Raw genomic sequence first — 72,089 nt, 5'->3', positions numbered from 1 at the left:
ATTTTATTTTGAGCTTGATTTGAAATGCTTCTTCATACAGTTATTGGTTCTGGTTCAGCTGGCAGAACACCTCTGGGCCTATTATTGTGCTATATTTTCCATATTTATTGATTTTTAGGTATTCTCAGAAAATGATACCCTTTTCATAATAGTCCTATAAATCCCTTCAGTGATGTTATACTATGTCTGCTTCATTGTTTAGCAGAACTGTTTTCTGGTCTTTTAAGTCAGATTGTATAAAAACATATTGCAGGAGAGGAACAGGGCATACCAACAAGTGTTTGTCATAGAGATCATTTTCTAAGAACAGCTCACAGTAAGAGAATATAAGGCTAGAAGTTATACAGCACCAATTTTTTAAATGACGGTAAATACAATTCTTAAGGAGTTAAAGGTGGCATCTGAGAAGACTAGCTTTTGCCTTCAATTTGTAGTTTTATAATATGGGTTTTGTGTATCTTAAATTTGCTTACTTTCATAGATACATGATTATAACTAGATTTATATCCTTATAGATTAGTGAAGTGTCCCCTATAACCTGATCAAGGCTCTTTTACTTCATCACTTAAGAAAATGGAGAAGTTCCAGCACTCTCCTTACAGTGCTTTTCCAAATTGATGTAAAATCTCCATTTCTTCAGTTGGAAACATTTTGGAGCTTACTCATATTGTCTTAAAAATGTGGAAGTTAAAACAAGGCAGGGTATTTGAATACCATCTGGCTAATAATATGCAGTAATGTAAAAATGGATGTCCAGCCCTTGAGATCAAAGGTCCAAAGCATCTTCAGGTACCATACATGTTACTTCTACTCCCAGGATAGCCAAGTGGAGCGTGGGCTTCCCAGGAAGTGCGCTAGATGATTCATATGGGTGTGGGAAAAATTTTTAAATTGTTTTTAAAGAGCACATTAAAATTGAGATGTAATTTGCATCCATAGAAATGCACTCATATAAAGTGTACAGTTTGATTAGTTTTGACAAATGCATATACTTGTGAAACCCACACACCTACCAAGGTGTTGAATATTTCCATCACCCTGCAGAGCTCTCTTCTGCCCATTTCCAGTCAAATAGCCCCCTTTCTGGGCCACCACTTTCTGACTTCTGTTACCATAGATTAGTTTGATTTGGTTTCAAGCCTTAAACAAATGGAGCTGTAGAGTCTGTGCTTTTTGTGTCTTGCTTTTTTTTTTTTTCACACAACATCATTCTTTTGAGATTCATCCCTGCTGTTACATATATGAAAAGTTGTTCCTTCTATTTCTGAATAGAATCCCATAGCACGCCCCAATGGATAATATGTCTATAATTAAAATATTTGTATTTAAATCTGTCATTTTGTTATGTGATTTTGGTTTGTTCCATCTGCTTTTTGTGCCTCTATTTTGTCTTCTCTGTCTTCCCATGGGTGAGTTAATGTTTCATTTTCTACCTTATATTCTCTTTTGACTTTTTAAAAAATTTGAAACAATTATAGATCCACAGAAAGTAGAATAACAAATAGATAGGTCCCGTGTAACCATAACGTGGTTTTCTCCAGTGAAGACCTCTTGTATAACTGGAGTGCAATATGAAAATCAGAAAATGGTTATCAGTGCAATCCATAGACCTTATTTAGATCTCACTAGTTTTCCATGCACTTGTGTGGATGTGTGTGCCTGTGTGAAGTCCTCTGCAACTTTATCACATGTGTAGATTACTTTAACCACCTCTGCATCCAAGATACAACTGTCCTAGCACCATAAAAATCCCTCATGCTGGTCCTTTATAGTCACCCACCCCCTTCTCCCCATATCCCTAAGCCCTGGCAACCACTACTGTGTTCTTCATCTCTATATATACATATATAAATATATTTTATCTTAAAAACTCACCAATTCCTCTGTTGTCTTCATTTTACTATTGAACCCAACTAATAAGTTTTCTTTTTGTATTTTTCAGTTCCTAACATTCCATTTGGTCCTTCTTTGTATCTTTTATTTCTTTGCTAAGATTTCTATCTTTTCATTTTTTAAAGCAGCCTTGTAATGGCCCATTGAAGCATCTGTATGATGGCTTCTTTGAAGTTCTTCACAAATAACTCCAACCTGTGAGTTTTCTCTGTGTTGCGTCTCTTGATGGACTTCTCTAATTCACATTTGGATCTTCCTGGTTCTTGGGATGATGAGTGATTTTCAATTATTTACTGGATATTTTAGGAATGATGGCATTGAGACTCTGGATCATATTTACTCTTCTTTTTTTTGGAGGCAGTCATCCTGTTTAGGTGAGGTATACATGGCCAGATTGGGGTTAAGGTTTAGGTACTGATTGGGCCCTGCTGATACCAACCCAGAAAATGCAGAGCAGTCACTGGACTACCTCATCCTGCCAGGCAGGGGTAGGAATTCTCTGTGCTGTGCCCCACTGTCACTGGGCTGGGACAGGAATGGAGTGTCCACTTGTATTGCCTCCTCCCTTCCTTCCGTCTCACTGTTGCTTTGTGAGAGTGAAATTTCTACTCCATTCTGGGCCCTGCTGACACCAGAAGGCACAAAGCAGGACACTGACTCCATAACTTCCTTCTGTCTTAACTCTTTTGCCTTCAGATGTGAGAAGAAGCTCAGTTCCCCTCTTTCCCAAAGTGACACCAGCAAAGTGCCAGCTACCCAAGCCTTACTCGACTCGTTCCACATTGTTGCTGCTGGGTTAGGGTGAAGACCCTGGACTTCACTGACTCCCTGGGGTCGGGGGAAGCAGGGTGCTGGTCAGCATCACCTGGCAGTGCCTCATCCACCTCATTGCTGTCATGTGAGGTGAAGTTCAGCTCCCCATTGGGCCATGTCTACGTCTAGAGGGCTGGCTAGTGGAGCAGTGACTGTACCGCCTTACTGCTCCTGGGATGGAGGAGAAGTTCATCTCCTCAGTGGACCCCACAGACATCATTCCAGTGAAGGAGGAAGAGCACTGACTCCCCAGCTTGCTACAACCAGGCGGGGCTGGAAGCCCAGCATCTCAACCAGTCACAGTGATACTGCAGAGCTGGGCAGATTTTACTTTGGTGATTAGTTAGAGCAGGGTGAGTGTCACCAAAATGGTTTTCTATTCTGCTAAACCAAACTTATTCCAGTTCTTTGGCCCCAGGGAACAAGCTTTTCTTGGGGTTTTGTTGTTTGTGGTTCCAACCACCTGTTGTTGGTTACAGGTCGCATGTTTTCTCTAGTGCCGTGTCTGGGATATACTGTGTCATTTCTGAAGCCCTGAGGTCCCCAGCCAGTCTGCTTTCTTCTTTCCACATTTCAGTGTCTTCCTGTCTTTGTTTCCCATTTATGGGCCCCAGTGTTTTAGTTGTAAGAGAGGAGTAGCCTGGAATAGACCCGTGGAAGGGCGCTATATCAACTTAACCAGAACTGGAAATCGCTCTTTTAACTTTATTTTTTTCCTTACTTATTTTTGGCTGCATTGGGTCTTCATTGCTGCGCGCGGGCTTTTTCTAGTTGCAGCGAGTGGGGGGCTAGTCTTCGTTGCAGTGCGCGGGCTTCTCATTGCGGTGGCTTCTCGTTGTAGAACACGGGCTCTAGGTACACGGGCTTCAGTAGTTGTTGCTCACGGGCTAAGAGCATAGGCTCAGTAGTTGTGGCGCACGGGCTTAGTTGCTCTGTGGCGTGTGGGATCTTCCTGGACCAGGGCTCGAACCCATGTCCCCTGCATTGACAGGCAGATTCTTAACCACTGCACCACCAGGGAAGTCCCTATTAACTTTTTAGTTATGCCTTTCTTGTTATTTTTAATGGTTGCTCTGAAAATTATAATATGCATCTTTAACTTATCACAGTCTAGCTTCAAAGAATATTCTGCTGCTTAGTTAAAAATGCAAAAATCTTACAACAGTATGCTTCCAGTTAACCAATCTTCCAATATTTATACTCTTGTTATCATAAACTTTACTTCTAAATATAAGCTGCACAATACATTTTATTATTTTAACTTTAGTCAATAGCTTTTTAAAGGTATTTAAAGATTCTGTGTAAAAATAGGGAAATGTTTAAGTTCCTTATATTTTCCAACATATTAACTCTTTCCCGTATTTCCATTCTTCCCTACAAAACCAAGACTCCCTTTGCTATCATTTCTCTGCAGCTTAAAAAGTTCCTTTAGCCTGTTTTGTAACTGAAGTCTGCAGAAGATAAATTCCTTCAGTTTTTGTCTGTTTCAAAATGTTTACATTTTGCTTTCATTTTTGTAGGATTTTTTTTTCTAGATTTAGAATTCTATATCAGCTTTTTTTTTTTTTCTTTAAGTATGTGGTTTCATTATCTTCTGACCTGTATTGATTCTGGTGAGAAGATAGCCATCATTTTTATTCCTCCTCAGGAAGAATATGCCCCATCCCACTGATCTCTGGTCTTCAACAGACTATGATACATCTGGGTGTAGCTTTCTTTGTATTTTCCCCACTTTGGTTTTGCTGAAATTCCTGGGGTTTTGGTTAATATCTTTTATCAATTAAAAAATATATTGGCTATTGTCTCTTCAAATTTGTCTTCTGCCCCACTTTCCATCTTTTTTCCTGCTAGGCCAGTAACAAATATGATAGACCTTTTGATACTGTCCCATGTATATTGGATGGTCTTGTCTATGTTTAATGCTTTTCTATGTTTAATGCTTTTCTTCTCTTTGTGTCTATGTTTGGACCACCTCTCTATCCTACACAGTTTAAGAACCAGAATGCCTAAAGAATTTCTCTAATTCGTCTGCCCACCCCCAGAATTCAGTGGGCCCATGGCCCTGCACTTCAGGTGAGGTTGGGTCCCTCAGTTTTTCTGACCTTTTCCCAAGCATGATTGGAAGTATTTGGTGAAGGCCCATGGAGAATAGTTGGCAGTTTGCTTCCAATTCTCTTTGTTTATGGGGGTCCAGAAAGTCATAAACTGTTAATCCAGGTCATCCTTGACCTTTAAACTGCAATGAAAGTTTAGCTGTTTTATCCTCACCCACATCTATGGTGGCTATTTCTTGCTTCCAATGTTCCACCAAGGATGATGGCAGCCGTAGTTACCTTCTCTCCTAAAAGGGACCTTTCATCTTCTAAATTTTACATCATTGGTGTCTTTACACCCTTAGATCTCTAATGTGTTAAAAAAATATATAGTTTTGTAGATTATCTGCCTGATTATCATTGCTATATAGGTAGTGATATTCTCTTGAGACTTTCTAAATCCTATATAGGAGGAAAAGTCTATTTTTTTAAACTCTTCATTTGTCTTTTACATTTTGTGAATTTTATAATGCATATACATCAGGTTATTATAAACAAAAAATATTTATTTAGGTGTCTTATTGATTGATAAACTGTATATTACCAAAATTTGGATACTGTATTAGTCAGAATGGACTAGACTATGCTTAGGTAAACAATAAACTCTAAAATCTCAGTGACTTCAGATTATTTCTGGATCACAGAGATTATTTAGAAGTTGGGGTAGTTTTCTCAATGACTCAGAAGTCTGAGCTGCTTTTGTCCTGCATTACCAAAAGGCAAAGTTTTAGTATTAAACTCTATTTTTAACGACCCAGATCTCAAAATCATTTACATCACTTCTACCCACAATGATTTTGTCAGAGCTCAGTTGCATGGTCTTGAATCTAAACAGAAAAAAATTGTCTTTTTGTGTGTCTAGGAAGAGAAAATCATGTGGTAAAAACAGCATTTTCTCTGCCAAACAATAATAATAATGATAAAAATAGGGATACTATTCTTAACAATGAAACTGCATGGTTTATGTTATACTTTTACTATTTAATCATCCAAGTAATAGTTTTGTCAACTACTGTATTCTTAGAATCTTTATTTTGTCTGTGCATGGCAATGTTTCATAAAATAATTGTGGTCCTTATTCTTATATCTGTTTAACCTTATAGGTTAATGAATCAATTCTCTTATTTACAAAGTAATAATTGTTCTTACTGTGATCTGCTGTTAGCAAAAACTTAGATTACGTTCCAGTTAGAATATTCAAGTTAATATCATTTAACAACTTGATGTACCAAATTTTATTTCTATTTTATTTCATTAATTAATACACTGAGAGGCTAGTTGCTGTATTTCGGGGGTAGGCTACATGTGCTGTCTGGCTCATGCTTCATGCATGAAAAATATTTTAATTGGAAAGTATTTTGTTCAGCTTGTACACTTTTGTAAAGGCAAGGCTTTTCCAGCCACATCCTGCTCCTTGCTTAGTACATTTAAAAATCGAGTGCAGTATACCTAAGAGATCACCATGACAGGTACTAGGTATGAAAATGTAGGTAAAGATTGCTTTGTGGATAGATTAAAAACAACCCCCATTTCTTTCTCTTTATTCCAGTAAACTGTAAGCTCCTAGAACACAGGGAATTACCTGGTCCATCCTCTGTGTTTAAGAGATGTCTAATGAATGAGTACTAATTTATTGGGTACATTCATCAGTGAGATAATAACATAAAAAAAAAAAAGAAAGGAGAGAAAAGTGGTATCTTAGGACAAATTCCCCAAAGCAGACCCTGACAGGGGAATTCATCTGTAAGGGATTTATTAAGGAAGTTCTCTGAGGGGTGCCCGCAGGGAGCAGGGGACGCAGGACAGAAGAGAAGAGGAAGTGAGACAAGGGTATGATTTCAGGCAACATCCCCATCTCAGCCTGCTTCTGGCCAGGGAGCCCTGGAACATAACTCATGCTCAGGGTGTTTCCTGCCTGGAGGAAAAGTTGCTGGGCTTTCGTGCTCTAACTCCTATAGCTGTATCCGTCAAGGGTTCTGAGATGCAGACTCCAGTGTTGACCAGCTCTGTGTCTGAAGGCCGGATGCTTCCAATAGTTCAAGAGAAGTACTCCTAAAAGAGTTTCAGGGGTGGGCTGTTAAAAGCCAAGGAACAGAGGCACCAAAAAGAAGCTTACAGAATAAGTAAGTGTTCCGAAAACATTTGGACATGGTACGGATTGTATCTGCTGCAAGTGACGCTAGTTGTTTTTTTCCTCTTCTGTTTTAGCAGCTTTATCGAGGTATAATTTACATACCATACCATTCACCCATTTAACGTGTACTATTCAGTGGCTTTTAGTGTATTCACAGAGTTGTGAAGCCATCACCACAATCTAATTTTAGAACATTTTTCCACCCCAACAGGAAACCCAGTACCCATTAGCAGTCACCCCACCCCATTCTCCACCAGCACCCTGAAGTCTAGGAAGCCACTAACCTACTTTCTGCCTCTATGGATTTGACTATTCTGGATATTTCTGAATTAATGTAATCATATGGTATGTGGTCTTTCGTGACTGGCTAATTTCACTTAGCATTGTGTTTTTGAGATTCATATATGTTGTAGCATATATCACTATTTCATTCCTTTTGATTGTCTAATAATATTTATTCCATTGTGTGGATAAACCACATTTTATTATCCATTCATCAGTTGGTGGACATATAGGTTATTTCCACTTTGGGGAATGACAGTAGTTTTTTTGATGACCTTAAAAGAAACATATTAAATACTGTAGGTGCCCATTGTGGACAACAGAGAGGACAGGAAAGAGCTTTGACAAAGTAAAGGTGGGGAAAGAAAGGTCTTTGCAGTGGAGTAAGTGTCCACTGATATACGGTGATAACTTATGACTTTCACTAGTGACTCATCAGTTGATAGTAAATATGTATCTTGTTTTCTTCCAGAAATAGTTTTATATTCTTATTCTTTAAACACTCAGTGAAAATAACCAAAGCATATAAATGTATCTCATTGACTAAGAAAATAAAATTGCTTTTGACCAAACTAGTAAACATATTTTTCTCTTTAAACATGCAAGGCTTTTAAGAGAGGAAAGAACACCCTAGGGTAGATTCAGTTCCAGTCGATCCCCAGTAAGATGAGTTGGAGATTTCTGGTGTCTTACTGGTGATGAGCTAATGCAATTAGGTGCCTGAAGTTTGTCATTTCCTTCTTAATAGGCTTCTGGGTTTGCCTGCAGCTTCCTTAGCTGGTAAGGCTGTAATTCACTTGACATCAGTGGGTTATTTATAGAACATTGGCTCAGGAACTGCAACCTATATAAAATTGGGCTCTTTTAATTCCTGTATGAAGGCGTATTTGCTAAAAATCTGTGTGTTTGAATTGTAAAGTGCAGGTTGACGTGCTGCTTCCCTTTATATCAGGTTAATATTCCATGTTCATAAAATTGTAAGACAAGTTTGAACTCTCCAAGTGAGCTCTGCCACAAGAGGTTATAATTACTGTTTTTTACTTTGCCCTTATCACCCTTATCCTTGCTCTGTATCCTGTTTCATGTAGGTTTTTTTTTCCTTTCGAAGGCTAATTTTTAATTTCACCTTTTTCTGAAATACAGAATTAGGTTTGGCTCTTAGTTGAAAGGTTTTCTAAGTTTGGTTGATGCATACCTGACAAATTGGCTCTTGAGTTACATTAGCAAAACTGCTATAATTTATTAAGAATTAGTACTACTGGGCATTATCTTATGTCTTTGTATTATCTAAAGTTATATTTAAAATTTTATATCTCAGGACTTGAAAACTTAGCAAACATTGTAAAATAAAGAGATTCTTTGAAATCATAGGTTGAAATTTCTGTGTTGCTTTTCTTGTTTTAAGGTTGATCACGGTCATTAAAGTGAAGCATTTTTGCTGTTACTTTCAAAACATCTGTTATTCTAAAGGCAGATATTTTTCTCTCACCTCCCTCATCTTAACATTAAATGTACCTAACATCCATAGAAAATGCCTTCCGTTTTCATTCACATTCTTATTAGCATGCTCCTAATATTGAGGCCTCAAATCTACTTCGGACTGTTTAAGAGGTTTGGAGTCTTTCTACTCTCAATTATAGATCCTGAAAGCATGCACATTTGAATACCCTCTCTCAGCCTAAATGTCCTCATCACTAACTGAGGGTAATAAAAGCACCTACCCAGGGGTTCGTGGAGATTAATGAGATAATGCCTGGAAAAATGCTCGCTTAGATAGTAATGACTCATACATGATCACTATCATTATTTTAGTCAAATTAATCTTCAAATGAAAGCAAAATTGAAATTCCACTCTTGCCACCATGATCCAGAAAAATAATATTTATTATTAGATATTCATGGTAAATATCTGTTACTGTCTTCCCAACTCCCAGCAACCTTTGACATCCTTTATTCAGGAACAACCCACAGTTTCTAGCCCCCAAGTGAGAACCTCCAGCTGCTCTGTTTACATTTCATGGTCTGCCTCACCGTCTGTGCAGTCAGATTCTCTCCCCTGAGGAGCTGAACTGAATGACAGCGGCACAGTTAGGGTGTTCTTCTGAATGGGGAATATGCATTCTTTTAATCGTTGGGTAGACATGGATGTGAAGCATTGAGAAATCTGAGATGAAGAAGATAGAAGCACAGGGGAAGCAAAATCAAGAAATGGAGAAAGTACAGACTGTGTTGCTAATGGCTTTGCTAATTTCTAGTTCTCCATCTCTCCGTGCCTCCTGGGTACTTAGAAAAAGGAAGCACTATGCTTCCTACAAATGCCCTTCTCACCACCCTTAGCCTTTCTTTGTCTCTTCTTCCTCCTCCTTCTCCTTCTCTTCTTCCTTTCACTAAAGTTAATTTATTATATCTGTTTGTGTTACTAGCAACTGTGCAACCACAAGAATTTAGCATAGGTATTTCCTGATTAACAAAAAGATGGTTTGAAAAATTGCAAGTAAATTTTGGAGTGAGAGAAATTAAATTCATACTCAGCTTTTAGTCACACTAATGGAACTTGTCCATCCCTATTTTACAGTGGGGAAATAGAAAGGTTAAGTTCTTTTTCCAAGGTCACCTTTGTGATAAGTGTGATTCAAATTCTGTTGGCCAGATTTTTTTCCACTTAGGTCTCTAGAGCTCAGTAAGCCCAGAACAAGGATTTTATAAGCATCTCTCTCAATTTCTGTATGGATAACACTTAGAAATTCTTATCATTCAAAGCAAGTGATGGGTATACCATTTATATTCACATAATTATAGGAAACATAACTAGGTATTTAACATTTAATCAGTGTCAGACATTATTATGAAGCCACCAAATCTCCCCTTTGTACTTGTCTTGCTCTCAAATCTCTCATGATGAAGGCTTCCTTCCTTGGGGGAACCTTAGATGGTGATTCTTCTACTTGGCTTGGTGACAGCCAGAGTTTCATGGTGCCTGTGATGCAACGTGATCCACTCTGGTTCATATGCTTGTTTATTTATTGCTGTTTGATAGTAGTATCAGGATAATCAACCTGTCTGTTTTCATTCCCATTGACCATCTATTTGTTTTGTAAGTGTTGACAGTTAATAAGTAAGCTATGTTTAGAGCTTTTTGGTAAATCTTCAGCCTCATTATATTTTCTGGTCAGTCCTACCGAAGAAATCAAAATCTACTCAGCTGGTAGTCAAGCTGCAGTGTTCCTAACATAACAATGTGTCCAACAAGACTGGTAGGAGATAGACCAAGCCAAAGTGTGATCCTCCAAATGACTAACATACCCTATTTTAAAATATCCCCACTTCCTTTCTATTTACAACTCTAGCCCCACTTTAATCTTTGCACCTCAAGGAGAAAAATTATTGCAGTATCACATTACTGAATTGTTCCTGCTTTTCAATGGCATCCTATCCTGAATAGGACCCCATTTCCCCAGTCCTTCAGAATCATCTAGCACGAGTCCAGGCCCCCCACATCCTATAAGGAGCCCTTTTCATCTCTCTCCTCCTGAAACCCTCCTTTGGTTCCCCTAGAGTGTGTTCTCCTTACTGTAGCAACCAAACAAATCTAACTTTGACTTTTACGTGACTACTAAGGTATTCCTGGTGGTCTTTGGTAGGGGCTTTAATACTACCAGTAGATAAGTGACATTCCTTATTCCTTTGAGCTGATGTCTGTGTTTACATCTGGACTTCTCATTTTCTTCTTGCAAATTTCTAAATCTACTTGAGTGAGTGAGATGTTTTTAAAGTGCAAATCCCTGCACACATTAGTGAATACTGATAGCTATGCTCCCCTCACCACCTCACGGATAATAGAAGGCCCTTCTGTTTCTCGTGACCATTCTTGGTGGGAGCCAGTCAGCCTGTGAACAGATGGGAAAGGCAGGAAGCAGGGGCTGATGGAAGGATTCCACCAACCACAAACTGGTGCCTTCAGCAATTTGCTTTCTCTTATTCCAGAAACACACACATTCTATTCAGACACCTCCAATTTGATAGAGATGAGGCTTTAGTTTCATTTACTCTCCCCTTACCGATTCATACCCTTTACTCCCTTTTTACTCTTCTTTTTCTGTGAATGCCCAAGACTTTTTGTCAGTTCCCACTGGAGCCTTTTATTTATTTTTTCTTAAACTTTCCTTCAAAAATCCCTCCACCCAATCAATCTTCCAGGAGTGACACTCTGATGAGATTTTTCTTGTTTTTCTGCTGCATTACACACTTTGGAATTAGCACAGGAAAAACTACATGGAGAGTTGCTTATCAAATTGAAGACTTCCTTTGCAAAGCTTCTTCTCTAATTTTTTTTATAAATTTAGATTTTTCACAAGTTTTGTTGACTTAAAATGCCATACTTTTGAATTGATAGAAGTTCATCCTTCTTGATGTATAAGGATTCTTCTAATTTCAGCATATTTCCTCTTCAGCAAATTCTTCCTAATTGCTGCAGAGTTTCTTGAAATAGTCATTTGTGTCTTTTACAATACTTTATGACTTCAGGACAGATTTTATGACTTTTTGTGCACTCTTAGTGTGAAAAAAATGAACACTAAATGTTGGAATAATTTTAGGCTTTTTTCTCCTGTGAGCTTGCATTTTGTTTTGATGTTTTAATCATCACAAACTGCGAAATCTAAATATCTGAGGATTGGGGTAAAGGGGAGAAAAATAAGAAAAATCTCATAGCAAAACCAAACCAAAGCAACAACATGGCAACAGGATTTTGTTTCCTTGTAGTGGGGAGAACAAACATCCTATATTAAAGAAATTTATATGTTGATACCGAACAAAGTGATTCCATATTATATATTCAGATATGAGGGACGGAAAAACATTAATTATTGGGCAGTGGTTTGGGTTCATTTTTTATTTTCTTAAACTAGACAAAAGTTTTGATTGACTAAAGCTCTATTATTGTGCAATTTAGTTTTAACCTTTGAACCTGCTGGGTTTATTTTATGCTTAAATTTATAACCTAAAAGCCATTTGAAGAATTGTTTCACAAGTCAGTTAGCCCAGGGTCATGGTTAGAATTCATTTGAATATTTACTTTGAAGAAGTACTTTGCTGTCCCTCGGGCTGAATTCACATCGATGCCTGGGGGTAAGAATGCAGGCTAGAATTTGAAAAGAAATTTGAGACTATTTCCAAGTGTCCTTGAAATTTCAGTTTGTGAGATTCCAGGAGTGACAGACTCTTCAGGCTATTTCTCTGAGAGGAAGTGTGGTGTCTTCAGTCTGCACCAGGATGTTATAAGAAATAAACTAAACATGTCCACCATTCAAAAGGACCACTATTTCATCAATTCTGAAATGCTAACAATTATACAATAAAAGTGTTTTGTTTTGTGTTGTAAAACAAAGAAAAACTCCTTTGCTGCTAAACTATGGAACAAATCTTTTTTACCACTTAGAATTTTTATTTTATGCTTAATCAAAGAGCTACTTAATTTAGACATAGGTTGGTGATTATTATTATATCATTCTTTTAATATATATTAAATGGAAAAGATAGGAAAATGCATTAACTAGGGGGTTCCTAAAACTTCTTCACATTCAAAGTTCACTTCTAAATCAACTTGGGACCCAGAGGCACCAATATCAGTGTTTTTTTTTCCTCATCCCCATGCGATATAATTCTCTGCCTTTAAGGTTATTGGTGCAACATTTCTTAAATGATTCTGCACTATTATCTCTAATTTCCAGACTGATGCTTATTCTGCAAGCTGAAATGCTGGGACTTTTTTTTAATCTTGCCAGAATGCATTGATAGTATCACATATGTTCTGACTACCATCTAGCTAACAGAGATTGTAAAATGTGTACTGATTTCAGAAATGTTATATTATTTTTTAAAGGTACATTTTAGAGTCAGCAAAACACTGATATCCTTCCTGTAAAGGAGTGTCCTTCAAAGAAAGACATTTCAGACTGATGCTCCCACAAGTACGTATGTTTATTAGTTTATTAACATTCCTGCAGAGGAAAGACAAGCAACATGAAGCCCTTTCAGGTGCCTTGGAATTCAGCTAAACTTCCAAAGACAAAATCCTCCAATAAATAGCTATACACAGGCCACAGAAGAAAAGAAATTCAACGTGGGCCTCCATTTCAAAGGCTAGAAAATATGAATCACTTACATTCTTATACACTATTCAGACTAGTGTGGTAATGTCTCTATAAAATTTCTATCCAAACCACATATTTTTATATCACTAAATTCCAGCAATAAAAAATCATTTCTAACATCCAGCATGCTAATGGAAATACTGTTGCTGCCTTGGCATGTGTATATGCAATGAGAGTAAATGTTAACTAAATTCTACTAGGTTATAATTTAAAGACAAATTGCATGCTATTGATGTGGAAGAATTGTAAAGAAAATTACAGACAGTACAAAAGATGTATAATTGGATCCATGTCTTTAGCAAAATGGAGACGCATGACTGGTAGATATGCCACACTCAGTAGCCTTGCTTCTCAAATTCACAAAATATTAGCAAATGTTGAACAAAATGTTTAAAAACATTTCTCTTTGACTCTTTCTTAAAGCTGCAGTCAATATTTTAGGAGAATAAATTGGCCTTCTTTCTTTTGTATGAAAGTTATTTTTAGCATAATATATAAATATACAAAATACATATTTTATATAAGTACCTAGAATGTAAAACATATAGAAACAAATGTATTTAGCATAAATAAATAATAAATGGCCTAATATCATGGATGGCTTAGTGAGATCTTAAATCAAGAATTGAGGTCACAAGAGCAGAACACCAGATTTCTAAGATGATTTTTATCCTTCCTGGGCTTCTTCAAAGTCATCTCATTTTATTAACATCAACCACAGGGCTCTTGAACATGGGTCATGTACAGTAAACCATACAAAGTACTGGAAGGCACTTTGGTTTATGACAGGAGCTAAAGCCTTCAGTGGCTTCTCATGCTGCGAGCACAGATGACAGAGGGCCTGGTAGAGCCCCACTCTGGCCCCCCAGCAGGTCTGTACAGCACACTTCTCTTCTCTGCTGTTCAGAAACAGGAACTTCAAACCCTACAAATCATGAGCACAAAATGTTTCCCCAAATAACTTTATGTCATATGTATTAGAATGTTCTTAGGACATAATCATTTTTGACAATTGTAGGTTATATATATAAACATTTATATTATATAAATATAATATTTTTCCTGGAATGATTACAATCAGTGTAGTAACCCAGGTGACCCAGACCTGGAGAATCCTTGACTCAAATTTAAAGATGGCATAACTTTACAGATTTCCAGAAAGAAGCATCTCATAAGCCATTGCCTCTAGACATTTACCTCTGAGAAAGAAGCAAGTGCCCTAATTCATCGGGCAAGTGGGTATATCCTACTTTGCTACAATTTCTTGTTCAATCATTCTAATTATGATTTGCCTCCAACTAGGCTAGTCTCTCATTTCTGGCCCTGTTTTCTAATAGCACTCCAATATTACATCTGTTTTTTCTCAAAATGCGATGTTTGTTAAAATCTATGTTCCTGGGCCCCTTTTCATATCAAATGAATCAGAATTGCCATTAAGTTAGACTTTATAACAGGTTCCCCTACTGATACTTCTTCCTGCTAGGGTTTGAAACTCTTTTACAGTCCACTTTCAATCCATCAAGTGCTATATATTCTCCCACCAGAATATAACCTTATATCATTCCCTCTTCTGCTCATTTCTCATCCGGGTGACTAAAATAGCCATTTAATCTAATTTCATTTCCTACATTCATCTTTGACCTTGCTCATTCCAATCCATTTGTTACGTTGTGGTCCTGAACCAGGAGTGATTTGCCCCTTAGGAGACGTTCGATCATGTCTGGAGATATTTTTGGCTATCACAATTGGGAACATAGGGCTACGACTGGCATTTAGAGGGTAGAGGCTAGGGATGCTGCTAAACATCCTACAGTGTACAGGAGAACACAAAAAGAATTATCCAGCCCAAAATGTCAGTGGTGCTGAGGCACTGAGGTTGAGGAACCTTTGCTCTGAACTGACACACTTCTACTCTTTCCCTGTTCAAATCCACTATGTCAGTTTTTTTAATTTTTTTTTTTTTTTTTTTTTTGCGGTACGTGCGCCTCTCACTGTTGTGGCCTCTCCCGTTGCGGAGCACAGGCTCCGGACGCGCAGGCTCAGCGGCCGTGGCGCACGGGCCCAGCCGCTCCGCGGCACGCGGGATCCTCCCGGACCGGGGCACGAACTCGCGTCCCCTGCATCGGCAGGCGGACTCTCAACCACCGCGCCACCAGGGAAGCCCCACTATGTCAGTTTCTTTAACTGGGTCTGTCATAGTGCCCTGATTACCTTTATTATACGTTTTTGTGTAGTATTGTTTTAAAAAGTATGTTTCATGCTCTGCCTTCCTTTCAAGAATATAAACATTTGATGCCTAGCATCTAGCATAATAATTTATACATTGTACCTGCTTATTAAATTTTAATTAGATTAAGTAGGCCATGCTTATTTGTATATTGTATGTGTTTGCGTACACGGGTAATTCAAAAGAAGTGACATATGCAAAAGTGACTCAAACATTACACCAGCTATGCAAATATTAATTCTATGAGCCCCTAGAGGGCTTCACAAAATGCTGGAAAAACCCTCAAAAATACTTTCTGTATTCCATTGAATTGCACTGAGTGAACCACTATGGGTCATAAGAATGTAATATATCTATTACGTTGTATGTTTGGGCACAGTTCATCTGCATTGCAGATTAAAAACAATATTTCACGCTATTTTAGATCATTTCCAGTTAAGTGAATCAGACCTGCCATTGGTCTGGCATGGGAATCACAATTACAGAAAAGTAGGTAATAGAGTTATAAAGAGCCCATCCATCCCAGACCCTTGAGTGTAGGGAAGTCAGGTATTATTATTTCCATTTTTGAAATGATGTGTCTGAGTTCATGAATATTTACATGCTTGGTCTAGATTCATAATGGTGATACATTTCTAAGACAGAATTTAAATCCCAAACCCTCATTTTATAGATCATCAAGGCTAATAGTTAAAAAACAAAAAAATTGAGTAAGTTTATTCCTTACTTCCCCACCCTTAACTTTTTTTTCACCTTTGGCATGCATCATGATACAGGTGAAAAAAGCACTGACATTGGCATCAGAAAACCCTGGATTTGAAAGGCAGTTCTCACTGAGTGACCTAGAGCAAGGATCAGCAGATTTTTTTTTCTGTAAAGGGCCAGATAGTAAATATCTTTAGCTTTGCACTGCATATCGTCTCTATTGCAAATACTCAATTCTTCCACTGTTGAGAGAAAGCAGCCATAGACAGTATGTAAATGACGGGTGTGGCTGTGTCCCGATGCAACTCTAATTACAAAAACAGGTGATGGGCATATTTGGAGCCCGAGCCATAGTTTGTTGACCTCCGATGAAGAGCAAATTACTGTCTCTTCTCATCTACATGTGGAAGCACCAGAGCTTAGAGGTTTGATGTAACTCAGAGCAACTGAGATAACGTAAGTGACATACCTATGAGAGGATGTAGCCTGTTATAGACATTAAATGTAGCTATCATTATGATGGAGGCAAGCAAATTAATGTTTAAGCTCACTCATGCAATATGCTCTAGGCAAGTCCATGAGAGAGAGTTAATTATTAAAGTAACAAAAGACTGAGATTATAAGGTTACTTCAGCTTTAATGATATTCATGTCAAAAGTTCTCTATTCAAAGCTCTGTATCTTGAAACTTTAGTATAATTTTTTTTTCATACAAGGACAGAAAATTTTAAATTATTCTTTTAAGAAAATACTACAAGAAGCAATTAGAGTCTCTAAATCTAAGTACTACATCATTACAAAATAGAAAAAAAGTATAAGTTCATGTTATAAATTGTTCTCACTGCTAGTAATTACTAGCTTCTTTAATGGCTCATAATGAATTCCGTGCATTTTCTAAGAAGTATTTTGCTCCCAGAGTTATGTGGATTAATTTATGTGTATTTAATTTAAAAATTAGCATCACTTTGGGGATTTATCTGTGTCCCCTCAACATTCCATGAAGAAATCAGCTAGCTGAAGCTTTTTGAAAATGCATAAATATATACTCTTTAGCACATTTGCTTTTGAAAATAAACAATATTCACAAATAATTAAACTTTCATTGACTTTAGTTAGCCAAAATTTTAAAAGAAAAAGAAATGCAATTGTGAGCCGACTGTATGTCTAATACTTTGTTCTATACTTTGTTTATAGTTTTATGTGAATATACATCTAACTCAATTTAAAATTTAAAGTATTTTGTATTACTTCTCTTAAATTAAATCCATGGATACTTTTCAAGTATCCTGACGTTAAAAAAATAAATAATACACCCATTTTAAAGCATCTTACTCTATGGATTAAATTATATGTACCACATCTAAATGCTATATAGTTTACTAATTGTTTACAAATGTCCATTTTCAAAATGCCTTAGCTTAATCAAATTACATTGATTGGGGAGAGCTGCCACCATTTTAATTCTTGTTTGAAGGATGAAGAATTGCTTTTTCAAGAAATATAATCTTTCATTAGAGTGTCTTTTTATCAGCATGGGAAAAATATAGATAATAGACAAAGGTGAATAGATAGATTTAGGTATAAATGTAGAGATAGATATATGTACCTATATGTATATATGTATAAAATTTTATAATAAAAAAGTGTGTTATACCATAGATTTGACTCTATTGAGGATCCTTCCAAAGTTCTATATTTGTACAGTTTGCTGAAATTCTATACTAATGATTTTGCGATTAACGGCTTGTTCCCATGAAGACCAATTTAACTCATTCTATGCTATGGAACTAGGCTGTGCCACCAAAATCACTCATGTCATTACATTACATGGTCAGGAAAGCAAGGATGAAGCAGCATAAATCCATGATGGTCGCTACTGTACAAACCTAAATGAACCTAAATAAAACAAAAATCCCTCAAAGTGTGAGCAGTAGGACATTGATTTTGTGCTTATATAATTGATCTACTTGATATCCTGTCCTCACATTCCTTTATTTCTCACATCTTTTACGTTTGAAACTACCTATAAGTAGAACAATTCCATTCTATCCTTGATGTATTATCCTGAGTTGAATCAAGTAGAACAGAAGGACCTCCAGGTATCCATTAACTATCCAACATCATCCTTCCCATAATTCCTCTCTGAGTTTCTGGTCCACATTGAGGGAGTGGGGTGAGCCACAGAGAGAAATTGTTGTCTTTAGAGTTGCATCAATATGAGCAAAGAAAATTTTAGGGAGGTGTACTTACCAGAGGCAGCTTAGAACCCATAGAATCCAATAGGCTCTCTTAAAGCAAACAAATAAATAAGTATATGCTGTGAAATATTATAAAATGCTTTTTAAAAATGCCCAAGAATATTATACATCTTTCCTAACATTCAGGGATTAGATCCCCTACAGCTTTTACCTTCACCATATATGTGTTAAGTAAGTGGTCAGCAGTCTTAAAAACTCATTTCTATACTCAGTAATCTGCTTTTCAGGAAGTAAATTTTACCCAAGTAGAGCAAGTAAAGAGTCTTCTTTGACTTCCATTCACATTTTTTAAAAAAATCTAAACTCTCTAAATTACTAATGTGTGTAGAATAAGATCTTTGTAAAAATAATAATTTACACATTATGTTCAGTGGTGCCACAGTTTCAACCCTCCAGAAGTTAAGAGGAATTCATTATGTCTCAATAATTACTGACATTTTCCTTGCCAAGAAGTTTTAGAAGGCTTTATCTGCACTGCTGATCCCTACTTCAAAGGAGAACTTAGGATAGCAATTCATCCAAAGAATCTCCATTAAAGCATAAGTAAATAATCTAATTATTTTCTCAGTTACGTTTTTAATTCAAAGCTTGCTTTGAATAACCTCTTCAAATGGTCCCACAGAATGTTTTCTTTGAAGAACTTAAACTTTGATTGTAGAGTTCCTTCAAAGCCCATCAAATGTTTTTTTCTTTCTTTTTTTCTCTCTTCCTTCCTTCCTTCCTCCCTCCCTCCCTCCCTCTCTTCCTTTCTTTCCTTCTTTCTTTCTTCCTTCCTTCCATTTCTTTTCTTTCTTTTTTCTTTCTCTTTCTCTCTTTCTTTCTCTCTTTCTTTCTTTCCTCCCTTCCTTCCTTCTCTCCTTCCTTCCTTTCTTCCTTCCTTTCTTTCTTTCTTTCTTCCTTCCTTCCTTCCTTCCTTCCTTTCTTTCTTTCTTCCTTCCTTCCTTCCTTCCTTCCTTCCTTCCTTTCTCTTTCTTTCTTTCTATCTTTCTTTCTTTCTTTCTTTCTTTCTTTCTTTCTTTCTTTCTTTCTTTCTTTCTTTCTTTCTTTCTTCCTTCCTTCCTTCCTTCCTTCCTTCCTTCCTTCATTTCTTTCTTCTTTCCTGAAACCACTTCTTTATTCATTTCTACCCAGCCATGATTTGTGGACTTCTGTTCCAGTTATATACTGGTACACAACAAACCATCCTAAAACTGAGTAGTTTGAAGTAACAACAATTATTTATTTTGCTCACAGATTTTTGATGTGGGCAGGTTTGGTGGGAAAGACTTAGCTCTGCTTAAGGCAGCTTCAGCAGAGGGCTGGAGGGTCAGCTTCCAATTTGAATTACTCAGCCATAGGTTGCTAATTACTGGCTGTTGTCTGGAAGATCAGATAGAGCTGAGGACTGGGGGCCTCTGTTCTATTTGACGTGAGACTCCAAGGTGGCCTGGGCTTCTCCTGGAGTGGGTTCCAAAGGTGAGCATCCCAAGACGGAGCCAGGTGGAAAACCGTGTTGCCTTTTACACTCCAGCTTCCAAAGCCACAGTCACATAGTGATACTTTCCCTGTATCTATTAGCGGAGGCAGTCACAAGCATCTCTGCAGTTTCAAGAGGGAGGAAGCCTAGACTCCACCTCTTGATGGTGGAGGTGCAAGGTTCTGGAAGAACATGTGGGGTAGGAGATATTATTATGGACTTCCAGGGGAAAAGCAATCTGCCATACGTTCTCTGTTATCATTGAGGTGATTGTTACCCATGAAGGCAATTCACATGTTTGGTAAAAGTTGTCTCTACCTCCTATGCTCTGAACAGTATGGTCTTTCCTCTCCCCCAACTCTAGCCACCTAAAATGCCTTTTAAATATCATTTGTAGTCAGAGATGTAATAATCAGAATATTTGTATGATCTTATCCTGTATTCTAAAGAAACTTGAGGTGAATACCTGATGACACTCCTGATGCTAATGGTGATGGGGAAGTTACGTGTAGGCAAACCCTCTATAAAGAGAAGAAAGAATACACTGTTTCTGACTCTCTCTTATAGTGCCACACTATGCCAACACCTTGAATATTAAACTCAATTCAGGGGATTAAATACATTTTTAACAATTTCCAAGCTGCTACAAGAACTTTAGAATCTTGAGTTTAGGCTTTTGTGTGGCATCTCACCCCTTGGCTTCCAATACCAGTGGAGGGAAGCTGCAGGGAATAACAGTGCTTATCAGGACATAAGTATTCTTCTGTCAGGATACAAATTTACCATGACATTAGACAAAGCAACTTTCAAATTTCTAATCCATTCAAGCAAACTGACTAATACCAAGAAAATAGCAAAGCATATTTACAAAATGAGCACACCATGCCCAGCTGTGCAAGCAATGGAGTATCTATCCAAAGTGATTAGCTCTGTTTTGTCTCTTGATTCAGAGTGCATTTGATTTCTCCTCTGGCTTGGTTTGCTTCTTTAGGGCAAAACAACTTTATAATTCAGTGTAGGGATTTCTAACGTGATGGCTATGTACTTTCAGTGGATCACTAAGTTTGAGGCAGGGGTCTTCATAAAATAAAGATATTGTCAGGAGTATTAAACAGTAAATACATAAGGATTTTAGAAGGGAATTATCATTATAAAGGTTGGCAGATTCTTGACATAGAATGAGGGCAGAAACCTCCTAAAGGCACAAAAATTTAAAGGTCCCCTATCAAAAAATCCACTCACCTCCCTTTAAGATACTATTTCAGGTTGTTCAAAACATCTTTCTTATGGTAGTTTCAACAAACTCTCCAAAATAATTCATTCCAAGCAAAACCAAACAACAACAACAACAAAACATTAATGCTACTTACATTTTGAGAATATATATTTATATTTTCTTCTTAAAGAAAAGGAATACTTCACTTAAAAAATTGATTACCATTGTTTTATTCTGGCCTATAGATATGACATATTTGTGCAGTATAAAGAATACTAATGAAGAAATACATGTGTATGCATTGTATCTAGCTGAATAAATAGAACATTGTCAGTATTGTTGGAAATCCCATGTAGGCATCTTTTGGATTTGATCCCAGTCTTTCCTCTCTGAAAGTAATTACCATCTTGATTTTGTGTTAATAATTCTCTATAAAAATTAATTTGATGACTTTTTTGTTTAGTTTTACTTATTTGTCACCCAGATAAAAATGGAATTACACTCCCCCAAAATGGAATTACACCATATACGCACACAGACATATACACATATATATATATACACATATTTTTTTCTGTGACTGTTTTTTTCCTTTTACGTCATAAAATATATAACTATAGTATACTTTTGCTGTTGTATTATACTCCCTTGTATGATTGCCAATTATGCTACTGCTAGCACTTGAATTGTTTTCAACTTTTGCTCTTATAAATGTTATGCTGTATACAATGTTCATTATGTCTCTTGATGGGAATGAACATAGGTCTCTTTAGAGTAGTCACTGAACAGTTAAATTACTGGTCATAAAGTATATACCTATTCAGCTTTAGTTTTAATACTCAACTGCTTTCTGAAATATACATAATTTACACTTCTATCAGCAGAATATATGTGCTAGATATCCTATTCAACACTTATTATTATCAAATTTTTATTTTTGCCAATCTGGTATATGTGAAACTATAACATATTATTGTTATAATTTAAATTTTTTTGATTATTAATCAGGTGGACACTTTTTCACATTATTCATTCCCATTTCCTCTTCAGCAAAATGCCTAGTCAGGCTCTTTACTGATTTTTCTTCTTCATAGTCCTTCTCATATTGATTCATTTGGGTTCTTTTAATTTTCTTAATAATGATCTTTTCCAAAAGTATAGCTAGTGTTTTTACCTTCTTTTGGTGATGAATGATATTTGATGATACAAAGACATGGTTTTAAATTTTCAAAGAAAATTTAAAGTTTTGTTTTTCATATTTATCCTTAATCTATTAGGGATTGCTATGAGAATATAGTTTGAGGTAGAGATTCAGTTTCACATTTTTCCACATAGACAACCAATGTTTCTGCAGTAATTACTGAAAATTCATTTTTTCCTCTTTGATTTAATATGTGGATTTTGCCACATATCAAATGTGATAAATCTATCTTGTTTAACCCTACTGCATTTTTAGACTGTCTTAATAAATTGAACTTTATTATTAGTCTAAATATCTGAGAGGATAAGATTCTTCAGCTTTTCCTTTTAGAAGATATTACCTATCATTAGAATTTTACATTTCCTTATAAACTTTAGAATCAAGTTATCAACTTAATCAAATTCCATAGGAAATGGTGATTGTATTTAGACTGAAATTGTCCTGAATCTAGATCAATTTCGGGGAAAACTGACAGGGAGTAAACATTTAATCTTCCTATTCATAAAGGTGTCACAGTTCTTTATAGTTTGGAATTTTAATCTATTTCTTGAGGCTTTATATTTTTTTTACAAAATTATTTATACTTAGATTATATATAATACACACACACATATTCTACATATATGTGTATATATGTGTATTTGTATATAATGTATTTGGTGCTGCTGTGAGTTACATTTTATTAAAATCAAATTTGTTGTTTCTATAAATGCAGATTACTTTCACATAAGATATAATATGCAACACCATTGCCAAACTTGCTTCACAATTCTAATCATTTGTCTTATAGAATCTTTGAATTCTATAGAATATTGAATTCATATAGAATTCTATGTAGACACTCACATCATCTTCAAATAAAATCTTTCTAATCATTACACACTTCATTTCCTTTAATCTTAACGTAGGGAGCTGACTAGGAACTCTTGTACAGTGCTGGATAGATGTAGTGGTAGGAATCATTCTTATTCGACTTCTAATTTTATAAAACTGTCCAAAGAATTTTACTACGGAATATAATATTTCATATGGATCTTTTGTAGACACCTTATATTGAGTTAAGGAAATTGCCATTTATTCCATTAGCTGAAAGTTGTTTTATAGCTTGAATGGATAAATTTTATTGATTTTGCTTTTTTGGTTTTGTTTTACTTTTTTTTAATGTCTCTTGAAAGGATCGTATATTTTGTTTAGCTTTAATCTGTTAGTGATGAATTACATTGATAAATGTTCTAATATTGAACCACTTTGCATTAATAGGATAAAGCCAACTTAGTCAAAATGTAATATCTTTTCTGTATGTTTGGATTTTTTTTTTTAATTTTAGTATTGATACATGAGATAGGCCTGTAGTTTTATTTTGGCACCAAACCAATTGTAATCTGTTATCAAATTCAATATCATCATAAATAGAATGGAGGAGGATACTTTAAAAAAAAATTTAACATTAGAATTATCTGGATTTCTATTGTTGTTTCTTTAATTGTTGCTGTTGTTTTAATATTTTAATAGGACTCCTTTATTTGTGGAAAATATTTGAAAATGGATTCAATTTGTTTAATGACTATAAAATGAAATGGTTATTATTTTAGCTAATTGTGAGCATAGGTCTGTTATGTTTTTCTCTAGGAATTTCACCAATCTCTGAGCCATGTCTATTTCTCTTCGAATTTGTCATGCACAGTAAAAGTAAAGTCAGGTACTAGGAGGATGCGGAATTCGTATCTCCTCACAACTAGAGCGCCCCCCACCCAGGGCCCTACCTCTACACGCAGAGACCCCCTCCAACGTGCTGGGCCTAAACCCCATCCACACACCCTCACTCAGGACCCTACCTCCAAACTCCGGAAATCCACACTCCAGAGGCCTTCCTTTCAACGTGCTGCTTCTCCCCTCCTGTGCAGTTTTTTATTTCCCATCTTTGTAAGAAATTTCTCATGCCCTAGACAGCACTCGTAGTTTGTAGATATGTGTTTTTTAATATTTATATTTAGAACTTTAATATATTTTGGACATTGTTTTATGGATATTCAGGTGGGTATCTAGTTATTTTACACAATTTATTAAATTAGTCACCTTATAATTGCATTATACTATGACCTATATCTTATACTAAACTGTACTGATAATTAAATCTATTTCTGATGTTTCTATTTTATAGTGCTTTGTCAAACACTATTCACAAATTATATTTATTTGATTACAGTAGTTTATTTTCTTATTTCTGATAAGGTTAATTTCCCCCAATAAATACTCACTGCTGTTCTCTTAAATATTTTTCTTGGTTCTTCGTGGCTAAATTTACTTGAACTGGATTAGATAAGTAAATAAATTTATTATATCAGAAAATATTAAATATGCTCTCATTCAACAAAAGAAAACAAAGATATTCTAATTAGAATTGCATTAGCCTTATATAATAATTTGGGAGAAGTTGATGTTTTATTGTTTTTCCATCCAACTATTCAAAAATATGAAAAATGAAGTTTTCTGTTTAATCCAGATCCCCAGACTCCTGAAACGGGAATGAAAATGTTTCCCCTAATAATAAAATGATTATAAAGCAGAAAGAAGTAAATGGTAAAGTGAACTGGAATGTGTATTTACCAGTCTGATGGCTGTGGGGCAAGAGGATAAACAGAAAAGAACTTGGAGACAAAGAAGGAGGAAAGAAAAAGGATATTAGGAGAGATAACCTATGCTCCCACTGCATATCCATCAGAATGCAGTTAGTTTGGTATTCCTTGAGTGTCTAGAAAAATAAATATACCTGTATATTTATTTATATTGTTTATTTATATATTGTTTTATTTATTTATAAATGTTAATACGCTATGTGTGTATATAATTATTCTTTCCTCCACAAATATCTACACAGGATATGCAGAGTTGACTATACTTTTTGGGGTTTTTCTAGATTTTTTTATTGCTCCATTTCTTTTTTTTTTTTTAAACATCTTTATTGGAGTATTACTGCTTTACAGTGTTGTGTTAGTTTCCGCTGTATAATAAAGTGAATCAGCTATATGCATATGTATATCACCGTATACCCTCCCTCTTGCGTTTCCTTCCCACCCTCCTTATCCCTCCTCTCTAAGTGGTCGCAGAGCACCAAGGTGATCTCCCTCTTCTATGCAGCTGCTTCCCACTAGCTATCTAGTTTACATTTGGTAGTGTATATATGTCAGTGCTCCTCTCTCACTTTGTCCCAGCTTACCCTTTCCCCTCCCTGCGTCCTCAAGTCCATTCTGTACATCTGTGTCTTTATTACTGTCCTGCCCTTAGGTTTGACAGAACCATATATATGTATATATATATATATATTTTTTTTTTTAGATTCCATATATATGTGTTAGCATACGGTAATTGTTTTTCTCATTCTGACTTACTTCACTCTGTATGACAGACTCTAGGTCCATCCACCTCACTGCAGATAACTCAATTTCATTCCATTTTATGGCTGAGTAATAATATTCCATTGTATATATGTGCCACATCTTCTTTATCCATTCATCTGTCCATGGACACTTAGGTTGCTTCCATGTCCTGGCTATTGTAAATAGTGCTGCAAAGAACATAGTGGTACATGACTCTTTTTGAATTATGGTTTTCTCAGGGTATATGCCCAGTAGTGGGATAGCTGGGTCATATGGCAGTTCTATTTTTAGTTTCTTAAGGAACCTCCATACTGTTCTCCATAGTGGCTGTATCAATTTACATTCCCACCAACAGTGCAAGAGGGTTCTCTTTTCTCCACACCCTCTCCAGCATATATTGTTTGTAGATTTTTTGATAATGTGCATTCTGACTGGTGTGAGGTGATATCTCATTGTAGTTTTGATTTGCAGTTCTCTAATGATTAATGATGTTGAGTATCCTTTCATGTGTTTTTTGGCAATCTGTATATCTTCTTTGGAGAAATGTCCATTTAGGTCTTCTGGCCATTTTTGGATCGGGTTTTTGTTTTATTGATATTGAGCTGCGGGAGCTGCTTGTATATTTTGGAGATTGATCCTCTGTCAGTTGCTTCATTTGCAAATATTTTCTCCCATTCTGAGGGCTGTCTTTTTGTCTTGATTATGGTTTTCTTTGCTGTGCAAAAGCTTTTAAGTTTCATTAGGTCCCATTTGTTTATTTTTGCTTTTCTCTCCTTTTCTCTAGGAGGTGGGTCAAAAGGGATCTTGCTGTGATTTATATCATAGAGAGTTCTGCCTAGGTTTTCATGTAAGAGTTTTAGAGTGTCTGGCCTTACATTTAGGTCTTTATTGCATTTTGAGTTTATTTTTGTGTATGGTGTTAGCGAGTATTCTAATTTCATTTTTTTGTTGTTGTTTTTGCGGTACGCGGGCCTCTCACTGTTGTGGCCTTTCCCGTTGCGGAGCACAGGCTCCACACGTGCAGGCCCAGCGGCCATGGCTCACGGGCTCAGCCGCTCCACGGCATGTGGGATTCTCCCGGACCGGGGCACAAACCCACGTCCCCTGCATCGGCAGGCGGACCCTCAACCACTGCGCCACCAGCGAAGCCCTCATTCTTTTACATGTAGCTGTCCTGTTCCCCAGCACCACATATTGAAGGGGCTGTCTTTTCTCCACTGTATATTCTTGCCTCCTTTATCAGTATAAGGTGACCATATGTTCATTGGTTTATCTCGGGGCTTTCTATCCTGTTCCATTGATCTATATTTCTGTTTTTGTGCCAGAACCATAAGGTCCTGATTACTGTAGCTTTGCAGTATAGTCTGAAGTCAGGGAGCCTGATTCCTCCAGCTCCGTTTTTCTTTCTCAAGATTGCTTTGGCGGGCTTCCCTGGTGGCGCAGTGGTTGAGAGTCCGCCCGCCGATGCAGGGGATGCCGCTTCGTGCCCCTGTCCAGGAAGACCTCACATGCCGCGGAGTGGCTGGGCCTGTGAGCCATGGCCGCTGAGCCTGCGTGTCTGGAGCCTGTGCTCTGCAACGGGAGAGGCCACAACAGTGAGAGGCCCGCATACCGCAAAAAAAAAAAAAAAAAAAAGATTGCTTTGGCTATTCGGGGTCTTTTGTGTTTCCATACAAATTGTGAAATTTTTTATTCTACATCTGTGAAAAATGCCATTGGTAATTTGATAGGGATTTCACAGAATCTGTAGATTGCTTTGGGTAGTATAGTCATTTTCACAATGTTGATTCTTCCACTCCACGACATGGTATATCTCTCCATCTGTTTGTATCATGTTTAATTTCTTTCATCAGCATCTTATAGTTTTCTCCATACAGGTCTTTTGACTCCTTATGTAGGTTTATTCCTAGGTATTTTATTCTTTTTGTTGCATTGGTAAATGGGAGTGTTTCCTTAACTTCTCGTTCAGATTTTTCATCATTAGTGTATAGGAATGCAAGAGATCTCTGTGCATCAGTTTTGTATCCTGCTACTCTACCAAATTCATTGATTAGCTCTAGCAATCCTATGGTAGCATCCTTAGCATTCACTATGTATAGTATCAAGTCATCTGCAAAGAGTGTCAGCTTTACTTCTTCTTTTCCACTTTGGATTCCTTTTCTTGCTTTTGTTCTCTGATTGCTATGGCTAAAACTTCCAAAACTATGTTGAATAATAGTGTTGAGAGTGGGCAACCCCTTCCTGCTCCTGATCTTAGAGAAAATGGTTTCAGTTTTTCACCATTGAGAATGATGTTGGCTGTGGATTTGTCATATATGGCCTTTATTATGTTGAGGTAAATTACCTCTATGCCTACTTTCTAGAGAGTTCTTATCATAAATGGGTGTTGAATCTTGTTGAAAGCTTTTTCTGCATCTACTGAGATTACCATATGTTTTTTTCCTTCAATTTGGTAATATGGTGTATCACATTGATTGTTTTGCATATATTGAAGAATCCTTGCATTCCTGGGATAAACTCCACTGGACCATGGTGTGTGATCCTTTTAATGTGCTGTTGGATTCTGTTTGCTAGTATTTTGTTGAGAATTTTTGCATCTGTGTTCATCAGGGATATTGGCCTGTAGTTTTCTTTCTTTGTGACATCTTTGTCTGGTTTTGGTATCAGGGTGATGGTGGCCTCATAAAATGAGTTTGGGAGTGTTCCTCCCTCTGCTATATTTTGGAAGAGTTTGAGGATAGGTGTTAGCTCTTCTCTAAATGTTTGATAGCATTCACCTGTGTAGCCATCTGGTTCTGGGCTTTTGTTTGTTGGAAGATATTTAATCACAGTTTCAATTTCAGTGCTTGTGATTGGCCTGTTTATATTATCTTCCTAGTTCAGTCTTGGAAGATTGAGCTTTTCTAACAATTTGTCCGTTTCTTCCAAGTTGTCCATTTTATTGGCATATAGTTGCTTGCAGTAATCTCTCACGATCCTTTGTATTTCTCTAGTGTCAGTTGTTACCTTTTTTTCATTTCTAATTCCCTTGATTTGAGTCTTCTCTCTTTTTTTCTTGATGACTCTGGCTAATGGTTTATCAATTTTGTTTATCTTCTCAAAGAACCAGCTTTTAGTTTTATTGATCTTTGCTATTCTCTCCTTCATTTCTTTTTCATTTATTTCTGATCTGATTTTTATGATTTCTTTCCTTCTTGTAACTTTGGTGGGGTTTTTTTGTTCTTCTTTCTCTAATTGCATTAGGTGTAAGGTTGGGTTGTTTATTTAAGATTTTTCTTGTTTCTTGAGGTAGGATTGTATTGCTATAAACTTCCCTCTTAGAACTGCTTTTGCTGCACCCCATAGGTTTTGGGTCGTCGTGTTGTCATTGTTATTTATTTCTAGGTATTTTTTTATTTCCTCTTTGATTTCCTCAGTTATCTCTTGGTTATTTAGTAACATAACATACTCTTTAGCCTTCATATGTTTGTATTTTTTACAGTTTTTTTCCTGTAATTGATATCTAGTCTCATAGCACTGTGGTCAGAAAAGATACTTGATACAATTTCAATTTTCTTAAATTTACCAAGGCTTCATTTGTGACCCAAGATATGATCTATCCTGGAGAATGTTTCATGAGTACTTGAGAAGAAAGTGTATTCTGTTGTTTCTGGATGGAATGTCATATAAATATCAGTTAAGTCCATCTTGTTTAATGAGTCATTTAAAGCTTGTATTTCCTTATTTATTTTCATTTTGGATGATCTGCCCATTGGTGAATTTGGATGTAAAGTCCCCTACTATTACTGTGTTACTCTTGATTTCTGCTTTTATGGCTGTTGGCATTTGCCTTATGTATTGAGGTGCTCTTATATTGGGTGCATAAATATTTACCATTGTTATATCTTCTTGGATTGATCCCTTGATCACTATGTAGTGTCATTTTTAGTCTCTTGTAATAGTCTTTATTTTAAAGTCTATTTTGTTTCATATGAGAATTGCTACTCCAGCTTTCCTTTGATTTCCATTTGCATGGAATATCTTTTTCCATCCCCTCACTTTCAGTCTGTATGTGTTCCTAGAATTGAAGTGGGTCTCTTGTAGACAGCATATGTATGGGTCTTGTTTTTGTATCCGTTCAGCCAGTCTGTGTCTTTTGGTTGGATCATTTAATCTATTTACAGTTAAGGTAATTATTGATATGCATGTTCCTGTTACCATTTTCTTAATTGTTTTGGGTTAGTTATTGTAGATCTTTTCCTTCTCTTGTGTTTCCTTGCTAGAGAAGTTCCTTTAGCGTTTGCTGTAAAGCTGGTTTGGTGGTGCTAAATTCCCTTAGCTTTTGCTTGTCTGTAAAGGTTTTAATTTCTCCATCGAATCTGAATGAGATTCAGACTGTATTCAAATACTTGGTAGGTAGAGTAATCTTTTCCCTTTCTTCACTTTAAATATGTCCTGCCACTCCCTTCTGGCTTGCAGAGTTTTTGCTGAAAGATCAGCTGTTAACCTTATGGGGATCCCCTTGTATGTTATTTGTTGCTTTTCCCTTGCTGCTTTTAATATTTTTTCTTTGTATTTAATTTTTGATAGGTTGATTAGTATGTGCCTTTTTGTGTTTCTCTTTGGGTTTATCCTGTGTGGTACTGTCTGTACTTCCTGGACCTGACTGACTATTTCCTTTCCCATGTTAGGGAAGTTTTCGACTATAATCTCTTTTAATATTTTCTCAGACCCTTTCTTTTTCTCTTCTTTTTCTGGGACCCATATAATTCGAATGTTGGTGTGTTTCATGTTTTCCCAGAGGTCTCTGAGACTGTCCTCAGTTCTTTTTATTCTTTATTCTTTATTCTGCCCCCTGGCAGTTATTTCCACCATTTTATCTTCTGGCTCATTTATCCGTTCTTCTGCCTCAGTTATTCTGTTATTGATTTCTTCTAGAGTATTTTTAATTTCAATAATTGTGTTATTCATCACTGTTTGTTTGCTCTTTAGTTCTTCTAGATTTTTGTTAAATGTTTCTTGTATTTTCTCCATGCTGTTTCCAGATTTTGGATCATGTTTACTACCATTACTAGGTAGGTTGCATATTTTGTCTTCATTACATCTTTATTTATTCGTTTTGTATGTTTTTATCTTGCTCCTTCATCTGTAACATATTTTTTTGTGGTTTCCTTTTGTTTGTTTTTTTTCTTGATGGGTGGTGCTGTATTCCTGTCTTACTGGTTGTTTGGCCTGAGACGTCCAGCACTGGAGTTTGCAGGCAGTTGGATAGAGCTGGGTGTTAGTGCTGAGATGAGGACCTCTGGGAAGCCTCACTCTGATTGATATTCCCTGGGGTCTGAGGTTCTCTGTTAGTCCAGTGGTTTGGACTTGGAGCTCCCACCACAGGAGCTCAGGTCTGACATCTAGCCTGGGAACCAAGATCCTGCAAGCTCTGTGGTGTGGGGAAAAAAAAAAAAACAAAAAAAAGAAAAAAAGGAGGAGTACAATATCAAGGAATAAAAAACAAAATAAAATTAGAAAGATAAAAAATATATTAGGAAAACTATAATTGAAACAACTGCAACAAGGTAAAATAAAACTACAGAGAAATAAGAAAAAAAAAAGGAGGGGGGAACAAACCAAAAGGAGAGAAAATAACAAAGTATAAAGAATAGAATAAGGCTTCCCTGGTGGCACAGTGGTTGAGTCCACCTGCCGATGCAGGGGACATGGGTTCGTGCCACAGTCTGGGAGGATCCCACATGCCGCGGAGCAGCTGGGCCCATGAGCCATGGCCGCTGAGCCTGCACGTCCGGAGCCTGTGCTCTGCAACGGGAGAGGCCACAAGAGTGAGAGGCCTGTGTACCGCAAAAAAAAAAAAAAAGAATAAAATAAAATTAGAAGAATAGAAGATTTATTAGGAAAAGTAAAAATATGAAAGAATCAACAACAATGAATCAACAAGGTAAAACAGAATCCAAATCTTAAAGAGAAAAAAAAAAGCCTTGGCTATGGGGGCAGAGTTTAGGCGGGGGAGTGGAACTTAGGCAGGGGTGGGGGGCCGGAACTTGGACGGTAGGGGGCTGTTTAGGGTGCAGCGGGACGTAGGCAGGTGGGGAGTTGATGTTTGAGCATGGGGCGGTGCCTAGGTACGGTTACATTCAAGCATGGTGCGGGGCCTCTGTTTAGGGATAAAAATGATAGGTTATATTTGGGTCTAATTTAACTGTGAAGTTCCAAAAAAACTCCCTTTGTGTTTCAGATCGAGGGAGGAAAAATCACAATTTTGAAATACCCCAGAGTATTCTCCATAACAAAGGCCTACCTTCCCAGAGAAATGACTTCACCAGGCCATATCTCCCTGGGAAGATGGCAATTAGCCACCTTCAGCTGCTGTATCCTTTCTATTTCACCAAAAGGAAAGTAAAAAAAGGCTAACTCACAAATCTGAAGGTCACAGCCCAGGAACTCAGGTCCTCTAAAACATTATAGACTATTTCCCCTTTCAGACCTTTTCTCCTCATGAACAAAGCTACAGTATAATAACAGTGGATTACAACTGAAAGAGCTCTAAGTCACAGATTCTATTTAAGAAAGAGGTGTTAGGAAATCCTGAAGTAAAAATCAAGTTGTGTGTCACCATGGAAAGAGACAACCCAAGACAGCCCTGCCAGAACCACTGTCAAATGAGGATTACTCTGATGCCCCTGGAGTCAAGGATGGGGTGGTGTGTGCTTGTATGCAAGGAACAGTACTCAGAATTGCTACAAAATATCATCTAATATGTTTACTTTCCAACAAATATTATGAAGCAAGTAAGTATAACCTATATGTTTGGGGAGAAAAGAAGACAACAAAAATTGCTAGTGAGAATGATCATATGTCAGATTTAATAAAGACTTCAATGTAGCCATTATAAATATGTTAAAAGAAATAAAAGAATCCATGATTAAAGATGTAAAGAAGAGTATAAGAGCAATGCCACATCAAAAAAAGGTTATTGATAAAGAGATATAAATTATTTTTAAAAGAAACAAATGGAAATTTTGGAATTGAAATGTACAATAACTGAAATGAAAATTTCACTAGAGGGGCTTATCACTAGATGTGAACTGGCAGAAGAAGATTAGCAAACTTGAGATCAACAGAGATTATGCAATCAGAAGAACAGATGTAAAAAAGGATGAAGAGAAATGGAACAGAGCCTCAGAGAAATGTCAGAGAATGTTAAGTGCACCAATATATGTGTAATTGTATACAAGAAGAAGAGGAGACAGAGAAAGGAGAAGAAAAAATACTCAAAAAAATAATGGCTACAGACTCCCCAAAGTTTTTTTAAAAATATTAATTGGCACATCTATTAGTCTTAGTGCGCTCCAGGAAGAATAAATGAACAAATATCCACTCTTAAAAATGTTGAAAGCCAAATATAAGATGAAAATCTTGAAAGCAGTGAGAGAAAAATGAATCATTATTTATACTGGGGGGGGCAAAAAGATTAACAGATAACTTTTTAGCAGAAACAGTAAAGGCCAGAAGACATTAGAACTGCATACAAAGAAGGACTGAAAGGAGACAAAGAACTGTCAACCACGTATCTTATATCCAGCAAAACTATCTTTAAAAAATGAAGGCGGGCTTCCCTGGTGGCACAGTGGTTGAGAGTCCACCTGCCGATGCAGGGGACATGGGTTCGTGCCCTGGTCCGGGAGGATCCCACATGCCGTGGAGCGGCTGGGCCCGTGAGCCATGGCCACTGAGCCTGCGCGTCTGGAGCCTGTGCTCCGCAATGGGAGAGGCCACAACAGTGAGAGGCCAGTGTAACGCAAAATAAATAAATAAAAAATTAATAATAATAATAATATGCTATTTCACATAAAAATTGTTAAACGCTGAACAAAAATATTATTTATCTGACTTGTTAAAATGGACTACTGGTGAGAATGTAATTGCTACAAGCCTTCTGGAAATAAATTTGTAAATATGCATCAGAAGGTTTAAGTAAAGCATAACTTTTGACAGGTATTTATCATTCTAATAAGGAATTATTCAGAATTGTAGTCAAAGCTACATCTTCAAAAATCTTATAGATAATAGTTATTTATCTTTATTAAAGATCATTACACAACTTATTCAACCCCATGTATCCAAATAATTTAATAAAATGGAGACATGCTCACAATGTAATTCCATGTGAAAAAAAGATTAAAACTTTTATGTAAGTGTTGGTCTTAATATTGCATAGTCAGAGGAGAAGAGAAGTTGATCAATTACTTCACATGGAATAGAGTGGAAGAAGAGATTTATAAGTATTTTATTTTTTCTTATATTTTTCTTCATTTCAAAAATTCCTAAAATGAGTGTATGTCATCGTTTCCTTGAGCAACATGATAGAATTACTGAAAAGGCAGCAGTAGTTTAAGTGCATTGCTGTTAATTTGCACCTATTACATGTTTGTAAATATAATCTCAAAGCAAATATAACTCCTAACTACCTGTTCTAATGCTTTTTTGTTTCAAAATATCACAAGAAGTGAAAAAATAGCTCATTCTTGGAGAATTTTTTGGAGTTGACATTTTGCTCTGTGTGGTGTTGTATCAAAAGTCAAAGTGATCTTCTTGTAAACTAGTTGTACAAGTAAGATTCCACAGAGAAAGCAACTAAAAGTCAGTGATGACACAGATTTAAATGTCAATGTGGGTGGTTGATATTAGAGGTACAGTAATCACTCAGGGCTGAAGAGAGTTATTAGAAGCTGGAATTTTGGAACTTTTTACAGCAGTGTATGTCATTGGGATAGAGGGAAATTATGCAAATACTGGAGTACGTAGGCTGCATTAAAGTGGAAGCATAATGATCAAAATGTTAAAAGTTACAAAGACGGGAGCAGAAAGTGTGTGGAGATCAAAAAGGAAATAGAAGAGATGTTGAATATTCTTGTTCTAGGCATATTCAATTTTTTATTTAAAGTTATAGAGAATTGAGTGTCAGAATAGAGACTTTTCAACAAGTTTTGGGTCCTTGGAAATAACAAATATGATGGGATTAAATTGATTGTTAAATATTCTGGGGATCCTTCTACTTGCCAGTTTCTGGATGAACTTGAAAGAGGAATAAATTTGGTAAAGGAAATAAAATTCATCCCTGAATAATGAAATATAATCTTAAGATGGAAAATATTTTGTAACCATTATCTAAACTATTATCAAAACAATCAGTAAAAGTTAGGAAAGATTTTGGGCTTCCCTGGTGGCGCAGTGGTTGAGAGTCCGCCTGCCAATGCAGGGGACGCGGGTTCGTGCCCCGGTCTGGGAGGATCCCACATGCTGCGGAGCGGCTGGGCCCATGAGCCATGGCCGCTGAGCCCGCGCGTCCGGAGCCTGTGCTCTGCAACGGGAAAGGCCACAACAGTGAGAGGGCCGCGTACCGCCCCAAAAAAAAAGAAAGTTAGGAAAAATTTAGTTATAAAGAGTTCAGCGCAATTATGGAAAGGGTTTGAAATGTAGGCAATACTATTTGTAACCTAAGCCAAGAAAACAAACGTCTTCATTGTTCATTTCTGCTTTACCTAGAAACCAATCCAAGAGCATATATGCAGGTTGTCTCTAAAGTTAGGATTGCCAGATAAGACAAAGGATGTCCAGGTAATTTTTAATGTCAGATAATAAATATTTTTGTTCTAAGTATTTTGCAAAGTATGGGACACTTATGCTAAATATATGTATACATATTTGTAGTTTATCCCAAATCCAAAATTAATTGGGTATCCTGTGTTCTCTTTGCTGAATCTGGTGACATAACTCTAGAGGCTGATACTTCTGAGTATATTCTAAATGACCCCAGTTGGGGACAGAAAAGTATCCACCTTCCCCTTAAGAGGCAGGCCAAGATAACTCTACATATCTAGTCAATTGTCTGACCAATGAATACACTCTGACATCTGGGCCAAACACTGATTGCCTTAATAAATTTGGTTGCAAGAAATTGAATTTGGTGTGTTTATAGGACGAGCAAGGGGAGTTGTCCAGTGAATTTAGACAAGTAGTTTTTGGATTTCATGATAAAGATATAGTTAGGAAATGTTGGAGACATTTTTATTCTGTCAAAATGGTGGATGACATTGTCCAGAAAGAACATACATAGAAAGAAGAGAACACAGATCCTTAAGACGTTGATATCATAGGTCAGATACATAAGAGAAGTTTTCCTTAACAGGCAAAAGTAGCCAGTTATTAGCCTATAAGAAATTACCTGTTTTGTTTTGTTTGTTTGTTTGTTTTTAATTTTCCGGTAAGTGGGCCTCTCACTGTTGTGGCCTCTCCCGTTGCGGAGCACAGGCTCCGGACGCGCAGGCCCAGAAGCCATGGCTCACAGGCGCAGCCGCTCCGCAGCATGTGGGATCCTCCTGGACCGGGTCACGAACCCGTGTCCCCTGCATCAGCAGGCGGACTCTCAACCACTGCGCCACCAGGGAAGCCCAAGAAATTACCTGTTTGATAGATAAATGCACAATAAGTTTGATTGGAGGCAAACTGTGGAATTTCACTGTTTATGTCTACTAACTTAATTTTTAATACAGTTCAACATAATATACATCGAACATTTAATGGGATTACAGCAACAGCTCTCTATAGAACTTTTAATAACATAACAATTTTCCTTATCACATAACATACAGACACCTTTCAGAACCATTGAACCATGGGAAGATAGAAGGAGAATTTCTATATTCTTTATAGATCCTAGATAACGTTTTAACTGTATATTATTGAATTGCTTTAGTACAATCAGTGTAGTGTGGCATGTTGTAATAACTGTCATTAAGTTCTCTGTAGAATAAAAAGACATCAACCAAACACTTCTGAAAACACATCCTGTAATTTCCAGTAGTATAAAGATATCTACTAGATGATAGTTTAATTGTACCTGATTGACCATATAAAAATTTCTCCAAGAATAATTCCATTTCCTATCGTCTCATTTAATGAAGTGACATAAATTTTTATGGAGATTTTACTTTATAGAAATTATATCAATAAAATTCAATATGGCTTTCATTGGAATTTTTCATTTCTTAGAGCCTTTAAACAAGACATGTGAAAAGCAATAAAATAAATGCTAGATTCAGTATTTGGCCTAGGTTACCATATTAAAAATGCTATAACCCAACAGTTTTAACTTCAATAAAATATAGTAACGATTTCCTTTAATGTCTTATCCTGCAAAGGTAGAAGAAACCAAAATATCTCTAAACAGTATTTGTATAGCCCTAAATATCACTGCAGAAAAGCATTATTCATATTTGTAATACAGCTTTATGGCACCAATTTAGCTGAAAAAACGTATATGTATATATCTTTTATATGGCACTTTCACTTCAGAGATTTAGATACGACTTGTTTATGCAATGCTGAGTAAAATAGAAAGTTTTTCTCTTTTTTTTTCTGGTAGCAAAGCTTGGCATTAAGAATGCTTAATCTTATAGGGAGGCCTTGATTCTGAATGTAACCAGAGTCACATCTCAGAAAAGGCAATATTGGGCTTGAAAATATATGGGGAACACTTGTGAAATGTGGGACCAATTTTTGAGTCATATTATGAGAAAAGGAGAAATATAGGAGTCGTTTGTCACCAAATGCTCTTTCAGCCACACAACAAATAGTCAGATACGGGGAGAATCACCAGTGATTCTCCCACTCCTTTTTGTCCTTACTTTATGTTTTATTCTGGCTATTAAAAAAAAAAAATCTGCGTTCTTGGTGTGTTAAACAAGAACTCCAGGAGCAGATACCAAGCACTTGGTGCTGTCTCAATAGAACGTGGCACTTTCAGTTTGAATTTAGATGTTTTTATGGTTACTGAAAACATGCAGGGTTTTAGAACTGGCTCTGTGGGAATCCTGCCACTATGTTTCATTTACTTTTTTGTTCTGTGCTGCATTTACCCATTTTTCCCTTTTTAAGCCATGTGACTCCTAAAACATCTCCAAAGGAGAAGGACAAGAAGAGAGGTCCTTTTGACTCCTCATCATGTTACATGTTTCTTCTTAGAGTCATCTTTGATCTTTACTCTGCATCACCTCAGCAGAACTCTTCAGAGCAAGGCTTGTTTTTCAGTGTTCTCCTAATTTCCCCAAGTTTATGGTGGAGCATTGGCTTCCTCAGAATGTTAAGAGACATTAAATAAAAATGGTTCCAGGGTCAACTCCATCTGGAAAATACTTGAATAGTTATAACGGGAGTATGTTTTAGTTGCAAGAACTTCTCAATTCTGCAACTTTTATATTTTATATGCTTTCAAAAACCTTTTAATCTGCTAAAGTACAGTGTGATTTTCTAAGTGGGAGACACAGTAAGCAAAGTTTCCACATATGATTGTGAGACTTTTTTTTTTGGTGAGCATTTGTGGAACCAATGACCCACCAAAAACACTTTAAGAAATATGAACCTGGGGCAGAAGCTTTCATCTCTTTGTTATTTGGATCATTATAAAGATTTATGCTTTTAATAAAAGAACAGAGATGTGCTAATGAAAAGCCAGGAAACTGGATGTATTCTCAGGACTTCCCTGGTGGTTCAGTGGTTAAGACTCTGTGCTTCCACTGCAGGGGATGCAGGTTTGATCCTGGTAGAAGAATTAAGATCCCGCATGCCTCAAGGTGCAGCCAAAAAAATAAAAGAAAAAGGAAACTGGATGTATTCTCTCACTCATTCATTCCTTCGGACACTTAGTGAGCTTTTATGTTATCCACCTAACTGCTGGGAAGACCTCAGTGAACAAGGTGAGTCAGATGAGTGCTTTACACTCCAATGGGAGGAGGGTGAGAGGGAAGGAAAAAAAAAAACACACCAGCCTCTTTGTTGTTGCTTGAATGCATCAGGTATTCAGCTGTCTTAAGGTCTTTGGATTCACAGTTCTCTGTGCCTAAAGTGTACTTCCACAGATATGCCCATCACTAACTAGGTCATAGAGTAAGTATGTGTTCAACTTTTTAGTGGATAATGCCAAACAGTTTTCCAAATCATAGAAGCAATTTAACTTCTCACCTTCAGTTCATAAGTATGTCAGATCCATATGTTCTCCAAATTCTGTACATTTTGCCCATTTGAATATCCTCTGTTCAAGTCCCTGACCCATTTTTCTATTAAGTTTGCTTTTTTTATCCTATAAAGGGTATTTTTTGATGGACAAGCATTTCTAATTTCTTTTCCAGTTAGTAATATTTTCTTGGTTAAGACAACTTTGTTTACCTTAAAATCATGAAGATTTTCTTCTATGATACCTTGAAGAAGATCCTTTTTTCTTTAACATTTAGATTATTATCCATCTAGAATTGATTTCTGTGTATATTGTGAGGTATAGGTGAAAGTACATTTTTCTAAATGATGTCCAATCGACATTTATTGAACATACCATCATTCCTCTGCTGCATCATATACAAGTGAGTCTCTTTGTTGACCATCTATTTCATTGGTCTATTTCTCTGTGTCTATCCTGTAGCTTTATAATGACTTTATTATACAGTTATTTTCCATTTTTATTTTTCTTCTTCAAGACTATCTTGGCTCTTCTTGGTCTTTGATTTTGATTGAGACTGTATTTATCATATAGATCAATTAGAGGTGAATTGATGGTTTTATAACACTGACCCTTTCAATCCATGATATATTCCTGGTAAACATTTCTGAATCTGTCTGTGAGTGTGTCTCTGGGAGAGATTAGGCTGTGAATTAGTAGACTGAGTTGAAGAAATCTCCTTCACCAATGACAGCAGGATCATCCAATCTGTTGAGGGCCTGAATAGAAGAAGGGGGAGAAAGACACATTGGCTCTCTCTGCTTGAGCTGAAGCATCCATCTTCTTCTGCCTTCAGACATTGGTACTCCTGGTTCTTGAGATTTGGGACTCAGATCGGGACTCACACCATCGGTTCCCTAATTCTCAGGCCTTTGGACTCGGACTGAATTACACCACTGGCTTTCCTGGTTCTCCAGCTTGCAGATGGAAGATTATGGGACCTCTCTGCTTCCATAACCAGGTGAGCAAATTTCTGTCATAAGCCTCCTCTTATATATCTCTCTATATATCCTATTGGCTCTGTTTCTCTGGGGAACCCTGACCAATACACCATAAATCACATTGTTAGGACAAACTTATCTGGTAAAATGGGTGCAGCATAACCCAAAGTCAGAGGCATACAAAAATGGTCTTATCAAGCAGAATATTACAAGAGTAAAGAGCTCATTTCCTAGGAGCCATCCAAGGACCAGTCCTGAAGACAAGCCTTTCTTTGGAATGTGTAGGGTTTGAACAACCCTGGTTTAATGAGTTAACCCTTTCCTGAAGAAGTGCCAACGTTTTATGATGGTTTGGCATAGGAGCTGGGAGAATATACTGAAATGTGAACATTGTTAAGAATGTAAGTTTAGGAGAAGTATCATACTAGGTTCTAACTGTGAGATTTGTTGAAATTGTAGGGCCTATTGAACATCCAATAGATGTTAATTAGGCACCCAGATATACAGGTCGGGGGTCTGGTATGGAGTTTTAAGCAAAAGATATGATTTTGAGAATCATGATCAAACAACCGTGACAGTCTATGTGTTCATGCAAGTACTGGGTATAGATAACCAAGGGAAGAAGACCAAAGACTAAGAACCTAACTTATTCTAAGGTTGGAGGTCTTAGAGCCAGCAAAGGAGATAGGGGAGGAATGTCCAATAGAACCAGTTTCTCTTTTCATTGATTTTTCTCTTTTCATTGATTTTTCTGTATTGGCTGAGGGCCATCCCAGGAAGAAAGGAACTCTCAGGTACTTCTGGTTCTCTTCTGGTGTATTTAGCCAAAGTGATTCTATTAGGCTAATGGCAGTCATCAAAGGCAGTATACTTCAGAGCTTTTATAATCAATAAGATACAAAAGTCTAAAAAGAAGCATAAAGAAACATAAGTGGGATCTGAAGAGAAATGGGCAAAACATTAGCAATGTCCATTATATAATGTATGTAAAAATTATGAAGCATCATAATAGAACTTACTGGTAAACCCACCATGGAATTTGGTAAGTAAATCGTTATCTATGCCAGTGTCACTATTAGTGTATTTTCTTCTGATCCTTGCAACTCCTTAAGATAACCACTGTTGTGAATTTTATATTTACTATTTCCTAGCTTTTTTAAAAAACAAACTTTTCAAAAACATTATACAACTTAAAATATATAAAATTGATTTTGCCGTTTTCAGTTTTATAAAACTGATATCATACCGTCATAGCCTTCTGAATTTATCTTTTTTTATTCAATATTGTTTGAATTATTTTTCTAAGATTTATTTATGTTATTCCATGTATGAATATTCGTTCATTCACTTTGCTGTGTAAAATTATATAAAAACTTAAACATTTTTTATTATAATGTATATTTTGGGCTTTCCTAGATTTTGGCTATTTCACATAATATTACTACATTCATTCTTATATGCATGTAAAACAATTTAGCAACTTAAGGAATAATGTTGTTTAGAGAAAGGTATATGTATGTTCATCTTTAAGAGCCATTGTTTACAAATAGATGTGTTTGTATATTCGTGTGTGAAAACCAAACTTTTGTTTATTTATTTATTTTTTAATTAAAAATTTTAATTGAAGTATACTTGATGTACAATATGATATAAGGTATAGGTGTACATTATAGTGATTCACGATTTTAAAAGTTTTTAATCCATTTATAGTTATTCTAAAATATTGACTATATTCCCTGTGTTATACAATATATCCTTATCTTTGTATAAGGATATATTGTATCCTTATCTTTGTATCCTTACCCAATATATCTTTGTAGATAATAGTTTGTATCTCTTAACCCCCTATTCCTATTTCACCCCTCCTCACTTACCTCTCCCCACTGGAAACCACTAGTTTGTTCTCTGTATCTGTGAGTCTGCTTCTTTTTTTTATATTCACTAGCTTGTTGTAGTTTTTAGATTCCACATGTAGGAGATATCATACAGTATTTGTCTTTCTCTGTCTGACTTATTTCACTTAGCATAATGCCCTCCAAGTCCATTCATGTTGTTGCAAACAGCAAAATTCCATTCTTTATATGGCTCAGTAGTATTTCTTTGTGTATATATTACCACATCTTCTTTTTCAATTCATCTGTTGATGGATCAAACTTTTAAAATTATAGAGAATGCATATATTTTAATAATTATTAAGGCTCTAGCTCATTATTTCTCTTTTTAAAAAAAAATTTCATTACTAGGCATTGATCTGTTCAGATTTTCTACTTCATCCTGATTCAGACTTGGAGAATTGTATGTTTCCAGGAATTTATCCATTTATTCTAGGTTGTCAAATTTGCTGGCATATAACTCTTCATAGTATTATCTTATGATTGCTTGTATTTCTGTGATATCAGTTTTAACTTTCCCTGTTTCATTTCTAATTTTATTTATTTTGGCCCTCTATTTTTTTGATAAATCTGTCTAAAGGTTTATCAATTTGTTTACCTTTTTAAAAAATCATCTCTTACATTGATCTTTTCTATTGTTGTTTTGGTCTTTATTTTATTTATTTCTACTCTGATCTTTAGTTTTTCCTTCCTTCTTCTGACTTTGCATTTTGTTTGTTCTTCTTTTTCTAATTTCTTTCCTTTAGGTGGAAAGTTAGGTAGTGTTTTTGAGATTTTTCTTATTTATTGAGGTAAGCCTGTATTGCTATAAACTTCCTACTTAGAATTGCTTTTGCTGTGCCCCATAAATTTTGGAAATATTTGTTCCTGTTTTCATTCATCTCAAGGTATTTTTTAATTTCCTCTTTGATTTATTCATTAACCCATTAGTTTCCTAGTAGCATGTTGTTTAATCTCCAAGTGTTTGTGATTTTTTCTGGTTTTCTCCCTGCAGTTGATTTCTAGTTTCCTATCATTGTTGTCAGAAAAGATGCTTGATATGATATCAGTCTTTTAAAATTTATTAAGACTTGTTTTATGGCCTAGCATGTGATCTATCATGGAGAAAATTCCATGTATACTTGAAAGGAACGTGTATTCTGCTGTTTTTAGATGAAATATTCTGTAGATATCAATTAAGTTCATTTGATCTAATGTTTCATTTAAGGCCACTGTTTCGTTATTTTTCGTTATTTTTTTTTTTCTGATGTAAGTGGGGTATTTAAAGTCCCTTACTATATTGTATTACTGTCAGTTCCTCCCTTTATGTCTGTTAATACTTGCTTTAAGTATTTAAGTGCTCTTTTATTAGGTACAAATATGTTTATGAATGTTATATCTTGTTCTTAGAATAAGCATATATTTTAATAAGAATTTTAATAATAATCAGAAAACCAGAAGAGAGAAAAATATTTTTCAAGGCCATAATTGACCATGAGAAATTCACCTTGTAGGTGAATTTGCTAAAGTCATAGGAAGAAAAATAAATCATGTAATACCAAAAACATGCCTGAATAGTTTAATAGAGGATTTTGCAATATGTTAAAGGAATTGTGAAATCATTGATTCACATTATAATAACTATTCTCAATCAGATTACTTATCACATTTTATTTTAATTGATTTTTTTTGTTCCTATCTGCCATTGCCTCATGGTAAACTCAGATCATTTTTGTCTCTTCACTACTAATTATCACCTCTGTATGCAGTATTTTGTACATGTAGGCAAAACAATAAATACTCACTGAATTAATGACTGGGATAAAAACATATAATAACTGTGTGCCAGTTGCTGTTCTAGGTGCGGCTGGTACAATGGTAAACAAGATAGAACAATCTCTGATTTCTTGTAAGTTACATCATCATTTGGGGCTTTAATTCTAGTGAGGAGGTACAGTATAGTGGCTGTGATACACTGTTCCTAAAATAAATTACCTGTGTTACCAGTTGGAAAGAATTGTCACAAAATTACTATCTCCATTATGTTTGTTCCTCTTTGAAGTAACTCTACCAAGCTTTATTAAAGCAAAGCTGTATGTGTGTGTGTGTACACATCACACATGCTGGTACACCATCGAAGGATACAGTTATGTAAAACTCACCAGTGATAATGATTTTAAATAATTTAAATTAAAATCATCTCCTGAGAGCTTATGGTATTCATTCTGTCTCTGAGAAACATGAAAAATAAAAAACAACTCATCAACCTTCAGTGAGGAGGTCACCACGCAAACGAGCACAGAGGCTCAGGCACCATGCCTTCCAGTCCAGTTGGAATGGCTCCATCAGCAAGACCCTGTCACTGAAGCAGCACTAGATGTTAGAAATGTAACTAACTGCAGCAGGGTTTCTCTGACAGCACAAAAGAGAAAGAATGTTTTTCAATGAAATTTTAAGGATTATAAAATGGATTTTGAAGTCAGTGGCATCATGAGTAAAGTTTTCTTTTATTTAACTCTTCTGCTGAATGAGTCAACACAAATTGGAGTCATTCAACCAAAAGGGACACCTTACCCTTCAGAAAGAGAATAAATCAGGCACTTTTATGAAATAACATAACAGCCATCTTTGGTAGCACTGGCAAAAAATATGTGTGTGTGTGTGTGTGTGTGTATGTGTGTGTATAGTAGGTGCTTGCATTTTACCATCTGGCCTTGTAAAAGGAAGGAAACTTTTTACAAAGCGGTGGATTATATCCTAGTTAGTATAGGTTTGTCTCAATTTCTACTTTATATTGCCAATAGGAGAAAAAAGCTTTCAATTATATGTCCTGAAATCTCAGCTGATTGTTTTTTCTTTTGGAAAAAAAAGTAGGAAAATCACATTATCCATGCTTCAAAAATAAATTATTGCTACTACATTTGTCTGCTAGTTCCTCATATTTTGAAAGCGATACAAGAACTCAACCTATTGCTTGAACCATTGAGCTTGCTTTCTTTACGAGATGGTATTTTTTAGATGAAGAAAATCTTTCTGAGGGTATTATGAAAAACTAGGTTCTTACCTTTTGATATTTTTATCATTCTATTGTGAAATTCCTTGCTGAGTCTGGACTTTTATAGCTAAATGCTTTCCTAAAGACAGATGAAGAATGTACTTACGTTTGATTGCAGGAAGAGACCCTAAGAAATAAGAACTGAAATGTCATTTTGATGCATACTGGCAAGTCTGTGTGCATGGCTGTGTTCAGGTGGTAACGTATAACTATGTAAACCATTATATCTGTAAAACCTATTTCCTGAGACAACCATACTGGAAGAGAAAAATTAAGAATGGTCAGTAGATGTTGACTAGTTGTCATTTATATGTTTCAAAAGAACAAAATGCTTTTGCCATCAACACAGATTTAATTATTAGGACTCATTTCCTATCCAATATAGGTGATAATTTTATGTTCTTCTATGTATTCTTCACTGACCATTTTATGGAACTTAGATTCAAGTTCTGATATTTAATATCTATGAAATATTTTGAAATTGGTTTGGGTCTTTTTTCACAAGTGGTGAGTTGTTTCTATAATATCATGCAATTCTGAGACAAAAAAAAACCCACAAAAAAGAAAATACAATTTTATTTCCCTTTCATTTCCAAGAAAATATGCCAAAAGAGACCAATTTTAATGCAATTAAATTGAAAGCCATGCCTTTTCTGGTACTGCTCTGCTTTGAGAAACACCATAGAATTTATGTTGGCATCCTTGTATTGTAGGTATTTGCATAATCTCTATTTAAATTTGTACCATAAGCATTAATGATGGGCTAAAAGGCTGTTGTAGAAAGCCAAGAACTGACTTATTATATAATACATTTTTGACATGAACACTAGGTCCAGTGTTTCTCTGCTTGGCAAGGATGAATGTTTACTTCAAGGGCTGGAGAAAATATGCCGTGCCCCATGCCTCCAACAGTTTCTCTTATTCGGTAGCTAGCCTCGTTGAGAGCAGAATGGAGAAAACAACTGAAGAGCTGGAGCTGCTTAAACTGAAAGCAGGTCCATGGAAACTGGTCCCTAGGTGCTGCTCTGAACTCTGTAAGAGTGACATCAGTGTTTCCACACTCAGTCATTTCAAAATTCTTGCATTTTTATGTTGTTTATTCATATATTTTTGCTTTACTTATGCTATTCTTTGGCTTCGAATTCCCTTCTATTGCTTTATCAGAAGGAATAATGCCTTAGCTTTGTTATTCCTTCTCCTAAAATAATAGAATACTGTAAGTCCTGAATATATATTATATAGGAGGACCCCATGAATAAATGCAGTTCTTGAGCATCTCCATATTGTAAGGTCTTTGATATGAGATATGGTTTTTATTGTGTACGACTGTAAACTCTTTTGTTTCTAAAGGTCAATTGTCAGTATTTCAAATCATCAAAGAAAGGAATCAAAAGGGCATTCTGGCTACTGAAAATTCTTTTTAGTCCTCAAGCCCTAATTTGTATTTCAAACTGATGTGGGTGGCTTCCCCCATTCTTTCCCTATGTACCCATCTCCGTAATGATATGTACCACACTTACATTCATGTGGTAGTCTAGATTTAATTATCATTGCCTCTACTTTGATGCATTCATTTACACAAGTATTTATTGAGTGACTATGATGTGCCAGACACATAATAGGCAGCACAACATATGGAACAAATGCCATACTGTCTGGTTCAAACCCTATGTCCAAAAAATTCTGTCTCTATGACTTTGTGCCAGTTAATCTCTCTGTGACTTACGTTTTTCATCTTTAAATGGGGATAATAATAGTAATAATAAAAATAGTTTTGTTTCTTTTTACTTCTAGAGAGTCTTATTTGGGGAGGAAAACTCTGTTTAATGACAAAAGTAAAAGACTGGTGCTGATATCAACTCCCTGGACATGTCTTTGGAGAGACTTGGGCCGTATGGGAATGCCCACAGCCTTCTCAATACAGTAGTCCCTCCTGATCCAGGGTTTCATTTTCTGTGATTACAGATACCTGTGGTCAACCATGGTCTGAAAATGTTAAATGGAAAATTCCAGAAATAACTCATAAGTTTTAAATTGTATGCTGTTCTGAGAAGCCTGATAAAATCTCGTGCCTTGCCGCCCCATCCTGCCTGGGATGTGAATCATCCCTTTGTCCACGCTACATTTGCTACCTATCAGACCGACTCTCACAGTATCAACAGTGCTCGTGTTCAAATAACCTTTATTTTACTTAATAATGTCCCCAAAGCACCAGAGTAGTGCTGCTGGTAACCTGTATATTCTCTTACTGTGCCTAACGTGTAAACTAAACGTTATCATAGTATGTATGTATATGGAAAACCTATAGGATTCAGTACATCTGTAGTTTCAGGCATCCATTGGGGGTCTTGGAACAAATGTATCCCCCATGGATAAGGGTTGGCAGAGCAATGTATTCCCGTCTAGGAGATTAGGAGAGGCCTCTCTGTCAACCACAGTTTAGGGATTAAGAAGAAACAGAGTTGTGAATTACATATTCTCTGTGCAGGACCACTGTGAGCTTTACCAGTGCTATTTCATTCTGTCCAACTCATTCTATCTCAAACGCACATGGTTGGTAGGATTATCTCTATTTTACAGACTGACAAAACCAAAAACACAAAAACTGAGAATCAGAGAGGTTACATATTTTTTCTAAGATAACAGAGTAGGCGGCAGAGACAAGAGTCAAAAATCATGGTTTTCCAAATCTAAGCCTTATTGTCCTCAGTCATCTCCACAGCCACCAACTTCACTCTCCAGCTTCAGTGCTAATTTTATTTTTCTTCATATAATAAGAGCTAATAATATATGTGTCAGGCTGAGATCTAAGTGCTTTCTATCAATCCTTCTAACAATCCTGTATGACAGCCTCTGTTATTCTCTTCATTTACAGATGCAGAAACTGAGGTACAGAAAGGTGACTAGGCCAAGGTCACACACTTCATATGTGGTGAGACATGCAATCTGTTCTGTGTTCTTAACCATGTACCTTAGTACCAGCATATGATATGCTATCTATTTTTACTTATTTTATTTTTTGTCAGTTTATTCTTCTTTGACTATAATATCAACTCCATGAGAACAGATTTTTGTCTTTCTTTTCTTTGATTCCCTGCCTTTTTCCAGGGCCTAGCATATTAAGGACTCTTAATCAACATTTATTGAATAAATCGTGCTGCTTCTTTTGGGGTATAGGAAACTGACATTGGAGATGTGAACTCTCAAGAGTTTGGCCCAAAATAGCTCAACCTAAGATGTTAGGAGTGAGGCATTTCCCAATTGCGTGGGAGACTGGCCTTCAATTATTTCCTGGCTGACCCAACAGGACAATTTCTGGCTAAGGAAGCTCTGTTATTCAGTCTCTGAGGATCATCTGTTCTGGTCTGAGCATCTAATTAAAGGAATCATAACACCTCTGATTGCAGATTTTTGTGGGGCTCCCCTAAATCTTCTCTCATGTAGGTCTCAGATACAAAGTAACACACTGTGAAGAATATGACACCTTGCATTAAACTGGACCTGACAACTCAGACATTTGTGACCTGGGGAGTGTTTCTTAGCATGTCTAAGCTTTTGTTTTATTCTAAGTCAGGCTTAAAAATATTGAGCTCACAATAATTAGTTTGTAATCTGGTCCATAGTAAGAATGCAAATTTAGTTGTGCTCTGGAATTTGGAGGTTGTTTTAGTTCTTTTATCTCTGATTCCACCTACTGTTGAAAGTTAGAGCTGGAACAACTCAATTCTTTGGCGTATTAGACAGCGGATAGCTGCTCGGATGTTGGGTCTGCAGTTCAATTATGATTGCTCCATGTCTTCATCCCTGAAGATAAAGATATCAGGGCAAAGGTCAAGTTCATCTGACCAAGTACAAAGTCATCATTTCTAAGAGTTGGAGCAACTCTAGAGAAAGATTGAGGATGAAACCCAATCACCAGTGTTTAAAGGGGAAGCCAGATTTAGAAAAACAGAAAATATTTTCCAAATAAATGTTGGTTCTTGTCTGACACCTTGTCAAGCTGGTCAGGAAAACGACACATCTAGAACAGTGATTCTCAGCATCTTTTTTAAAAATATGACCCCCCCTTGGAGGCTTTGAAAATATTTTTCCCATAATCATCTTCATAGTCCTATGAAAGTTTAATACCACAGATATGCTATATACCTGTGTATTCTAGGGCTGCCGTGACAAATTACCACAAGCTATGTAGGTGAAAGCAACAGAAATTTGTTGTCTCATAATTCTGCAGACTTGAAGTCTGATATCAAGATGCTGGCAGGGCCATGCTTTCTCTAAAGCCTATAGGGAGGATCCTTCCTTGCCTCTTCCTCATTTCTCATTGTTGCTGTCAATCCTGGTATTCTTTGACTGGCAGAAGCATCACTTCAATCATGTGGCACTTTCCCTGTGTATCTTTCCAGTGCCTCCTCTGTGCATGTCACTGTGGCCAAACATCGCTCTTCTTATAAAGACACCAGTTATTGGATTAGGGCCCACCCCAAATCCAATATGACCCCATCTTCCCTTAATTATACCTGCAAAGGCACTATTTCCAGATAAAGTCACATTCTGAAGTTCTGGGTAGACATCAATTTTTGGAGACACGATTCAACCCAGAACAATCTTTTTTTGTACTGTATCTGTGCTTTGTACAAAGAGTAAGATTTTTTGCCACCCTTCCTGCCAAGGTCTAATTTACAACCCCTTGGGGGTGATATAACCCTTGATGAAAATTGCATGCTTTAAGACAAGGGTAAGCAAAGTATGTTCTGAGGGTTAAATCCGGCTGATCACTTACTTTTGTAAAGAGTTTTATCGGCACATAGCCACACCCATTCATCTGCACAGTTTTATGGCTGCTTCTGGGCTATATCTACAGGGTTGAGTAGTTGTCACAGAGACTGTCTAGCCCACAAAACCTGAAATATTTATTATCTGGCCCTTTACAGAAAAGATTTGTCATGTCCAGCTTTAGAGCACTGGGGCTGAGAATTAGACGTAGAGAAGTGTTTTAGTTCACAGAGTGACAAGTTATCAAATAATATTTTGGCTTTATGATTTCATAATATTCATAGGACCTAGGGTGTTGTCATACTGGGGTGTTCATTATGGTGGAACAAAGGAGAGTCAGCAGAGGCCAAGCTAATTCCAGGAGGCTATTTAGGTGGAAGGGTGTTTTTAGATATTATCAGCTTAGATGGAATTGATCAGGTCAAGGGTTTTAAATATTATCAGGAGAAGCAAGCCAGTACCACAAAGCAGGGAGATTGAATATTAAGTCTGGGTATTTGCTTAGAAAAGAAATGGGAAAACTTTGGCTTAAAAAAAAAAAAGAAGGGAAAATCCATGAATCAAAGATAAGCTGATATTAATAAAATAATAATTGCTTTAAAAATGTACCAATAGCTAACATTTATATGAAATGACTTTTTGTTTGCTTGACATTGCTCCAAAAACTCTCAACATATTCACTCAATAAATCCTCAAAGAGCTGAATATCAATATAATAATATTAAAAATAATATCAGCAAAAGGATTTAGCATTTATTGACCATCTGCTCTGTAATAAAACCGAACTTCAAAAATCACCCCTGAAGACAGGCAGTTTCTTTCCATCTTACAAACGGGGAAACTGATGCATAGAGAAGGTCCTTGCATGAAATCACAGAGATATACCCAGTACATGGCAAGGGCAAGACTTGAACCCACGTTTGTCTGATGCTAATAGTTGGGTTTGCTCTGCATTTCTTCACACGCACACCAGCAGTATAGATAGACAAGTAGAATCAAAAGACAAGGAAGTCAATAAAAGTAGAAGGATAAATGGGCACAAAGAATAGCAATAGGAAAAAAATTAATGGTTTCTTTTTCTAAAATAGGAATCTTTTCTTTCTGTCTTGCAATGACTTTCCATGTTCTGCTTGGGGTTCCAAACTCTAATAGGTATGTGTTTGTATATACTGACAAATTCCAATTAAAATGACAAAGATGTAAGCTTCATGATGATTCTTAAGAGTAGTTACAATGTTTTTCAGTTCTCATTAAATGGCATCTACTGATAGGATTTTAGACTGATAAGAATTTTAACTGAAATAGAAATACTCAGCTCTGCCTCACCATCCCAGTCTTATCAGGGAAAAAATAGTGCCCCATTTAGTTTATTTAACACATATTAGATATCTGCACTGTGCCTAGTATCTGATTCTGCTTTTCCCTGTTAGACACAAGCCAGGAAATTGCAGTTTCTTCTGGGCTAATCCACAGGGGATGGCAGAGTGGGAAGTACAGTGTCCTTACCTGTGTCTGATAAGAATACCTACCTTGTACTATTTTTAAGAGGTTTAACTCAGATAGTATATTAAAAATATTTGGAGGAATACTTGGCAAAATGTAGGTTCTCAAAAACAGTGGTATTTTTTTAAAGAGGAACAAGAGCTAAAGGAACAAGCTGGGAAAGCATCTTGGTCAGAGAAACCAAAGTCAAGGGGGAGAACAATGACACCTGGCCAATGACAACTTGACCAGTCACGCCTGGCTCTAGAGCGATGGAGCCATGACCTAAGGAATATGGGCAGCCTCTAGAAACTAGAAAAGGCAAGAAAATGAATTATTCCCCAGAAACGCCAGAGGAAAGACAGCCCTGCCAAACCTGACATTAGCTAAGTGAAACCCATTTTATACTTCTGGCCTCAAGATTGTATGATACTGTGTGTTTGTTTAAGCCACTAAGTTTGTGGTAAGAAGCAGTAGGAAACTAACACAATCAACCTACCCTATTCCAGGGCATGTCAGTAGATGTAATGTCCTCAGCCTTCTTCACTGGCACTCAGAGGTCTCATGATTCTCCTTCTAACATCTAAGACAGGTAGAAGATTGCTCTTCACAACCCTAAATACAATCTGTATGACCAAGTAGGAACCCACTGAGTGTGATACTTTTGAGTAGAATTAAAGTCTGCTAAGGTTTGGATGGACAAATTCTTTGCCAAGGAGTCAGTCTCACGTACTGCTTTGTCCAGGTGCAATATATGGTAGATTTAGAAGTATGCATTGCTTGTAGGACTCACCCTGTAGGTCTGCCTCTATCTTTAGTATTTTGCATGGTTGTATATATGTTTCAGGATACAGAGTGCTATGACCCCACCCCCATCTTCCTCTTCCAGTGCTTCATTCTGAGAGTTATGGATGGAAAGGAGTTAAGAAAGGCTGAAGTATGTGGATATGAGACTGTAGAAACGAGACATATTTTGGCTGTTTCACAGTTTGTTTTTCACCTCACAGAGATGGACAGAAGTGTTGTGGGAATTCTTGGATTTCTGTTTAATGTAACCACTGTGCTCCAGAATTGTGCCAAACACTGAAAGAAAGCCAGAGGCTTATTTAAGTCATTCCCTATCAGCTGGGGTCTTCTATCACAGATGCTACTGCTTTTGATCTCAGTCCAGTTCCAATTAGAAGAAATCATTTCAGATGTTTCCATGAGGGCTCTCATTAGACTTTGTTCCTAGCACTCCTGTATTGGGTTGGCCAAAAAGTTCCTTCGGGTTTTTCTGTAACATCTTTCAGAAAAACCCAAATGAACTTTTTGGCCAGCCCAATACATTTCCATCCTTTTAAAAAACGTGCACCCTCATGGAAAGCTGAAAGGGATTTATTTTTATTTTATTATTTTATTGAATTTATTTTAAAATCAAGGGGAAAAGAATTTTTGTCCATGGCAGAAATTTATATGAAATGAGGTCTGCTAAAAAGTTAGGACTTGGATCATTGTGTTCCCTCATGTTATTTTACAAAATCTGCAGCCGTTATCACATGGGAAATATATTCTTATGCTTAAAGCAGAATTAGGTGTACAGTGAATAGATTTTGGACCACTTCCACAAGATTTAATTTCTTCAGAAAAATAATCTGTATCATCTACAGTTTAGAATTCTCAAGATTTCTTTGTCTTGACTGTGGTGTGCCTGCCCATTCCATTCCATTCCTCTATTACAGGCTTCCTCAATCTGGATACAGTTGACATTTGAGAGAGATGGGTAATTTCCTGTTATGGAGAGCTGAGCTGTCCTGTGCTTTGTAGAATATTTAGCAGCATCCCTGGCCTCTACCCGCTAAATGCCACTAGTACCTGCTTAGTTGTCACAACTAACAGTGTTTCCAGACATTGACAAATGTCTACTGGGAGGCAAAATTATCACCAGGTGAAAGCCATTGCTATATGACAATTAGGATCAAAAGGAAATGATGGTTCTAGGTCTTGAGTCCATTGTGAAACTGCCATCTAAAAGGTACATTCTAGTCACAGAGAGAAAATGCCTATGAGCGAAATGAGAAAGCTGTTTATTAAACTCTGTCATATCTTAGAAACCAAACAAGATTCCCCTCAGAGTCTTAAAGTGCTCAGCACACAGGGGAAACATCCATTTTCCTTTTATTTCACCACAGACTGAGAACAATTCCAGTTGACACAGTGGTCAGCAGAAGTGGATCGTCAGGACAGCAGAAGGGAGTGGTGGCTCAGGGCAAACCCTGGACCAGTTACAGCAGTGGTCATCATCAGCAGTGAGTCAGAAGTTACAGAAGCAAGCATTAATAGTGACACAGGGATACAGCAACTAACACACAGACATAAAGACATAAGGTACCTAAAGCTAAGTTTCTAAGGCACATAGAAATAATAGTGGCTGGTCAGATCTTAAAATGACCAAAGTGAGCTGTGATTCCAAACTGAACTTCAATCAGAAGGCATAATTTGTAAGAGAAGCAGTGGCAAGGGGGGTAAGGAGCCTCTGTTCCCATTGATAGTAAGGACAGGTGATTCTGCTCCTTGAAATAGCCCAGCAGTATGTAAAGGGGTGGGACAAGTTAGTCTAAAGAGGGATTCAGTCCTGAGTAGGTAAGTAGGGGAAATCAAACAGCAAGATCTGGGTTTTAAAATTAAAATAGGCTCATTTGAATCCATAGGCTAGTGAGAAGTAGGAAAAACAGGGTTATGTGCAAATCAATGAACTATCATTTAAAATGAGTGTGCTTAGGCACCTTATGTGTTATGAATATGTGAATTCAGTAGGTCAAACTAGTAATAAAAATGAAAATCTAAAAAAGGTTTTAGTGATGCTTCACTATACTTCATGACAACCAAGAAAAATTTTAAATCGATTAGCATATCATGGTGTTTCTTTCCTCATTTTAATAAATGTATTCTTAAGTGAATTATGGTCCTATCCTACCTGTGTCTATTTGAAGTTCACTTCATTCTTTGAAGGTAAAATGCAATTATTTGTCCATGATTACATTATGTGATTCATGAGGCTTGGAATACATAGTTTAAAGTATGATTAAAGTACAATGGTTTCAAGCATGGACTATTGATAAAATATAGTGAGGTGTTCAGATAAGTGAGGAAAACCACAGCTAATCAACCTCACTTAGCATATAGTATCAACTATTTAGTGGCCCAATAGTAATCTTTAACAACATCTTTAATAGTGTGACTCTTACAGATGCAAATGGCAGCAATGTAAGACTTCTTAATACAGCATACTGACTCTCCTCTAAATTTCATTAAAATGACGGTAAGATAATAAAGGCATAGATTCACAAGGGCAAAGCGAAAAGGAGAAGAGATAACAGCAGACAAGTGATTTTAATAATTTTCAGGATGTAAATAAGATGCTTGATTGGAGGAGAAAGTTATAACTTAGGTGACTACAGAGGTTTATACCAAAAAGAAGCAAAGCTACCTTTCCCTATAGAATCGCCAATGCTTAGGAATTGGAGACCCAGTTTATCTCAGGAGCAGTAGGTCAGGTGCTAAATTGAAGACACGGGAATTGGTTGAAAATACGGATATGGAATGATTAGACTAGACAACTAGCCCTTCCGTTAGTGGGAAACTGGCAAAACTGAGCAAACAGACTCTGGGACTTTGGTGATATGACAGGATAGTGAGGAAACATGGGAGAAAACATGGAGAGGAAGAGACACATGTTAAATATTAAGTGAAAATCTAAATAGACAGTTGGGCACTCAGCTCTCTTACTCTACCCACTTCTAGAATGGAATTGGCTGGAATTATACCTCATCTTAACTACGGCATAGCATCTGAGGACTAGAGAAACTAAACCACCCCAGAGAAAAGGACTTTTATAATTAATAATTATGTTTTATCCTCATTAAAAAAGCCACCTGATCACACATTTCACACTACAGTAAACCCAACAATCAATAAGCCTTTGACCACTCACACAGAAATGCCAATCAAATTTATAATGTCTTACTCTTAAAAAAGGGATTCCACTTATAAAACTCCTAGAAGATAACATAGAAGAAAACCTGTATGACTTTGGCTATGGTGATGCCTTTTTAGATATAGCACCAAAGACAGGGTCCATGAAAGAAATCATTGATAAGCTAGATTTGTTAAAAAACAAACAAACAAACAAACAGAAAACTTCTGCTCCATGACAGACAATGTCAAGAGAATTAGAAGATAAGACTTAGACTGGGAGAAAATATCTGCAAAAGACACATCTGATAAAGCATGATTATTCAAAATATACAAAGAATTATTAAAACTCAGCAATAAGAAAAAAAAAAAAACTCAACTAAAAAATAGACCAAAGACCTTACCAAACACCTCACCAAAGAAAATATAAGTACAGATGGCAAATAAACATGAAAATATTATCCACATCATATGTTATGGGGAAATGCAAATTAAAAACTAATAAGCTACAACTGTACCCCTATTAGGCCAAAATCTGGAAACATTGACAACACCAAATCCTGGTGAGGATGTGGAGAAATGGGAATTCTCATTAATTACTGATAAGAATGCAAAATGGTGCAGCCACTTTGCAAGACAGCTTGGCAATTTCTTAAAAAACTCAACTTACTCTTCCTATATGATCCAGCAGTCGTGGTCCTTGGTACTTACCCAAAGGAGCTGAAAACTATATTCATACAAAAATCTGCACACAGGGCTTCCCTGGTGGTGCAGTGGTTGAGAGTCTGCCTGCTGATACAGGGGACACGGGTTCATGCCCCGGTCTAGGAAGGTCCCACATGCTGCGGAGCGGCTAGGCCCGTGAGCCATGGCCGCTGAGCCTGCGCGTCCGGAGCCTGTGCTCTGCAACGGGAGAGGCCACAACAGTGAGAGGCCCACGTACTGCCAAAAAAAAAAAAAAAACCTGCACACAGATATTTATAGCAGCTTTATTCATAATTATAAAAACTTGGAATCAACCAATATGTTCACCAGTAGATAAATGAATAAACTGCATTGCATGTAGACAATAGAATATTATTCAGTGCTAAAAATAAATGAGCTTTCAAGATGTGAAAAGACATGAAAGAGTCTTAAATGCATATTACCAAGTAGAAGAAGCCAACATGCTGAATGATCCCAATTATATGACACTCTGGAAAAGGCACAACTATGGGGAAAATAAAAAGTTCAGTTTCGAGGGTTTAGGGGCATGGAGAGGGATGAATATGCAGATCACAGAAGAATTTTAGGGCAGTAAAAAATACTCTGTATGATATTATAATGATGAAAGTATGTCACTATACATTTGTCCAAACCCATAGAATGCACAACACCAAGAGTGAATCCTAATGTAAACTTTAGACTTTGAGTGATTATGATATCAATGTAGGTTTACCCCTGGTAACAAATGTACCACACTGCTGAGTGATGTGGATAATGGGAGGAGACATGTGTGAGGACAGGGGACATATGGGTAATCTACCTTTCTTTGAATTTTTCAGTGAATCTAAAACTGCTCTAAAAAATAAGTTTTTTTTTTAAAGAATTGGGTAAGGTGTAAAATATTTATGGGAATTAGCAATGAACAAGTAGAAGAATTGGTATTAAGTTAAAATTATGAAATATGTGCAGTAACATGGAAAATGCTTATGACTTAATCTGAAAAATAATTACAAAACAAAGGATTCCCACATTTTTTTTTAGTGTAGAAAACCAGAAGGATAAATTAAAGAAACTAGAATAAATAGATTAAACGGTAGGAAGAAGGAAAAACTTCCAAGAAATAGTCAGCTATAATTGTTGGCATGAGAAAGGCAAAATATGAATTAAGATGCTCTGAATAAAAGAAACAATCAAAGAACAAAAATGAACTCTTGGTAATTAGAACACTTGAGTGTTCTGGTTCCAGGATGATGCAATAGATGTACTTTTACTTGTTCCTCCACTAACTACAACTAAGTGTCCTGGACGTGGTATACTAAACAAATGAAAGAAGGATCTGGAAGGTGGAGAAAGAAGACAGACTGGCTAGGTAACTTGGAAACCAAGGAACAGCACAGTGATGAGACTCCTGCTTTTGTTTTATTTTGTTTTGTCTCATATACCCCAGACTACGTGCTAGAGAAACTGGCAACTGGGAAATGTCAACGGGTGCAGAAGGAAAACACCAAATAAATCTTTTTCTTTCTAGCCAAAGGATGGGAAACAGGGTGCCTAACAGAAAACTTTCAGGTAATAACTACCCTACTCCAGACAAACACCAAAAGAATTAACGTAGTCCTAACCCCACGCTTGCCAGCAAAGGCTACCTGGAGCCTAGACGTCCACCCTTGTCAAGCAGTAACAAAGTACTCTGGACCTCCATAGTGTCAGTGAGGATCACAGGGAGATTGGACCTCCACCTCCCATTCAGTGGCAATGCAGTACCCTTCCTTTCCCTGCTGGGGTAGTGTCAGAGGAGGGGTAGTGGAGACTCAGAACTTTCACCACCCCTCAGCAGGAACAAAACAAAGAAGAGAGATTTAACACTGAGAAAAGATTGTGAACAGATACCAATATTAAGATGACATTGATATTAGCAAGATATTAGAATTATCTGACAAAGTTTTTAAAAGCAGCCATAATACAAATGCTTCAGTGAATATTTACAAATGTAATTGGGCCAATGAAAAAATAGGAAGTATCAGCAAAAAAACACACAAAGTGTCAGAAAAATATATAAAGATATAAAAAAGAACCAAATGGAAATTATTTTTAAAAACACACAAAAATCAAATTAAAAAAAATAAACTCAATTGATCTGCTCAACAGCAAAATAAAGAGGAAAGAAGAAAGAATCTGTGACGTTAAAACAGAACAATAGAGCTCTACCCACCACCAGTCCCTCCCATCAGGAAACTTACACAAGCCTCTTAGATAGCCTCATCCAACACAGGGCAGACAGTAGAAGCAAAAGGAACTACAATCCTGCAGCCTGTGGAACAAAAACCACATTCACAGAAAGATAGACAAGATAAAAAGGCAGAGGGCTATGCACCACATGAAGAAACAAGATAAAACCCCACAAAAAAAACTAAATGAAGTGGAGATAAGCAACCTTCCAGGAAAACAATTCAGAATAATGATAGTGAAGATGATGCAGGACCTCGGGAAAAGAATGGAGACAAAGATCAAGAAGATGCAGGAAATGTTTAACAAACACCTAGAAGAATTAAACAACAGAGATGAACAATACAATAACTGAAATGAAAACTACACTAGAAGGAATAAATAGCAGAATAACTGAGGCAGAAGAATGGATAAGTGACCTGGAAGACAGAATGGTGGAATTCACTGCTGCAGAACAGACTAAAGAAAAAAAGAATGAAAAGAAATGAAGACAGCCTAAGAGACATCTGGGACAACATTAAACACAACAACATTCACATTACAGGGGTCCCAGAAGGAGAAGAGAGAGAGAGAAAGAACCAGAGAAAATATTTGAAGAGATTATAGTTGAAAACTTCCCTAACATGGGAAAGGAAATAGCCACCCAAGTCCAGGAAGCTCAGTGAGTCCCATACAGGATAAACCCAAGGAGAAACACACTGAGACACATAGTAATCAAACTAGCAAAAATTAAAGACAAAGAAAAATTATTGAAAGCAGGAAGGGAAACATGACAAGTAACATACAAGGGAACTCCCATAAGGTTAACAGCTGATTTCTCAGCAGAAACTCTACAAGCCAGAAGGGAGTGGCACAATATATTTAAAGCGATGAAAGGGAAGAACCTACAACCAAGATTACTCTACCCGGCAAGGATTTCATTGAGATTCGATGGAGAAATCAAAAGCTTTACAGACAAGCAAAAGCTAAGAGAATTCAGCACCACCAAACCAACTCTACAACAAATGCTAAAGGAACTTCTCTAAGTGGGAAACACAAGAGAAGAAAAGGACCTAGAAAACAAACCCAAAACAATTAAGAAAATGGTCATAGGAACATACATATCGATAATTACCTTAAATGTGAATGGATTAAATGCTCCAACCAAAAGACACAGTCTTGCTGAATGGATACAAAAACAAGACCCATATATATGCCGTCTACAAGAGACCCACTTCAGACCCACGGACACATACAGACTGAAAGTGAGGGAATGCAAAAAGATATTCCATGCAAATGGAAATCAGAAGAAAGCTGGAGTAGCTATACTCATATCAGATAAAATAGACTTTAAAATAAAGAATGTTACAAGAGACAAGGAAGGACACTACATAATGATCAAGGGATCAATCCAAGAAGAAGATATAACAATTATAAATCTATATGCACCCAACATAGGAGCACCTCAATACATAAGGCAACTGCTAACAGCTATAAAAGAGGAAATCGACAGTAACACAATAATAGTGGGGGACTTTAACACCTCACTTACACCAATGGACAGATCATCCAAAATGAAAATAAATAAGGAAACACAAACTTTAAATGACACAATAGACCAGATAGATTTAATTGATATTTATAGGACATTCCATCCAAAAACAGCAGATTACACTTCTCCAGGATAGATCACATCCTGGGTCACAAATCAAGCCTCAGTAAATTTAACAAAATTGAAATCATATCAAGCATCTTTTCTGACCACAACGCTATGAAATTAGAAATCAATTACGGGGAAAAAACCGAAAACACACAAACACATGGAGGTTAAACAATACGTTACTAAATAACCAAGAGATCACTGAAGAAATCAAAGAGGAAATCAAAAAATACTTAGAGACAAATGACAATGAAAACACAACAATCCAAAACCTATGGGATGCAGCAAAAGCAGTTCCAAGAGGAAGTTTATAGCTATACAAGCCTACTTAAAGAAACAAGAAAAATCTCAAGTAAACAATCTAACCTTACACCTAAAGGAACTAGAGAAAGAAGAACAGACAAAACCCAAAGTTAGCAGAAGGAAAGAAATCATAACCACCAGGGCCAAAATAAATGAAATAGAAACAAAGAAAACAATAGCAAAGATCAATAAAACTAAAAGCTGGTTCTTTGAGAAGATAAACAAAATTGATAAACCATTAGCCAGACTCATCAAGAAAAAGAGGGAGAGGACTCCAATCAATAAAATTAGAAATGGAAAACAAGAAGTTACAACAGACACCAAAGAAATACAAAACATCCTAAGAGACTACTACAAGCAACTCTATGCCAGTAAAATGGACGACCTGGAAGAAATGGACAAATCCTTAAAAAGGTGTAACCTTCCAAGACTGGACCAGGAAGAAACAGAAAATATGAACAGACCTATCATAAGTAATGAAATTGAAACTATGATTAAAAATCTCCCAACAAACAAAAGTCCAGGACCAGATGGCTTCACACATGAATTCTATGAAACATTTAGAGGAGAGCTAACACCCATCCTTCTCAAACTTTTCCAAAAAGTTGCAGAGGATGGAACACTCCCAAATTCATTCTATGAGGCCACCATCACCCTGATACCAAAACCAGACAAAGATACTACAAAAAAAGAAAATTACAGGCCACTATCACTGATGAATATAGATGCAAGAATCCTCAACAAAATACTGGCAAACAGAATCCAACAACACATTAAAAGGATCGTACACCATGACCAAGTGGGGTCTATCCCAGGGATGCAAGGATTCTTCAATATATGCAAATCAATCAATGTGATACACCATATTAACAAATTGAAGAATAAAAACCATATGATCATCACAATAGATGCAGAAAAAGCTTTTGACAAAATTCAACACCCATTTATGATAAAAACTCTCCAGAAAGTGGGCATAGAGGGAACCTACCTCAACATAATAAAGGCCATATACGACAAACCCACAGCAAACATCATTCTCAATGGTGAAAAACTGAAAGCATTTCCTCTTAGATGAGGAACAAGACAAGGATGTCCACTCTCACCACTATTATTCAACATAGTTTTGGAAGTTCTAGCCATGGCAATCAGAGAAGAAAAAGAAATAAAAGGAATACAAATTGGAAAAGAAGAAGTAAAACTGTCACTGTTTGCAGATGACATGACACTATACGTAGAGAATCCTAAAAATCCCACCAGAAAACTACTAGAGCTAATCAATGAATTTGGTAAAGTTGCAGGATACAAAATTAATGCACAGGAATCTCTTGCATTCCTCTACACTAATGAGGAAAAATCTGAGCGAGAAATTAAGGAAACACTCCCATTTACCATTGCAACAAAAATAATAAAATACCTAGGAATAAACCTACCTAGGGAGACTTTTGCAGACTGTATGCAGAAAAGTATAAGACACTGATGAAAGAAATTAAAGATGGTACCAACAGATGGAGAGATATACCATGTTCTAGGATTGGAAGAATCAATATTATGAAAATGACTATACTACCCAAAGCAATCTACAGAATCATTGCAATCCCTATGAAATTACCAATGACATTTTTACAGAACTAGAACAAAAAATCTTAAAATTTGTATGGAGACACAGAAGACCCCAAATAGCCAAAGCAGTCTTGAGGGAAAAAAACGGAGCTGGAGGAATCAGACTCCCTGACTTCAGACTATACTACAAAGCTACAGTAATCAAGACAATATGGTACTGGCACAAAAACAGAAACAAAGATCAATGGAACAAGATAGAAAGCCCAGAGATAAACCCATGCACCTGTGGTCAACTAATCTATGACAAAAGAGGCAAGGATATACAATGGAGAAAAGACAGTCTCAATAAGTGGTGCTGGGAAAACTGGACAGCTACATTTAAAAGAATGAAATTAGAACACTCCCTAACACCATACACAAAAATAAACTCAAAATGGATTCGAGACCTAACTTTAAGACAGGACACTATAAAATTCTTAGAGGAAAACATAGGAAGAATACTCTTTGACATAAATCACAGCAAGATCTTTTTGATCCACCTCCTAGAGTAATGGAAATAAAAACAAAAATAAACCAATGGGACCTAATGAAACTTAAAAGCTTTTGCACAGCAAAGGAAACCATAAACAAGACGAAAAGACAACCCTCAGAATGGGAGAAAATATTTGCAAATGAGTCAGTGGACAAAGGATTAATCTCCAAAATATATAAACAGCTCATGCAGCTCAATATTAAAGAAACAAACAACCCAATCCAAAAATGGGCAGAAGACCTAAATAGACATTCATGCAAAGAAGACATACAGATAGCCAAGAAGCACATGAAAAGCTGCTCAACATCACTAATTATTAGAGAAATGCAAATCAAAACTACAATGAGGTATCACCTCACACCAGTCAGAATGGACATCATCAGAAAATCTGCAAAGAACAAATGCTGGAGAGGGTGTGGAGAAAAGGGAACCCTCATGCACTGTTGGTGGCAATGTAAATTGATACACCACTATTGAGAACAGTATGGAGGTTCCTTAAAAAATGAAAATATAGAATTACCATATGATCTAGCAATCCCACTACTGGGCATATACCCAGAGAAAACCATAATTCAAAAAGACACATGCACCCCAATGTTCATTGCAGCACTATTTACAATAGCCAGGTCATGGAAGCAACCTAAATGGCCATCGACAGATGAATGGATAAAGAAGTTGTGATACATATATGCAATGGAATATTACTCAGCCATAAAATGGAACGAAGTTGGGTCATTTCTTGAGATGTGGATGGATCTAGAGACTGTCATACAGAGTGAAGTAAGTCAGAAAGAGAAAAACAAATATCATATATTAACGCATGTATGTGGAATCTAGAAAAATGGTACAGAGGAACCGGTTGGCAGGGCAAAAGTTGAGACCCAGATATAGAAAACAAACGTATGGACACCAAGGGGGGAAAGCCGTGGGGGGGTTGTGGAGATGGTGGTGTGATGAATTGGGTGATTGGGATTGACCTGTATACACTGAAGTGTATAAAATTGATGACTAATAAGAACCTGTTGTATAAAATAAATAAATAAACCAGAACAATAGAAGCTACCAATCTAAAAAACAGAGAGAAATTATACCAAGCAAAAGGAAGACAAAAAATATCTCAGGAAAGTCTGGGACTATAAAAGAAAGAGTTGTTTCACTGGAGTCCCAGAAGAAGAGGATAAAATGAATGAGGTTGAAAAATATTTAAAGAAATAATAATGTAAAACATCCCCAATTTGGCAAGAAGTATAAACCTACAGATTCAAGAAGCTGAGTAATCTGTAGACAGAATAAACTCAAAGAAATCTATGCCAAAACACTTTATAGTGAAACTCCTGAAAAGGAAAAACTCTTAAAAGAAGCCAGAGAAATGAAGCTTTACCTATAAAGAAAGATCATACCAATGACTGTGGGTTTCTTATCAGAAACCATGATTTCCAGAAGGAAGCCTTGCAATATTTTTCAAGAGCTGAACAAAAAGAACCATCAACTGAGAATTCAATACTTAGTGAAAACCTCCTTCAGGAATAAAGGGGAAATCAAGACATTATCAGATGAAGGAAAACTAAGAGAATTTTTTTTTTGCCAACAGTTCTACCCTAAAAGAATGGCAAAGGAGGTTCTCTGAGCAAAAAGTAAATGATAAAGTGAGAAATCTTGGAACATCAGGAAGAAAGATTAAATACAGAAAGTGCAAAAAATGGGTAAATACAATAGATTTTCCTGATCCTCTTGGGTTTTCTAAATTTGTTTGATGGTTGAAACAAAAATTATAGTTGTCAAATGTGGTTCTCAAAGTACGTTAAGGTGATATTTAAGAAAACTACATTTTATATGTGGGAAGGTAAAGGGAAATAAGGTTTCTGTGCTTCATTTGAGTGGGTAAAATGTCAACACCAGAAGACTTTGATAAGTTATGAATACATGGTATAATATCTAGAACAACTTTTATAAAGCTACACAAAGAGATATACTCAAAAACACCATAGGTATTTCAACATGGAATTCTTTTTAATGTTCAAGTAATTAACTAGAAACCTGGAAAAGGGAAATAGAGAAACAAAAATCAGAGTGAACAGAAAACAGACTTAAGCCTTAATATATCAACAATTACATCAAATGTAAATAGCCTAAATATGGTAATTAAAATACATTTGCAGAGCAGATTTAAAAAAAACCACCTATATGTTGTCAACACATATATAATGATATATGTATGTTAAAGGTAAAAAGTTAGAAAAAGTATACAATCAAACATTAAGCAGGGACTTCCCTGGTAGTCCAGCAGTTAAGACTCCATTCTCCTGATGCAGGGGGCCCAGGTTCAATCCCTGGTCAGGTCCCACATGCCGTGGCTAAGATCCTGCTTGCTGCAACTAAAAAAGATCCTACACGTGGCAATGAAGATCCCACATGCAGCAATGAAGATCCTGCATGCAGCAGTGAGGATCCCGAGTGCCGCAACTAGGACACAGCCAAATAAATAAAATAAATAAATACTTTTAAGAATTAAGCAACATAATCTAATCAACATTCATAGAATACTGCACCCAACAATAGGAAAAACCAATTTATTTTTTCAAGTGACCATGGGAGATATACCAACATAGATCATACCCTGGATCATTAAACAAACATTAGCTAACAAACACACTGAAAACATACGGGATATGCTCTCTAACCATAGGGAAATCAAACTAGAAATCAATAACCAAAAGATAACAGGAGCATTCCAAACAAAACATCACACTTCTGAATAATTCATGGGTCAAAGAGGAAGTCTCAAAGGAAATTTAAAAAATATAAATATAATGACCTGGATTAAAATAAAAACACAAAATCTTTATAGGATGAAGCCAAAGTGGTGCTTTTAGGGAAATTTATAGCAATTTATGCTTGCATTTGAAAATAGGAAAAATATTAAATAAATAATCAAAACTCCCAACTGAAGGAACTAGGAAAAAATGGAAACCAAGCAGAAGAAAGAAAATAATAAGGATTTGAGCAGAAATCAATGAAATTGAAAAAATATATAGTTCTTTGAAAATATCAATAAAATTGATAAACTTCTGGAAAGATGAATAAGGAAAAAAGAAAACAGATTAATACTAGGAATGAAAAAGGAGATATCACTACAGACCCTGCAGATATCAAAAAATAGTAAGGGAATATTGCATACAACTCTATACATTTCATAACTTAGATGATATGGACCAATTCTTCAAAAAATACAGCCTATCACAACTCACCCGATATAAAATATTAATTTGAATGCCTCAGTAGCTATTAAGGAAATTTAATTGGTAGTTAAAAGTCTCCCAGAAAAAGATATCTCTAAGATCATATGATTTTAATGGAGAATTCTACCAAACATTTAAGGAAGATGTAACATCAATAGTATATAATCTCTTACAGGAAATGCAAGAAGAGTAACTACTTCTGCAGTGGATTTATGAAGCTGGAATTACCCTCATATCAATATTCCTCATGAATATAGATGAATAAATTATTAACAAAATACTAGAAAGTAGCATTCAGAAATATATACAAAGAGTTATACATCAAAATTAAGTGGAATTTATTCCAGGCTGACTGAATATTCAGAACTCAATCAGTGTAATTTACCATATTAACCAAATAAAGAAGACAAGTTACATGACCATATCAACTGATGCAGAAAAATCATTTCATGAAATTAAAAACACATTTATGATTTTTTTTAAAAACCTGAGAAAAATAGAAATAGAAGAAAACTTCCTTAACTTGATAAGATACTGACAGTTAATATTATCCTTAATGGTGAAAGATGAATGCTTTCCCTATAAGATCAGGAACAGTTGTGTCCACTCTCACCACTACTCTTTGAGATAGGACTAGAAGTAATAGCCAGCACAATATTAGAAAGGAATAAATAAAACTGTCCCTATTTGCACATGACATGGTAGTCTACATAGAAAATCCTCAGAAATATATATATATATATATATATATATATATATTTTTATACATACATTTATGTAAAACCTCCTGGGACCAATAAGTGAGTATAGCAAGGTCACAGAACACAAGATCATCATACAAAAATTAATTTCTACATCCTAGCAATGAACATGTAGAAAAAAAATTTTTTAATGACATTTAAAATCACTGAAAAAATGAAATACTTAGAAGTAAATCTAACAAAACATCTACTGGTCTCATGCTGAAAACTACTAAAAGCTAATGAAAGATACGAAAGAAAATTTCAATAAATGGAGAGACATACCATGTTCATGTATTGGAGGACTCAACCTATTATAGATGAAAATTCTCTCCCAAGTTGGTATGCAGGCTTAATGCAATTCCTGGCAAACCCCAGAAATAGTTTATGGTAGATTTAGAAAACTAAAATTTAAAAGGAAATGCAAACAAAATAGAATATCTGTAACATTCTGGAAAGGATAAATAAAGAACCAATTTCAAGACTTAGGTAGCTACAGTAAATAAAATTCTGTGATATTGGTGGAAGTACAGACACATAGGTCAATGGAACAGAATAAAGAACCCATAATTAGCTCCACACTAGTACAGGCAACTGATTTTTGACAAAGGAGCAAAGCAATTCAGTGGAGTAGGAATTGTTTTTTCAATAAATGGTGCTGGAGCAATTGGACATCCATAGGCAATAAAAATGAACTTCAACATAAACCTCACACCTTGTATGAAAATTAAGTCAAAATGGATGCTAGATTTAAATGCAAAATTATAAAATTTTTAGAAGATGATAAGGGGAAAAATCTTTGGGACCTAGAGCTTGGTGAAGATTTAGTAGACATGTCACCATAACGTGGACCATAAAAGAATAAAATCAATAAATTGAAACCCATCAAGATTACAATCTTTTCTCTGTGAAGTGTCTATTAAAAGTGTCTATCCCAGTTCTGGACTGGGATAAAATATTTGTAAACCACAAATCTGACAAAGAACTCATATCTATAATATAGAAAGAGCTCTCAAAACCCAACAGTAAGCCCCATCCCCCTCCACACACCTTCAATGCAATTAGAAAATGGGCAAAAACATGAAGAGACCTTTCACATACATAAAAAGATATAAAGGTGGCACATAAGTATGTGAAAAATATAAAACATCAGTAGCTATTAAGGACATGCAAATTAAGAATATGGGTTAATATACAATATTAGAACAGCTAAAATAAAAATAATGAAAATATCAAATCTGGAAAACATGCAGAGAAATGGGATCCATAATGTATTGTTGGTGGAAGTGTAAAATGATACAGCCACTCTGGAAAATAATTTGGCAGTTTCCTGAGAAACTAAGCATGGTCTTACCTCATGACCCAGCAATTTCACTCTTGAACTATCCCATAGGAAATAAAACTTACATGCACACAAAGACCTGTACAAAATTGTTCCTAGCAGCTTTATTTATAACGGCAAAAAGAAACTGGAAACAATAAAAATGTCTCTTAATAGTATGGTTAAACTAATGGTGGTATACTCATACCATCGAATATTGTTCAGCAATTAAAAAAAGGAATAAATTATTTTTTAACATCTTTATTGGAGTATAATTGCTTTACAATGGTGTGTTAGTTTCTGCTGGGTAACAAAGTGAATCAGCTGTACATAAACATATATCCCCATATCTTCTCCTTCTTGCATCTCCCTCCCACCCTCCCTATCCCACCTCTCTAGGTGGACACAAAGCACTGAGCTGATCTCCCTGTGCTGTGTGGCTGCTTCCCACTAACTATCTATTTTACATTTGGTAGTGTATATATGTCCATGCCACTCTCTCACTTCATCCCAGCTTACCCTTCCCCCTCCCCGTGTCCTCAAGTCCATTCTCTATGTCTGTGTCTTTATTTCTATCCTGCCCCTATGTTCTTCAGAACCTTTTTTTTTTTCTTTTTTTAGATTCCACATACATGCGTTAATATATGATATTTGTTTTTCTCTTTCTGACTTACTTCACTCTGTATGATAGTCTCTAGGTCCATCCACCTCACTACAAATAACTCAATTTCATCTCTTTTTATGGATGAGTATTATTCCATTGTATATATGTGCCACATCTTCTTTATCCATTCATCTGTCGATGGACACTTAGGTTGCTTCCATGTCCTGGCTATTGTAAATAGAGCTGCAATGAACATTGTGGTACATGACTCTTTGAATTATGATTTTCTCAGGGTATATGCCCAGTAGTGGGATTGCTGGGTCATATGGTAGTTCTATTTTTAGTTTTTTGAGAAACCTCCATACTGTTCTCCATAGTGGCTGTATCAGTTTGCAAGGAATGAATTATTGATACACTCAACAGCTTAGATGGTTGTCATGCTGAGCCAAAATTGCCAATCTCAAAAGGTTACATACTGGATGATTCCATTTATATAACATTTTCAAAATGACAGAATTATATAGATGGAAACAGATTAATGGTTGCCAGGCATAGGGAGGGAAGGGCATTAGTGTGTGTGTGTGTGTGTGTGTGTGTGTATGTGTGTGTGTGTTGGGGGTGTGTAAGTATAGCTATAAGTGGGTAGCACAAGAGGAATCTTTGATGGTGGAATAATTCTATAACTTGATTGTGGTGGCAGTTACACAAATTTACATAAGTAATCAAATTACATAGAACTATATGCACACATTGTATCAATGCTAAATTCCTAGTTTTGATATTGTATTTTAATTAGGTAGGATGCAACCATTGGGAGAAGCAAGGTGAATAGTACCTCCCTCTACTATCTTTGCAACTTCTCTGAATGTATAAATATTTCAAAATAAAAGTTAAGAAAGTTAGTGCCTCACTTTTAAGAAAAGTCTGGTAACATAATTCTAAGGAGGGTTCTTGGAAAATAAGAGAGACAAAGATAGAAAATAAAAGGATGAAAAAATCATAGATCTAAATAATGGGGTAAGCATCCCATTAGTAGGAGTTATAGAAAGATAGGATATGGAAAACAGATGAGAAGGAATACTTAAAGAAATAATGCCCCCACATCCCCAGAACTCATATGTATATACTCCTGGGTTCCCAAGTTCTGCTTAGTATTCATCATCGTAAATGAAAAAAATATGCAAACCATGTTACATTAATAGGACATCAGTTAACAAAAAGATAAGCAGAATTGTTTTGAATGACACTTGATGTTAAGGCTTGCCTCACATTTTAACTCTCTGGAGCAATTAAAATGTTGCAAATTATGTTATCAACACACTATATGGCAAATTAAGTCACAGCTGAATTCCCGTATAGTTTTCATTTTTTCACATAATAGATAGGTGTGAGGTCTGTTGTAGAAGCCGCAGAATTGTGAACAATAATGCTTAGTACTTTGTTTTCAGTAAACTTTACGGAGGTCATCTTGCAGTTCCGTATAATCTTCTGTGCTTTTTTAGACTAGATCATATGTAATTCAGGAGCAGATACTTTTGTTTATAGAGTAACTCAACATTCCTCTTCCTTTTTTTGGTCTTTGGTGACATCATTATATATTCTGCATAACTTATCAACATTTATATGAGTCACTACTTAGCGATTTGGGTAAGTTCTGAGAGTATAATCTCACAGGGAAAAGTGGAATTGAGAAAACAAGATAGAAAGAAAAGGTAATGAAAATCTAGGCAAATCTACTGGTTAAATAAAGGAACAAAAAAAATAGAAATCAAAAGAGATATGCAAACAAGTGCTGGCCATCTAGCAGAAATACCAATATAAAAATATATCTTTAAAAAATAAAAGTACAACATACTTCTGAGCCTGTGTGTGGGTATGAATATTTTTTAAAACAGAATTTAACTTATGTACCTACAAATAAAAAGCTTCTTAAATTTCAAAAATTAAAATCTGAATTTTTACATAGAGAGCAAAATTTATATCCAACAGTTACTGCCTATGGTTCTGGTAATAATATTATGATCCATACAATATATATGCATATAAAATTTGAATATACAAGTTTTACGCCACAGAATATTATAATGCCATGTAAGATTTCATTATTTATGAAATCCATAAGACCAGTTTAAAGGCTTGGTAAATACATTTATGGACACAATCAGGTTACAATCTGTATTGCAAATAGCAATTCAGTATGAAATAACCAATAAACTTTAAATGTGGGCACATAATCTTACTTTCCAATATAATAATAGTTTAAGTAGAAGATTGAGGGAATTTTAGAAAACATAAACATATCACAGGAGATTTTTAAAAGATTTTTTAAAACGTGTACAGTGGATTTTTAAATAATTCCAGAGGCCATCAAATTCCATTACAATAATGTTGATTTTAAAGATTCTTTTATACCAAAAGGCGGTAAAAAAATTGGGAATATAAGTCATGTGAATACCAGAGCTAAATTAAGGGTAAAGAACTGTCACCAGAAACGTTTAACAACTATCCCAAGAAGGCACAGTGAGCTTCTGTCAGTCAGTATTAGGAACAAAAGTTCCTATTGTCAAGAACATTTTTAAGTAAAATTGTTCAATTCTTATTTATAATATGTGTATGGTGGCAGAGAAAATCTAATGTGATCTTCAACTTTATTTCTTTTATCTCTTGGGTACTCAACGAGATTGTATTTCCCAATTTCCCCTGCAATGAGGTGAGACAGATGACTGAATTCTGAGGAATGAAATGTGGTTAGGTGATGCATGGTATTTATAGGCTGTTAACTAATGCTTCCCAAATAACCCTCCATGCTAGCTGTATGCCTTCCTGCAGAAAGGATGGTAGAACCAGTAATATAAAGGAGCTTTCCTGGGTAATTGAAATCCCATTTCTTGCTCACGCTGCCATTCCACCACCCACATTACACTCTGATGTGAGCAAGAAATAAACCTTTGTTTTGTTAACCCAAAATTATTTCGGGAGCTCTTACAGAAGTTAATCGCACCATAATAGCAACTATCTCACTCATTTTTTGACAAAAGGAAAAAAATTAACTTTAATGTAAAATGCATCACTAACCCACTAGGATGGATATTAGCAAATAATGGATAATAACAAGTTTTGGCAAAGATGTGGAGAAATTTGAACCCTCATACCTTGCTGGTGGGAATGTAAGTTGATGCAGCTGCTGTGGAGAACAGCTTGACAGTTCTTCAAAAATTTCAGCATAGAGCTACATGATTCATCAAGCACTGCTAGGTACATACTCTATAAAAAAGAAAACACATCTTACACTTGAATATAGCAACATCGTTCATAATAGTCAAAAATGTGGAATCAGCAATTCCACTCCTAGGTATTTACTCAGGAGAGCTGATAATATATGTTCTTATAAAAACTTGTAAATAAATATTTACAGGAGTATTATTCATAATAGGCAAAAAGGGAAAGTTACTCAAATGTCCATCAAATGATGAACAGAAAAATAAAATGTACAATATATCCATACAGTGGAATACTATTTAGCAATTAAAAGAAAGTACTCAATTATGCTACAGTATGGATGAACCTCAAAAACATTATGCTAAGTGAGAGACGTTATCACATACTGTATGAATTATTTGTATAAAATATCTAGAATATGCAAATGTATGTATAAAGAGAGTATGGATTGTTTGCTTAGGGTTGAGAAGAGGAGGTTAGGGAGGGGAATGGGGAGGGATGCCTAATGGGTGTGAGGTTTCTTTAGGGGAGATGAAAAGAAAATGTTTTACAGTTAGATTGTGGTGATGGTTATATAACACAGTGACTACACAAAAAACATTTCATCTCAATTTTGTAAAGAAGGAGGAAAGGAGAGAGGGAGTACTATCAATTGGCTAGATGATAGCCACTCACTGGAATACATCATTGCAAAGCTAATATTTCATTTCTCATCTTAGACTGAAGAGAGGACTTCAAACCTGGGTTTCTTCTGGCCCTTCTTTTCTCTGTGGCAACTTCCCCATTGCCTCTGAAGCAGATGAAACCTGCCTTAGTTTACACTTTCTCTTCTGATTTCAGTCTTCATAAATCTCCACCACAGACTGCTGAAAAAACAGCTTCTCAACCCTCTTCTCTAGCTCATCACAGGAAACAGTGAACAGAAGCACATATTTTAAGAAAAAACAGCTAGCTGTTACCGAAAGAACATGCACTTTGAAATCAGAAAGACCTGGGTTCAAATCTTTGCACATCCCTTCAAAGATACATGCACTTGTCAGTTCATATGGCCTGAATTAAACTACAACAGTTTCTTCATCT

At 36.1% G+C, this 72,089-nt stretch overlaps 1 long non-coding RNA gene across 1 annotated transcript; it reads left to right on the top strand.

Annotated features, from left to right (window-relative positions):
* Window positions 1-36,741: 36,741 nt before the first annotated feature.
* On the top strand, window positions 36,742-48,108 carry LOC111177991 (uncharacterized). The gene is made up of 3 exons (XR_002645542.2): window positions 36,742-38,549; window positions 39,642-39,806; window positions 47,588-48,108. It is a non-coding gene; the product is annotated as an uncharacterized LOC111177991 (long non-coding RNA).
* Window positions 48,109-72,089: the final 23,981 nt, after the last annotated feature.

The sequence above is a fragment of the Delphinapterus leucas genome, chromosome 2, assembly GCF_059928025.1.
Source record: "Delphinapterus leucas isolate spDelLeu-1000000601 "Yukka" chromosome 2, BTC_Dleu_Yukka2, whole genome shotgun sequence".
In the NCBI taxonomy this organism is placed as follows: domain Eukaryota; kingdom Metazoa; phylum Chordata; class Mammalia; order Artiodactyla; family Monodontidae; genus Delphinapterus; species Delphinapterus leucas.
This window is presented reverse-complemented; position numbering and strand designations above follow the sequence as displayed.